Source organism: Lactuca saligna, chromosome 4 (genome assembly GCF_052625555.1).
Source record: "Lactuca saligna cultivar CGN05327 chromosome 4, ASM5262555v1, whole genome shotgun sequence".
NCBI classification, from domain to species: domain Eukaryota; kingdom Viridiplantae; phylum Streptophyta; class Magnoliopsida; order Asterales; family Asteraceae; genus Lactuca; species Lactuca saligna.
Genome location: NC_136420.1, coordinates 32,166,174 through 32,238,262, shown reverse-complemented (window position 1 = coordinate 32,238,262; position 72,089 = coordinate 32,166,174). Strand labels below are relative to the sequence as shown.

General features: G+C 35.5%; 5 protein-coding genes and 1 long non-coding RNA gene across 6 annotated transcripts; 4 read left to right on the top strand and 2 right to left on the bottom strand.

The window, feature by feature from the left end:
- Window positions 1–16,701: 16,701 nt before the first annotated feature.
- LOC145038405 (uncharacterized) lies at window positions 16,702–18,013 on the top strand. Its single transcript, XR_013679357.1, has 4 exons — window positions 16,702–16,758; window positions 16,835–16,936; window positions 17,243–17,280; window positions 17,437–18,013. It is a non-coding gene; the product is annotated as an uncharacterized LOC145038405 (long non-coding RNA).
- A 10,789-nt stretch (window positions 18,014–28,802) lies between these two features.
- Window positions 28,803–29,854, top strand: LOC145041519 (PLASMODESMATA CALLOSE-BINDING PROTEIN 5-like). Its single transcript, XM_078989630.1, has 3 exons — window positions 28,803–29,323; window positions 29,405–29,432; window positions 29,575–29,854. Exons 1-3 carry the CDS (start codon window positions 28,954–28,956, stop codon window positions 29,735–29,737), a joined length of 561 nt encoding a protein of 186 aa, XP_078845756.1. The 5' UTR covers window positions 28,803–28,953; the 3' UTR covers window positions 29,738–29,854.
- Window positions 29,855–35,671: 5,817 nt separating this feature from the next.
- On the top strand, window positions 35,672–37,100 carry LOC145041517 (Cysteine proteinases superfamily protein). The gene is given in 3 exon segments (XM_078989628.1): window positions 35,672–36,183; window positions 36,371–36,655; window positions 36,658–37,100. Coding segments are annotated over 3 exon segments (1,047 nt in total). The 5' UTR covers window positions 35,672–35,723; the 3' UTR covers window positions 36,960–37,100.
- On the bottom strand, window positions 36,983–38,718 carry LOC145041518 (Pentatricopeptide repeat (PPR) superfamily protein). The gene is made up of 2 exons (XM_078989629.1): window positions 38,427–38,718; window positions 36,983–38,150 (listed from the first exon to the last, which is right to left on the bottom strand). Exon 2 carries the CDS (start codon window positions 38,075–38,077, stop codon window positions 37,040–37,042), a length of 1,038 nt encoding a protein of 345 aa, XP_078845755.1. The 5' UTR covers window positions 38,078–38,150; window positions 38,427–38,718; the 3' UTR covers window positions 36,983–37,039.
- Window positions 38,719–49,241: 10,523 nt separating this feature from the next.
- Window positions 49,242–49,724, top strand: LOC145039447 (putative RING-H2 finger protein ATL53). Its single transcript, XM_078987509.1, has one exon. The coding sequence runs from the start codon at window positions 49,242–49,244 to the stop codon at window positions 49,722–49,724; it is 483 nt and encodes a 160-aa protein (XP_078843635.1).
- Window positions 49,722–51,227, bottom strand: LOC145041516 (kinase C substrate, heavy chain-like protein). The gene is made up of 5 exons (XM_078989627.1): window positions 51,011–51,227; window positions 50,818–50,931; window positions 50,367–50,462; window positions 50,091–50,279; window positions 49,722–49,948 (listed from the first exon to the last, which is right to left on the bottom strand). Exons 1-5 carry the CDS (start codon window positions 51,114–51,116, stop codon window positions 49,845–49,847), a joined length of 609 nt encoding a protein of 202 aa, XP_078845753.1. The 5' UTR covers window positions 51,117–51,227; the 3' UTR covers window positions 49,722–49,844.
- Window positions 51,228–72,089: the final 20,862 nt, after the last annotated feature.

The following is a 72,089-nucleotide window of genomic DNA, read 5'->3' as shown; positions in this document are numbered from 1 at the left end:
AAGATACAATCTTGACAAACAAATATTCAAGAGTTAGTTCGGATTCTTATCAAGAATAACACTTCACACAATCGGCCTTAGTTGGTCTTTGTCCTTACCAAGACATCACAACTTACCAATTTCAAATGTACAAGAGTAAGAAACATTTTACACTACATTTGATGAGTGTTATAAACCTTTTTAAGATATGTCATTCAGGTTACCATCTTGGAGTATGACTCTAAGACTTATTTTGGAAAGAAGTATGGTTCACCTTAATTGAGTTGGCCATTTCAAGAATTTCCCGATACCTCTTCTTAGTCATTCAAGTTCACTAAGATCTCCATAGACGATCAATTGTGATATGGTTTTCCTAATCATTAAGATGATCATAAAACATGATACTCAAGTACTCTCCCATCCTTTCAGATTAGAGAAAACTTTTATCTTTCTGCCTAATTTGATTCTTCTTATTCATCCTGTTATACATTGAAACTTTTCATTGATTCAGAAATTATACTTAAACTTGTAAGCATAACTATATTTACTAAACTTTAGTGAATCAAGATGAATAGTCTTATCGTTCTTTTGGTGGACCTGGACCAGTGCACAACCAATTATTTTTGATTCCCTTGTCCTTCACTTGACTCATATATATATATATATATATATATATATATATATATATATATATATATATATATATATATATATATATGAACAAGGAATTTATCTTAATTTCCCAAAGATGAAAATTTTCATTCATCATACAATACAAGTTGCTTTATTCCAAGTTTCTGTCCAATTGGAACTTGGGTGATGAGAATCTTTCCTTATTTGGTAAATTTTGACAATACCACAAACGAAAGAATCAAATCCATATTGCTAACGATAGAAATATACAAACATCAATTTTCATAAATGTCATTGCAAGGAGATATAGAATAAGATAAAAAACCAAAATTTTATTTATTTATAAAGTGCAGAAAACTTTTCCTTACAATGCAATTACAAATGAAAACTATGCTATTACAAATTTCTAAGCAATTTATCATAACTCCTAGCAGCAGCTCAAAAATCTGATCATTGAACAATGCGATTGAAATCCGTCCTCACAATTAGATTCAACATACTATTCTTTCAAGGTTCCTTTCTTTTCTTCGATCCTACAAAACATCAAAATGCGACCTTGTCACATCATGTATTAAGAATCTCCAAATAGGAACTTAATAGAGTTAGAAAGTCGACTTACCTGAAGCAGAGTCAAACCTTTTTGACTTTACCATCCTTATGGTCCTCCAAGTAGATATGACAGCTTCGCAACCAATGTCCCTTCTCTTGGTAATAAAAGCAAACAAATTCTTTTGGAATGGTACACGGAACAATCTCAGACTTAGCCTTCCTCTTTACCATTTGGTCAACCGGGTTGACAATGGCCGATCCCTTTCCATTGGGAAGAGAAGACTTTTCTAGACTTCCAATGTTTCCATTGTCAATGTCCATGGAAGTTTGGGGAGTTGATCTTCCAATCAAGTTTTCTTTAGCATTACGCTAAATCATTGCTGATTCAGCAGCAATTACCAAATAGGTAAGATCGATAAGGGCCATGTCGCGATTTGTCATATAGTAATCTTTAATGAACTCACTATATGACTCAGGAAGTGATTGAAGAACCCATTCAACAACCAACTTCCTCGAGTCAAAGACACCCAATACTCTCAGCCTGTCAATGTGTGACTTCATCTCCAAGACGTGAGTACACACAAACCTTCCATCTTTATGTTTCATTGCAAGTAGGACTTGAGTGACCTTTAACTTTTCAAGTCTTTGAACTTGTAGGTTAGGTAGAATTATTGGAGGAGGTGGAGGAAGTGAAGTATGATATTGTGGAATATCATCTTCATGTGGAAAGCTTTTTCCATCAGATTCGGAAAGACCATAGTTGTCTGAACTAGACATCTACCATGGAGAAATTTAAGTTAGTTGATTGGAGTCCTTAATATAACACCCAAAACGAAATAATAAGGCTAGGACCCAACACAATATTTTACAATTACGAAGAGGGATGTCGTAATCCCATTGTAAAATATTTGAAGGTAGGTAAATTGACGATTTACCAATTTCCACCATGAAAAACAAAATAGTTAATTAAGTTTTAATTGGTATGAAATTCCTAGATCTTTGAGATTCATTGAACTTTTCAATGACATGTTTAAATCTAGAGTGTGCCCTTCAAGTTTGTGACTGGGATATCGAGTATCATATACAAAGTGTAAATAAACATGCAAATTAGCTTGGTACACCCAATATTACATATCACCTAATCAATGTGTCGGTTAACTACACACGCTCTATTGATCTATGATTAAGATCAAGTTACCCTTTGCCACACATTGTCAATCCCATATTAGTGTTCCGGTTAACCACACACGCTCCACTAACGAATTAACAAGGTGCAAAGTGCAATTTCATGGCTTAGCACCATTTTCACATACTCCTAAAGTAATTTAGATTGGGAATTTAATAAAAGTTTAGTTAATTTATATTTTTATCATTATACTTTTAATGAGGGTGAATTAATGTCATATCCTACCTATTCGGCTAACGACCCTCCACCAGTCAAGGAAGCGGTGGGTGAGAGTGGACACCCATTAAATTGCCATTTTATAGGCAGTAACCTTATACCCCCCTTATAGACCGGCTTCGTGAATAATCAACTTTTAAAACTCTAGGGTTTTATTTGGAATTAAAGTATTCAAAGGTGAGACTTTACAAATTTCAAAACCTGAGGGAAAGTTTTGAACTATTCAAAAAACTTTTGGAATCCATAACATATGATTTTGATATAGGTTTTAATGAAAAGACTCTTGAAAATCCATAACTTAGGACAAGTTATGGAGTCCATAAAACTATTTATAGGGAAAAAAACTCTTCAAATACATAACCTATAACTTTAGTGATGTTTTTAAAAGAAAACTTTTCATTTTCCATAACTTGAGGACAAGTTATGGAGTACATTAAAGGCCATCAAGATCATCAAATAAACTCACAAGCATGTCAAATAATGTCCATGATCTAGATTAAACTCATATGAATAAGATAATTCATATCAAACAAATTTCATGTACTTAGCATAATCATATAAACTAATACAAAATATGAAAGCTTGACAATTATCTTCTAATTTGGATAAGCATGATCATTACCACATCAAAAACAGTTTTATAAGTTCTAAAATGGCTTAGGGTAATGATCCTAGTCCAATTCCAGCCTTAAAAGTCGAAAAACTACACTCTGGAGCAACAACTCTTCGAGTGCAAGAACAAAATAGGCAAGTTGGTTAGAATGTGCTTGGACTCGACGAGTCCATCAGTGGACTCGGCGAGTCCACTGTCCAGACAGCTAAAAAATCAATTTTAAGGCACTTAACAACAAGTAGCGTTAAGTATAATTGAAAAAATCCATAGGCTTTGGTACCACTGTTGGGTTTTGAGCACCATTACACTTTCTAAGTGCACATGCAACCCTAAATGATTTGGATCTATGTTTTCTCAAATTATACATGCATTATCATTTTTCCAAAGCATTTTCCTAGCTAGCATACAAATTGCCAAATGAACAATACAACTAGTTAGATGACTTACCTCTTAGAAGGACTTGTAGTTCTTAACCTTTGAAAGCTTGAGCACCTCAAGTGTGATGCCTCTAATGGTTCACAAACACCATATGCAAGAGGATGGATTAAGAGAATAATCTATTTATCTCAAAGAGAAGAGGCAACCGATTTTAGTCTATGGAGGGTTCTATTTATAGTGTTGGACATGCTTGGGTTACACTTGGTAAACCCTAATGACCCATGACTTTCCTCATTCTCATGTTCCATGGGTTCAACCTCCATGGACTATCCATGGATTAGTTTAGCTCATAATTATGGATAGCCCACACTATAAGAATGATTGATTTACATAATCAATCCCTCCATATTTAATTAGTCTCTTTTGACCACAAAATTAATTCCAAATTAATTCTTGGACAATACTAATTAAATAATCATATTAATATATTATACTTATAATTTATTCATCATAAATAGCCTTATTCTCAAAAACCATCCTATTAAATTGCACTGATGAAGGAAATCCAAAAGGACCATGCTACAATCGGGTCAAGTACATACCGGTTATAGTTATGGGCTTAGACACCAAATCCAACACTCTTTACATATAAGATTCTCTATCAAGCAACATTCTTGACAAAAAAATATTCAAGAGTTAGTGTGGATTCTTATCAAGATAACACTTCATGTAATTGGTTTCAATTGATCTTTGTTTTAACCAAAACATCATAACTACCAATTCTAAATGTGAAAGAGTAAGATAACTTTTCTACTCCACATTTCATGAGGTGTTATAAACCTGCTTAGCACATGTTACTCAAGGTATAACTTGGAGTAACTAGAGTATAACTCTAAAACTTTGATATTGGAACAAATCATGACTCATCCTTTTGATTTTAATCATTTCAACAATATCCGATTCCTCTTCTTAGTTATATAAATGCACTAAGATGTCCTTAAAGGATCAATTGTGACATGGTTCCATAATCATTAGGATGATTATAAAACATGATACTAAAGTACTCTCATTTCCTTTCAGATTGGAGAAACTTTTATCTTTCTTCCTAATTGGTTCTTCTTATTCGTTCTGCTTATACTTTGAAACTTTTCAAGGTATTAGAATTATACTTAAACTTGTAAGCATAACCATATTTACTGAACCATTAGTAAATCATGACGAATAGCCTTTATCATTCTTTGTAGTGGATCTGAGTTGTACAAATCAATGTGCACTAGATCCTTCAATGTTTCACTTAACTCACATACATATGTGAACAAGGAATTAATGTTAATTTCCCAAAGATAAACGTTCTCATTCATCACACAATACAAGTCGCATGATTCCAAGTTTCTGTCCAATTGAAACTCGAGTGATGAGAATCCTTCCTTATTTGCTAAATTACGACACTACCACAAATGATATAACCAAGAATCAAATTTATTTCCAACATTGCTAATAATATATAAACATCAATTTTCACTAATGTCATTGCAAGGATATCATAAAATAAGACAAAATCAAAAATTTTCTTTGTTTATAAAAATGCGTAAAAGTTGTACTTACAATGCAAATACATATGAAAACTATGATTCTAAATATTTCAATATTTAGACACCTAATCCAACACCTAGAACACCACAACTTAATGGTGTGGATGAGAGGTGCAATCGAACCCTATTGGACGCCAAAGAACGTTGAGATGGCTCTTAATGAACAAAGTTGGGTGGATACCATGCATGAAGAGTTGAATCAATTTGAGAAGATGAAGATTTGGCAACTGGTAGAACTTACTGAAGGAAAGAAGTCTCTTGACACAAGATGGGTTTTTCGCAATAATCAAGATGATAATAGGGTGATTATGCGAATTAAGGTGCGTTTGGTCGCTCGTGGTTTCAGGAAAAAAGAAGGTCTTGATTACATAGAGGTATATGCTCCCGTGGCACGAATAGAAGCAATTCGTATCTTCTTGGCATATGCCTCCCACATAGGCTTCATTGTATATCAAATGGATGTCAAAATTGCCTTCTTGTATGGAGAAGTAAAAAAGGAAATCTACGTTGATCAACCTCTAGGTTTTGTCAACTAAAGATTTCCAAATCATGTGTACAAGCTGGACAAGGCACTTTACCGTTTTCATCAAGCCCCTCAATCTTGGTACGCCACTTTGACTGAACATTTATTAAATCATGGGTACACAAGAGGTACGATTGATCATACATTGTTCATCAAAAGAGTGAAGAAGTACCTCATTGTTGTTCAAATCTACGTGGATGATATCGTTTTTGGGTCAACAAATGATGAATTTGCAAATAATTTGAAAAGGTCTTGAAGATGAGGTTTGAGATAAGTTCATTAGGCGAAATGACGATGTTTTTAGGATTGCAAGTGCGTCAGGATTCTTCGGGTATTCTACTGCATCAAGGCAAATATGTTGATGACATATCGGAGAAATTCAGGTTCAAGGATGCTAAAATTGCTTTTACTCCCATGGCTAAACGACCACTGTTGACATCAGATCTAGATGGAGAATCGGTTGATCAAGCTCTATATCGATCCATGATTGGTTCAATGATGTATCGGACTGCTAGCAGGCTAGATATATTATTTGTAGTATGTCAATGCACGCGTCATCATGTTAATCCTAAACTTTCTCATTTAATTGTTGTAAAACGAATTTTTAGGTACCTTAAAGGGAGACCTAAATTGGGTCTTTGGTATCCTAAAAATAATGAATTTGATCTTTATGCTTTTACTGACAGCAACTATGGAGGTTGTGACATTGACAGGAAATCTACAAGTGCTGGTTGTCAATTCTTAGGAGACACACTAATCTTGTGGCAGTGCAAGAAATAACAAATTGTGTCAACTTCGATAACTGAGGCTGAATATGTTGCTGCATTTGCTTGCTATTCTCAGATCATCTGGATGTAATATCAACTGTAGGATTATGGTTTGAATTTTCTTGACACTCCTATCTTCTGTGATAATGATGCTGTTATTCAAATTGTTAAAAATCCAGTTCAGCATTCTAAAACCAAGCACATAGATATTAAAGTTTATTTTATACGAGACTGTTTTGAGCGTAAACTTATTCATTTTGAACAAATCCACACTGATAATAATGTGTCTGATATGCGTACAAAACCTTTTGGAAAAGCTTGTTTTGATGTGCTTGTGAGTTTTCTTAAAATGATTTGTTTTGAACACTAAAAGTTTTTTTTGTTTTGTAAATTTTGTATTTTACTTTTGTTTTCGTTAAATTTGTTCATATTTTTCCTCTATGCACAAATTTAGGGGGAAACTTAAAACCAAACAAAACCATAAAATTCAAAAAAAATCCAAAAATATGTTTATTTCTGCTTTTATTTCTATTTCAGAAAAACCAAAAAAATCCAAAAATATTTTTATTGCTTTTGAGCATATTTTTTTTTTATCTTAGTTATTTTTATTATATGCTAAGTTTATTTTATTTATATTTTTATCTAAAAATATTTTTCATGTGTCTTAAACGCGAATTCAAAAGAAGAACAGACTCAAGGATATTATGTCAGAATTTTCTGTGCAATGGGAGATCTTGAAAGGAATTGACGGAATTACACTTCACATTACTTTCACAAAGAATGGAAGGCATGAAACCGTACAAACTGTCAGTTAGGGAGTATCTATCTAAGAACTGTCATATTCAAGGAATTGAAGGTATGAAACTGTACAAACTGTCAGTTAGGCAGTATCCTTCTAAGAATGGTCGTATTTAAGGAATTGAAAGTCAGAAACTATACAGATTGTCAAAATTGATCTTGTTAGTTTTCTTTACCTAAGAACTGTCATGGCACCAAGGTGATTCACCCAACCAGGAAATAGATATCGTTGAACATCCCGCCTAGGGTCTTGATATTCTTTGTGTCATGAAAAACTGCCTAGACTCAAATGTATTCTCATATACGTTCTCTACAGGTAAGGAATTAACGGTTATTGGTACTAGGGCGATGCACCTCACAAGGCATGATTATCGTTGAATGTCCGTTAATGTCACAAATTGGTTTATACTTTACTTTTGATATCCTTTGGAGTTCTCGGACTAGGACCGAAAACACCATGTTTTTAGTGGTGTTTGGACTGAAATCACCATGTGATTTCAGTGGGATTAATGATATTTTCGGTTGGGTATTGGGCTAAGCCTTTGTAATTTGGTCTAGGTATATACAGTGGTGTAAAACTCCCCGAGTTGGCCGATTACTCCTCCGAGTACTCGCTACTCAGCCCTTTACCGAGGCAAGTTACAAAATCCCGAGTACTCCATGATTGGCCCCTTACTGAACTGATCAGTGTTGTAAAACTCGGTCAAATCGATGATTAATATGTATAATATATGTAATGATTTATTATTTAACACACACGTATGATTATTATTACATATATATATATATATATATATATATATATATATATATATATATATATATATTAAATTTTCAGTAATTATTCACGAAGCGAAACCATTATATGTTTTTTAGTTTTTGTGTATTCATATTTATCTAATTTTGTTATATATTTCAATCAACTTATGATTTTAACTTATGATTTTGACATATATAATTTTCCTAAAAATATTTCAACATGAATTACCAAATCCGAGTACTCCCCGAGTACTCCCGAGTACTCGCTACTCGGTAGTCGGCCGAACAGGTACCGAGTAATGAGTTCTACAACATTGGGTATATATAGTGTTTTTTCAGCCGTATTTAATGTTGGTCATTCTTAGAAGCTAATTTTGAGTTTAGAGAAAAAGAGAGAAGCGAGCGTTATTGAGAATCTTATATACTAGACCATTGTTTAATATAGTGTGCATTGAAGATTTGGTATTTTGTTCTTATTCCATATATGATTTGTGGTATTCACTAGATTAGGATTCCGCATCAACTCTAGTGGTTTCGATTAATACATTAGATCATTTATGTGTTGAGAGTAATAAAACACTGTAACTGGACTTCCAGAGTCTCCCCCAAGAACATGATTGAACATGTGAATCTTTGATGAAGCATATCCTATCTGCTTTGCTTCATATCCTCATTCCCTTCATATGCATCAATCAAGGCTTCCCACAAAGCCTTAGCATATTTATACTCCCTAAAACCTTGAGCAATGTTAAGGGACAAGCCATGGTAAGAATAACCAATTCTTTCTTATCATTTTCAATCTTGTCAAAGTTCTCATTCGTGTAATCTTCGATTGGCTTGTCAACCACAGTTTTAGATTCATCATCTAGAGTGTTTGTGATCTTGACTGGACCTCTCAGGAAGCTTCTCCACACTTTGCTATCCTTCATCTTAACATACTTCTCAAATATGAATTTCCATTTAGGAAATCCATCAACAGTCAGCAGTCGGGGAATTCGAGTTACTGTCCTAATAACTGAATCAAGATCGCTTTGCATTATAGAAAAAGGAGTCTTTTATGAGTCCATGTTAAACCGAAAACTACTAGGATCGACCGAAAATTAAAAAAGTCAAGATTGTTGACCGAAAAACCCTTTAACCGAAAACGTTGACTGAGATCGTTGACTAACAACCCTTTTTGACCAAGATCGTTGATTGAACACCCTGTTTGACCGAGATTGTTGACAAAACACAAAATCAGACCGGAAACTAGATGGTTGACCTAGTTGCTGACCGAGAACATTGGTAGCCACTACGATCACTAAAATCTAACCGAGAGCTTGAGGTTAACCGCTGAAAACGTCCAGATCTAATTGAAAACTCCCAAAAATACTGGAAACACGAAACTGATAACTTATCAAAACCAATTTCAATCAAAGTCTCCAATGAAGTGAAGAACACGAAGAACAGCAGCAAAAATTTTTGTCAAAAAGAACTTAAAAACACCAAGAAAATTTCCAAGAATCATTTAATATCCTACCAATTCAATTGATACCAAATCTTGCTCTGATACCAATTGTAAAACCCGATCTACTGTATTAATCGAAACCACTAGAATTGGTGCGGAATCCCAGTCTAGTGAATACCACAAATCGTAATATGGAATAAGAACACAATACTGAATCTTCAATGCACACTCTATTGAACAATAGTCTAGTACACAAGATTCTCAATAACTATCGGTTCTCTCTTTTTGTTTAAACTCGAAGATCAGCTTCTAAAAATGACCAACCTTAAACACTGTTGAAATAACACTATATATATATATATATATATATATATATATATATATATATATATATATATATATATATATATATGCCTAGACCTAATTACAAAGGCCCAACCCAATACCCAACCGAAAACATAATTGGGTTGTTTTTGAAATACGGTAACGTGTTCTTTGTATTGAAGTACAAATTATATAAAAGTCTTATGTTGCATTTTATGTTAAAAAGGTGTTAAATAACATGAAATTTTTTAGGGTAAAAATGATGACTTTACATTCTCTCGCAACTTTCTCCTCCTGTAACACAACTTAATGGTGTAGCCTAGACAAGAAATTGAATGATATTGGATATGGTTTGATCGATGATTACTCGAGTTATGCTGTCAATTAGTTTTTGGGGTTACACTCTAGAAACAACCGATATTATATTGAACCTCCTACAAACTAAGAAGGTTGTTAAGATACCATATGAAATATGGGAATGGGAAGCCTCCCAGTCTTCAACATTGAAAATCTAGGATTGTGAAGTTTTCGTTCGTCATAAGGCGAGCGATAAACTAGAACCCATAACGAAAAAGTGCTACTTTGTGGGCTATCCTCATAAGTCTTTTGGATACCTATTCTACAATGCTTCTGAAAACAAAGCGTTTATGTCTCGAATGGGCTTGTTCCTCGAGAGGGAGCTCATGTCCAAAGAAGGTAGTTGGAGCCCAATAGATCTTGAAGAGCTTCAAGAGTCATACGAAGAATAATCTACAGTCGAAATTGGCACTCAACCTGAGGTTGATCAACCTATTGAGAAAATTGACATAATTCAAACTCCTTCACTTTGTAGAGCTAATAGAATTTGTCTCCCCCCCCCCCAGCCACGAGCTTTATAATTTTCATATTGAAACAAAAGGAGGCATGTTATCAGTGATCATACATTGATTGGTATAGATAAACCATTCAACTATAGGGAAGCGATGGCAGGCTCTAAAACTGCTAAATGAAAGGAGAGTAAGGAAGGTAAAATTCAATCTATGTATTATAACCAAGATTGGAATTTGGTTGATCCTACAAAAGACCTTAAAACCGTTGGGTGCAAATGGATCTTCAAGAAGAAGACCGACATGGATAGGAATGTGCACACATTCAAAGCTAGTATGGTAGCCAAAGGATAATATACGTCTATTAGAATATTACTTGCCGTAGTTTCTTTATATGATTATGAAATATGGCAAATAGATGTGAAGACCGCTTTCCTTAACGAGAAATTTGATAGAGGGTGTGTATATGACACAACTTGAAGGCTTCATTGATCCAAAATATTCTAGTAGAGTGGACAAGCTTGAGAGGTCCATTTATGGACTCAAACATGCATCACATAGCTGAAATCTTGGTTTCATGAAAATGTCAAGGAATTTGGAATTTCTAGATGCAATGATGAGTTTTGCATATATGTTAAAACCAGTAGGAATAATGTAGCCTTTCTAGTATTGTATGTCAATGATATACTCTGTAGCCTTTCTAGTATTGTATGTCAATGATATACTCCTTATAGGAAATGATATTTCAACGTTGCATATTTCATAATCCAATATTTGGTAACTTGAATAATATATTGGACCTTGCTAAAGTGATGTAGAAACGAATATGCATCAGTTTCATTTGATCAATCGATAATGATGTTGGCGTTGGTCTTACCAGTTGCAACAACAATTGTGAAGAGATGTTTTTCTCCATGAAACTTGTGAAGTCGAACGTGCACACTTGGATTTTGGATGACTTCATAAATGCTTATCTAATTCGCTTCCAAATTATGAAACATAGGAACAATTTTCAAATAATAATTTGTTTAAAGTTGTAATATTATGTACTTTTATTTAAAAAAATATTATTGTTAGTTACTTTATTATATTAATTATATAGTGAACCTATTTGATATTTGGTCCGTCGTATTCTTTTGAGAACTAAAAGATGTGTGAGAAATTGCGAACTCATAATGAGTTCATCATTTTTCAACATCAAAAACACTAATTTTCTCCAAATTGTGTGTCTAAGTTGTATTTAGGCTTTTTTTTTTTTAAAAAAAAAGTGATATATATATATATATATATATATATATATATATATATATATATATATATATATTTATGACTGCTGATTGTTCTTATCAGCAATTCATATGATTACTGATTATGCATACATGCAAATTTCAAAAATAAAAAATTATCAAATCTTTTTTTTAACTTAAATATAATTTAGATCTACCATTTGGAGAAGATTGATGTTTTTATTTTATAAAAAATGATGAGGTTATTATGAATCACAAATTCACATGGTTTTATTTTAGTTATGACAAAATCTGGGCCCGGATCTGAGAGACAAAGGATCAAAAATACATGCATAAATAATTAAATAGAGTACACCGTACAAGATAGCAACTAGATTTTACATTGGTTTATTCTCTTTTATCATGAATACGCTAGGTAGACTTCTTGTCCACAGAAAAATATAACGAACGGTGGATCAGAACTTTACTCTTAATCCACCCTATCTTCAACAACTCTCGGAACATAATGCAACATTGTGCACTTATAAACAAGCTAGTCACATTTTTCTTCCAAAAAACACCGAAGACAAAATGACCACAAAGAAAGAAAAAGAACGAACACACTCAATGGTGTTTAGGATCAGGTCCTCCAGGGCTGACACGTGATGGTGTATACCCGCTTACCTGATCCTTAGCGTCTCTTACTTGGTGCCCTAGTCCCACCACCTTCTGCTCGAACATGGCTTTAAAGGGTGCAGTGAGGCTCTTCCGGTTCTCAAATGGCTCAACCAACGGTCGTGCATTTGTTTGTGATAACAACAGTAAGCTAACACACATCCAAAGCTTCCATCTACCCATTTTTGGAGGTGCTTGGTAAATGATATCAGCTTCGACCTATTTATATGAAATTTGGTCATATGTGATTTCTTCTTACGTAAGATGTGCTTGAAAAGCTGGAAAAGGAAAAGAAAACGTTAGTGACATAACATGTTTGAATAACAACGTTGGACCAGTAGATGTTCAAGTTCGTCAAACAAATGTCAATGGAATCCTAGGGAATATCGATGTGCATAATTTTAAAAGTTAGTCATCCAATACGAGATTAAAGCATGGGTGGCAGTGTGGCACCAAGTGAAGGTCTACTCAGCGGCTTCTCCACTTGCAAGTATTGTAGGCGCTCGAAACAATGGCCTTCAACTCTACTCGTTGAAGAATTCGAAGGGTCAAGTGATCCCACCCACTTAATCAGGGTCGTTCTTTTGAAGTAATTTAATCATTTGATTCCCCCGATATTCAAAAGGTCCGTAATCACTTAAGATATGTTGCTGAGGTTTTGATTTGAATTTGGATCGAAAAGACCCAGTTCAAAGTCCACGATTGGATGTAATGAAAAGAGCTGTTGATTTAGCTGACTCCCGACGGCAAGTAGCTGTTTTTAATCTTGATTAAATGTAATCTCTTGGGTGGGTTTTGAATTAATGATGATAGTGTTTAGACGATGTGGTATGGGCCAACAACGAGAAACAACCGGATGATGTGGCACATGAAGACGCCGTCGTGACGTCGGGAACACCCCCCTCCCCCCTCCCCAACTCGTTGCATCTTGTCGAGCAATTCTCGTGGTCGTTAAAGTGAAACGGCTATTTTTACCGTTGATTTTTATGACTGTTTGCAAATGGTCGATATTCAATTTAAAAAAAAAATTACCTTTTTTACCTATATATATATATATATATATATATATATATATATATATATATATATATATATATATATATATATATATATATATATACTAGCAGTGTACCCGCGTAAAGCGGCGGGGCGTGTTCCTCTACAAAAATGTTATGTTACAAAAGAAAGTACATATCGAAGACAAAATAATCAAACTATGGTGTTATTTGGGAGATAAAGTCATTTTTTGTTCCTGGACGGTGGGTTTTATAGCAGATGACGGAACAAAGAGGTATATACGATTGGAGGGATATTTGAATCAACATGCTAAATTTAAGGATATCTAAAAGGGTTCAAATTTTGAATAAATCCGGGATTTGAGGGAACCATATCAAATTGCTGAGAAATATAAGGAGATTTGATGATAAATATTTGAATTCAAAACGTGGTTAAAATTTAATATTATTTTATTAATGGTCACTTGTACTATCAGTTTCATCTTTTGGACATCTTAAAAAAATATTATTATTATAATCAATCTATTTTTAGAAATAGTTAGATTTCTTTTATAAGATAGTAAAGATATATATATATATATATATATATATATATATATATATATATATATATACTCTTTTTAATTTAAAGTTTATATATCTTTTTAAAATTCTCTCTATATTTTCTACACTTTGTTAATCAAAAAATAGAGCAAAACTCAAACACCCCCCTCCATCATCAAACCCAAACACAACCTCGCCTCTCAGATTCACGGGTTATGAAAATTATTTCAACCGTTTATCGTCTCAATGCTCACCACAAATCTCATACCAGGGCACCACTTCCAGTCCCGCTTCACCGCCACTGCAATTTCCCAACTCACCTCACCTTCAACAAAATCAATTTGGTCAAAACCCAAATTATAGCAAAATCTTTGCCCTACTTTTGCTTCGATGCAACAAACAAGCAACCAACCATCGTCTACGACACAACAATCGGTTGAAGTGGAAGCTGGAGGTAGTAGGAGAGGGAAAGGGAAAAGAAAATCGAAAAGGAAATCGATAGAGGTAGAAACAGAAAATACAGACGTTCCACAATGGTGGACACCGGAGGAGGAATACGCTTTGACGGCGGCTTGGTGTGCCACTTCAAAAAACGAACTTCACGGAAATGGAATGAAAAAGGAGCTTATTGGGGGCGGTGCTCGACAAGTTTCACGCTATTTTTAAGAAAAATCCGTATCGCAACAATGACATGTTGAGCAGAAAATGGGGTCAAATAACTAAGCGGTGCAGCAAATTCAACGATATTTACAACAACAAAGCAGAACCAACAACTTCGATTTGTTCAAATCTGCTAAGGAACAATATCGGGTTGAAATGGGTCATGTTTTCGACTTTGAAAAATCATGGGAATTGTTGCGAACGGATCCAGAGTGGAATAAAACGCCTACATCATCGGAGGTTCAACCCAAAAGGTCTCGCAATTCTAGTTCGGTCGATGTGTCGGACGCACGGATTAACATCGACCTTAACGCCGACAACGATGGGATCCCAGATGATATCTAAGAGATATCCCCACCACGACGACCGCCTGGACGCGACAAAGCGAGGCGCGCTGCAAGACATGCGGAGGAGGTGGAGACAAGAGCAAAAAAGGCGACGGAAATGAGAGCGAAATTCGATGAGCATAATTTATTAATTAAAGAAAAAAATGAGTTGAAACGTCGTCATTTGGAGTTCCTGGAAAGGCAGGCACGGGAGAAGCAAGAGTAAAAAGAATGGGAACTAATGACACATCAGTTGTCAATTCTTCGGACGAGCAATGAGGGTTTTGCACCTGCTGATCTAGTGGTGATCTAGTGGTGCTACAAGCAATGAAGGAACAAATTATGAAGAAATATTTGGGTTAATTATGATTGTTATGTGGTTTTAGTAGTAATTTGAATGATATTTTAGTTAGATTTAAAATCATGTTTTTTTTAATTGTAATCGTGATTTTTGATTTTCAATATTATGTATTTTTTTTTTTAAATTTTATGTTTTATAAAAAAATATATTTATGTTAGTGATTAAAAAATGCAAAAAGGGAAAAAAACCGAAAAAGAAAAAAAAGTAATAAAAAAACCCAATTTCGGAAAAAAAATAAAAAAGAAAACATATTTATTTTCAAAAAGTTGGTATTGAATCTTGTTACCCATTTCCTCACTTGGTGTTATAACACCACTTGCGTATGTAGCATGTGAGGTGACACAACTTGGTGTTGCACCTTGTTGCCCACACCCAATGCTCTTATACAAAGAGCAAGCCTAAAATTATGAAAATTGAATCCAATGTAATTTACAAGATAAGGATCAATTTAATACGACATTTATTTATATAAACTAATAGTTCATGTAGTTGAAGAGGTTAAAGCCTCTAATCAAGTAGAATTTCCTGGAGATCTTTTGTAAATGAATCGACTAACTGATATCGGGAAGACACATGTGAAATTGAACTTATCTAGCCATTTTTAATTGAACTGCCCATGTAAGGTAATTGACATTAACTTGCAAACAATGATGGCTTTCGTGAGAGAGCAATGAATTTCATCAAGTAATAAATTTTTTAACCAAAAAGCTTCGGCTACAACATTTGCAACGCTTGGTGAAGCGTGCCCATCCTCTCCTGCTTCATTGCCTATTACCTCTACTAGTTTTACTCCACTTATGTGAAGCGTGCCCATCCTCTTTGACAATTGACTATGCGACCCAAGATTAGGGCGATTTTGTGTTCAACAAACATTTTATTCATCTTTTCCATTTATGCCTCTTACTACAATTCATCATCTGCTTCACCGTCAATGATTTTCACGAACAACTTTGTTGATGCAATAGCCTCATGAAGAGGAAATCGATTCCAACCCCCTCCCCCCCCCCCCCCTGTATCCCAGGTTTGATTTATATTCCTCTTTATTTATTTGTTTGTCTTATAAACTCAAACCCTTATTCTTTGTTAGTAAAAAAGAGAAGTGACACCGAGATGGAACTAGGTTCAAATTAGGAAAGGGAATTAAATGCGTAGGAATTAAATAAACCAGTTATTATAATATAAGTTGATGTTTTTCCCTCCCACGCACACATTCTTGCTCCTTATCTCTCATTCAATCTAATTGAATGTTTGCCTTGTGTTGTTTTAATTTTCTTGATGAACTTGTGATTTGACGATTGACATTTTCTTTTTTGTATATATACTAAGATTTTATTGGTTGATGCGGTTTTGTACTACAGTTGGAATCAAGACAATGAAATTGGTAAGCAATTTCTTATTGTTTGAAGTTACTATGATAAAGGAGAAAACATGAATTACTTTTTTTTGTCTGTCTCTAGGTTACCTCACATAGGAGCAAAAAATTGAGAGATTAACATTCTTGGTGATGAGATAGACACACCAATACTAAAATCCCAAAAGGGTAGCTGGAAATTTCAAGTGTAAGCAAATAAGATGTAATTTTTATACCATGTTCTTCAATTTCCTTCTTTTTGGATGCCATATCTAACAAAGTGGTCAAATCAAAATTCACTATCTTTAGGTGTTGGATTGAATATGTAGAGCTTTAATCCATTAGATTTTCAAGGGAACAATGTGGCTATTTTTTTGGTTTCTGATTTTGTAGTGGAGACATTATGTTACATTGTGTTTGGGGGTTTTATAGATATGTAGAGTATTGGAAGCTTGATTCTAAAGCTATAGATATGTCGAATGTTAATCATTTTAACCTCATTTTTTTTTATCAGGAATCACGCTAAAAATCATCATTAATCATCATGGAGAGGTAAGTTATATATGTCATTTTATGCATCTTTTAAGGTAGGTTTTATTAGTATTTAGCATCATATTTTGTACATTTGTATGTTATTAGTTTAAATAATGTTCAGCTCATGTCTTTTATCAGAATTCATATACTCCTACCATTTTATGTCGTTTTCAGATAAATCGAGTGGAGCGGTACTTTGGGAGTAGTTGGATGCATATTTAGAGCTTAAATGGAGCTGAAACTGAAGAAGGGTGTTAAGGAATAACATGGAATGCTTAAACTAAAGAATCGCATACGAAACGAGTCAAAAATCAGTTTCAACGATCACATTTTTATTTTATGCAATTGCATAAATGCAACAATGTTTTGTAGGGACGAAATAAGTCATTTGGATGCCATCTGAGAAGAAAACCCAATATCTGCAATCACATATTGCCTTTCGGCGATCGCATTTTTATCTCGTAACCCCAAAAACTTCAGAAATGGCTTCGTACTTTATTCAAATGTAATCCTGGGAAAGTCAGGGTTTAATAGGTAAACAAAAAGGTGGAGGGGCTGAAGTTGAATAATCCGATCACAAGTTTAAAATGGATACGGGATGAACCCGTCACTTTGATCCTCCCGTTATTTAGGAGGCATGATGTAACGCCCGGGTTTTCAGGGCTAAGCATTTTGTCAATGTAATAGTCTACGTCAACTATTGTAACTCTTTTTGAAGTAATAAATATGAAATATTTGAGTATTATGTGAACTATGTGTTTATGTGTTTATTATTAAATTATAAATGTATAATTAATAAAGAATAAAAATGAGCGTCAAAATTAAAGTGTGAGATAATCCCGATATCTCTACATAAAGTTGTAGAATATGTCTCGAGGTTTCCGTACATATAAAGAATACCGAAATCCGAGCTATAACGAAGAAGTTATGGCCCGTCGAAGTTTTACGGCAAAACCGGCACGGCACCGGAAGACATAAAATGGTAAATTTACGATAGAAGATTTTTTAGCCTTAGAAATCTAAACAAAAGTTGTAGGATATGTTAAACTAAGAACATCGATAAAAAGAACGCCCAAATCCGACTTCGTATGAAAAAGTTACGCTTTCTCGAAGTTTCGGACTAGCAATGTACTGCCCGAGATTCGAATGTTTGATCGAGCGGTTTTTAGCCGACACGACCTGAACGAGAATCGAAGATCTCGTTGAGAGTAGTGTAACGAGAAAAAGATGGGCAAAAACGGATGTCGGATGAAGAAGTTATGAGGATTTAACGGATCAATCGTATCCCGGCCCATTAATAATATAAAATTTAAAATCGAGCCAAAATTAGCCGACGAAGTCTAAACGAAAGTTGTAGAGTACGTTCCCACCTTCGCGTGGATATAAAGAACGTCAAAAACGGAGCTCGTATGCGAAAGTTACGAATTTTTGAAGTTTGAACTCGAAAATGCGAAACTGATGCGAAATCGGGTGACGTGGCGCGATCAGAGCCGTCGCTTGCGGCCCACGGTCTCGCTCGGATATGCGACATGTCGCTCCTCGCTACGCCCAGCGTCCGGCTTCGTGCGCCCCGCGTCCGCTCGCTCTCGGTCCAGAAGGCGCCACGCCGCTTCGCCCTACGCCCCGCGTACGAGGTCCGGGTACGCCCCGCATACCTTCGCTTCCCCTCCGTCCGGTGCGAGACAGCTGGCTGCGAGCTGGCGCCCTTATCCGAAGGAACGCCCCGCGTAGCTGCTGAACGCCCCGCGTAGAGGCGACCTTCGGCCTCTATAAATAGGTGCGAAATTCTCCGGATTTCTCACACCTTTTCTCATTCTCTCTCTAAAATCTTTCTCTCTCTAAGGTTTTGAAGCCTCCCTAAGGTCTAGGTGAACCCCTAACACCCTAAGGAAGCCCCGAGGCTCCCGGAGTCCCGAGAAAAAGGAGTTTTTCGGTTTCGAAACGCTGCTCCAATTGAGTCCCGGTTTTCAATAAAATTCGCTGTAAGTATGCTACGCTTACGCAATTTTTAATATAGCTTCCAAATAATTATAGGAATGTTATTAGGCCCTTAAAATAATTATTTGGGATATTATTATGAGTTATATTGAGCGTTATTAATGCTTAATAATAGTCAGACTAATTAATTTATCGCGGCTATCATTAAACTAAACCCTAGTGATATCGATACTAGGTTTTATCGAAGGAATATCATTTTGAGAGTAGCGAAGCGCTGTCCGAGTGCTGAGTCACCACCTAATCAGGTGAGTGCATAGTTACCTTCAACTTACACATAGATATGAAGTATTTTACGTGCTATGTGTGCATATTATCTGAATACTTGCTATCTATGCTAGATGAACGTTGTTATACATGTTTTCAATGATTTAAACTGTATATGTATTTTATATCTACGAAAATGTTGGGGTAAAACATGGGTAGATGTAATAGGTGATGTGTGATAAAATGATGAGAGGCCTCGATGTTGTTGTTGTTGATCTAGTCATCTAGCGGAGTATAGATGACGACCACGGACTCTTCTAGACAGTCCAGTGGAACACTAGCAGGCTCGCAACCTGTAGGTGTTGTGAACGATGTGTTCACCGGTGTACTCCATCCCCCACATGGTTGCCTATTAGGACATTTATTGCTGAGGAATCCCCTTAGCAGTAGTGTCCATCCCGATGATGATCCTTAGGCTAGGTCCCTTATGATAGGTGTTTAGGGACGTAAAGTGAGGATAACGGGAACGGGTAATCGGGTTATTGTTGATTGATGAAATTAATAAACTTATTTATTGTGGGTTGAAAACCCTATGTGCTCACCAGGCTCCCAAGCCTGACCCACTCAGTTTTATGTATTACAGGAAGTGGCGCATGAGCATAGGTGTGATGTTTTGGATGAGGGATTACGGATATAGGCCTGTAGATATGAAATAATGTAGTAAGGCTTATATTGTACTGTTTATACTTTTGATCTGTACGAACATGACATCCCGAGTCTTTTAATGAAATACATTTCTATGGAAATGCTTTTGATAAATCTTTATCATATTATTGTTTTGGGACAAATTCCGCAATTCTTTTATTAAAAGATAACTCTGAATTTGAAATAAAGTATAAACAAAACCGGTCTTTTCTGGCCGTGATTTTGGGGATGTCACACATGAAACCCTAAGCCTACAAAAGAATGTTCCAGCCGTCGGCCACCTCTCCCGTTTCCCTCTCGTTCACCGATCGAAGAAGTGTTAATCCACCGCCGCTTACATCTCAGGTCCGATCGCCGACTGCTACACTGCCGATGAAGGTCGCCTTGCGACGTCCGCTACCAGAAGTGTCGGGGGCCGCTAGAGAACCATTGAGAACTAGAGACAAATCTATTGCTCGTCGTGGGTGGGTTGTGAGCCACCAGAAACTCTCAGTTAGTCCTCTGCAAACCACCCTCTTCTCTCTCTTTCATTGTATTCTGTGTGTACGATGCCGGAAGCGTCATTATCGACGTCGGTGGCCATGGGGTCGTTGTGTGTGACTTTCCGATAATAACAAACTCCTAATCAGCTATTAGGGGCTTGATCTCGAGTCATTTCGTGTATGTGTTGCTGCCATAGGTTGTTTGTGTAAGCTCGGACCTAGAAACCCATCGCCACCACCTCATGATGGTGGCTGCCACCGTGTTCTGCTGCCCATTTCCACCACCAGCCAACGTAAGAGGTGGCTTTATGTGTGTTTATTGTTAATTGTGAATAAGTATGTATGTTTTTGAGCAGGAACCACCACCACCACCATTGGAAATCGTAGCTGCCGCCGCAGTGCCGCTGCTGTTGCTATTGGACCTCCGCACGTCGCCGTGAAGTGGGTGATCGTTTGCATTCCCGAGTAGGAGGCATATTTTGTGGCTGTGTTTCTTTTGTTAGAGTGTGTTTTGTTTAGCAGAAATTTCCAAGATCAGCCACTGCCACCACCGTGAGGTGGTGGCTGCCGCCAAGCACTGCTACCGGCCACCATGGTGTGTTTATGTGTGATTAGTTTAGTGTGTGTGTATGGTTAATTGAGATTAGCTTTATAAAATGTAACTTGAATTTTGGATTAATGAAAAGAATCAAAACCACCTCCGTAAGGTGGTGGCCGCCGCCGTAAGCCGCCATAGACCACCACTACCCGAGGTGGTAGTGGATGGTGCCCTACTAGCAAACCCTAATGGGCTTAGAGATCGATGTTGGGCCTATTGGATCATGTTTGGGTGGAAAACCCTAATTATGAGTATTTGGGCCTTGGACTTATTTGGACCCACTTTTGGGCCATTTGGATTGGATTGTGAATTAAGCCCAAATTATTCAATGCTATTTATATAGTAGAGTAAATGAATTAATGGATCAAGTCCTTAATGGATTAATTGAGAAAAATTCTAATATTTTAGAATTTTTCAGGATGCAAACGAGACTTAATTAATAAGTGAAATATTAAATAACAATCATTGGTAGAAATTAATCTAAAGAATAATGGACTTAATGGATTAAGTCCTTAACGGATTAAGTACTTAGTGGGATAAGCCCTTAATGGGTTAAGCGAGAAACATTTAACCCTAATTATCATTTTATGTGAAATCCTAATTTTACTTGGGCTTTGTGTTGGGCCATCCAAGAATAATTAAATGGACTAGAGTAATTAGTTGGGCTTTAGGGTAAGGCTCATATGAAGGATTGGGCCTAATTTGGAAAATTAGGCCATAGTTGGGGCCTAGATGGTTGTATGATGTTGGCCCCCTAGAATGAGAGATGTTGGACTGGATTGGACAATTGGGCCTTAAGGGAAGTCCATGTAGAGGTTTGGGCCTAATTTGGAAAATTGGGCCATATGTTGGGCTTTGATCCCTAGTTGACCTTGGGCCTATGGATTGGGCCTTGGGCTTGGGTAAGCCAAGCTAGGGGTAATGTAGTAATTATCCAAAGCATGTATATATAGTTATGTGTTAGAACCTAATTATTAATTGGGTGTTATTTTGGTGTTGACAGTTCGGGAATCTGTCATTCAGCAGCTGGGGTTGAGTCTGCGGGACTTCATCAGTGTGGGAATTGTGTCTACAGGACTTCAGCAGTGTGAGGTGAGTTTCCTTCCAGTAGAAACGGGTCTAAGGCTACAATGTCGGCCCGTTTAATTAGCAGTAGTTCCGGACTCCAGTCTGATGCAGTAGTTAGGGTGCTTGATGTCTTTGTGATTCAGGCATGTTTTGTGTTATGTGTTTCGGACTCTGTTCTGATGCAGTATGCACTATATGTATTCAGTCAGTTTCGGACTTCGGTCCGATGCAGGGGACGGGGTCCCAGTCAGTTCCGGATTTCGGTCCGATACAGTTAGTTTCGGACTTCGGGTCCGATGCAGTTAGTTCCGGACTTCGGTTCGATGCAGGGGACGGGGTCCCAGTCAGTTCCGGACTTCTGTCTGATGCAGTTTCTGGACTTCGGTCCGATGCAGTGGGCAAGGCCCAATATGTGTTTATATGTTATTGTATGGTATGTGGTAGTTTGGGGGAGCTCACTAAGCTTCGTGCTTACAGTTTCAGTTTTGGTTTCAGGTACTCAGTTTTCAAAAGAGGAGTTCGGGAAGATTACAGTGCACACACCATTTGTTCAGCCTGAGATGTTTATACTCTGATATGTTCGACAGTTGTTATGATATTTTGATATACATTGTTTATGATTCTTATATGACGTTGATGAATATGGTTTTATTACTGATTTAAAACGAAATTTTCAGACTGTATTTTTGGGATGTTACATGCGATCACATTTTAGTCCCGAAGTTCTGAAAACACTGAAAATAGCCTCGTACAAATCTAGAAAAAATCGTATTTTCTATGATCGCAATTCTGCCTTATGTAATTGCATTTTCACTGACTTGATCCGGAAGCTTTTATATCGCATATAAATAAGACCCTCATTATCAAGTTGAGAGGTGAGATGACGAAAATCACTTCTGAAGGCGATTCCTGATACCTTTCAACGAAATATGAAGATCTAAAGGTTGTGAATTAGCTCACACATTTAGTTTAGAAGATTATTGGTTTAATGTTTCTTTTTACTAGTTTAGATTCATTTTTAGTCATGTCTGACTAAAACCCTAGTTTTCAGTTCTGCATACACTAGTACTTTTCATGTGACTATTTATCAAATCTGATTCTCTTTTTGTATTTCTACCTAGATTTTTTTTTCATTTTTGAGCTTAATGAATGTTTGTTTTTAATTCTTGTTAGTCTGGTCAACTAGCTAGGGTTTTTATCATTTCAGTTAATTTGTTAATAGAATCCATAATTGTTCTTGTCAACTAGTAATAAGTAGCAACTATCAGATTGAGTCTGTGTTAGGGATTTAACTCTGATATGAACTGAAATTTCATATCTTTACTCTTCCGAGCTTGTGAGAAATATTGGAAATTGTTGGGGATTTTACACAGAACTTAATGCGACTTTTCTGATCTTAATTAAAAGCTTGTTTAATTGGACAATAAAAGTAAGGGTTAACTAAAGAGCTTGTTTTAGTTAACTTAACTAGGTAAAAGAGATTCTACTAGAGTTTGTTAATTTTTTCTTAGTACTAGCTTAGATAGAACACATTCTGAATAATTAGACTTCGGCTGATTTGGAAAGTCGCAACAGAACTAAAATCGTTTTTATTGTTGATTTACATTTAGTTTATTTTCACTGCAAGTTTTAGTTTTTAGTTTAAATCAAATCTCCTTTTTATAATTATGTTGATAGCATAAACACATTGATTGTTAAGTTATGTCCCTGAGGATTCGACCTTGCTTCCATGTGCTATATTATTGGTGCAAATAGTAGTGAAAGGGATGTTACAATATACTTGTCTGTAAATTTATTTGTATATTTTCAGAGCAACTCGACGATTTGGATGCCCACTCTAAGTAAATATCACTCAGTGCTCATTTAAATTCACCTTTCATGTTCAACAAAGAGTCTGAAAACCCTAAGATTCCCGGTTTAAGTCCATGTTGGACTAGGATTTCCTTATTGGGCCTAATGGACCAATAAGCATTCAATTCAATTATATTGGGTTTAGAAACCCTATTTGGATTCTAAATGGACCCAATTCATAAATCTATAACATTTTGGACCATTTGTGCTTAGAATAATTCATTTTAACCCTAATGGGCCTTATTAGGCCATAATAACCCCCAATTAACCCTAATAGACCATAAAACCCATTCTTTTATGCCAATTTGTCCCGTGAACTACCCTAAAGGCCCAATGGGCCGAAATCCTCTTTCTATGGGCCTCATAAACTCGAACCAAATCAAAAAGAGGCCAAAGCCCCTCCATTCTTTCCTTTTCTCGGTCCACTAGAATGTGTACATGCGTATACATGTAAAAAAAATAAAAATAAAAAAGGGAAAATAAGAGAATTACCATGCATTGACACATCATGATTACAAGGTGGTTCTCCAAGCTAATTACCCATTAAGCAAATACAAAGCTCATACTCTTAAGTATCTATCACCTCTTCTCTTTTTCCCTCCCCTTTTTCTTGGCCGAAGATAAGCACACACACACATCATCAAAACACTCTCTATAAACTCTCTTAAGTATATCCCACTTCTTCCACAAAAATTTCATGATTGGTGTGTGTCTTCAAGAGGATTCTCATCTAGATCATCATTCTTTGGTAACTTGTTGTTATACTTAAGCCAAAAAATTTCATCCTTAAGCTAAGAAAACTCTCTTATGAAGCTTCATTTCATGATCTAACACCTTAGAAACTTCATAAGCTCAAAAACTACTTCAAGGTGTTGCAAGGATCAAAAACCTCTCCATCTCTTCTTCAAAAACCAAAACTTTAGATTTATGTGTCATATGCAGGTCTTGTGTGATTTCTTAGTTTATTTTGTAAAAATGTGTTAGATCTTAACATATCCTAACTCCTTAAGCAACATTAAGTAAAAATCCATGAACTAATACATTTTATACATCATATTATCAAGTTAAAAGTGTTCATATGTTTAAGATATAAAAATTTAAAGCAAAAACCTTGTTAAGGGTCAAAATTGTCAAGAAAACAAAAGATAAGGGCAAAAAGTGACAATTATGGTTTTTAAAGGATCAAACAGGTCTTACTTGTATAAAAAAATGGATTTTTAGGATAAACATGTTTTCAAATGGCCAAAAATGTAAATTTTACCTTAATGGGGCTAATTTTTGGGCCTCACAGTTTTGGGCCCAAATTTTGTGAAAAATGAAAGTTTGGGGATTTAAAAATGTTATTTAACCAAAGTTTGAGCCATAAATGTAAATAAACCAAATTTAGGGGTGAAAATAACATTTATTTCTAAATTGGACTAAAAATGTAAGTTTTATCAAAATTAGGCCGAAAGTGTCAAATTTTACAATCAAAGGGCTGCAAATGTAATTTTATGCAAAACTTGGCTATAAATGTCAAAATATAACTTTTTGGACTAAATCTATGAAGTTCCAAACATTTGGGACAAAATTACAATTTTTTATAAATTATGGACTAAAGTGTTATTTTTACAAAACTTTGGGCCTTAATTGAAAATTTGAGGATTATTGGCCAAGAACGTTGTTTTTACAAAAAGATGACTTTTATAATGAATTTGGTAAACCTCGAGCTAAAACAAATAACGAAACAATAACGAATGGATGAAATACGTCGATTACTATTTTATTAGGCTTAATATTCACATTACATGGCCAATGGGCCTTAAGGGCTCATTCAAGTGTATATTCAGCCCAATGTTTTCCATGACATGTTTATTGGGCCTTACAACCCATTTACATGTTAATTTGGGCTTGAGTTATGGATCACATGTTTGTTGGGTCTTTGTGGTCTATTTACATGCCTATTGGGCCTAAATTACTCTCTTACATGTTATTGGACCCTTGTGGTCCATTTACATGCTAATTGGGTTTGGACTGAAATTTACATGCTTAGTAGATCGTAACTATACCTTTACATAATTCTTGAACTTCGTATACTTATATACCTACCTTTGGATTTGAAAATCTACAACATACACGTAAACATTAAACATGGTGAGAAACATAACAAACATGAAAGGTTGAGAATCTAGTGACACATGTCGGTTGACAACTTTGAGTGTACAATCGTAGCCTGTAGTTATAACCAGAGTTTCTTGGAGGGAAAGCAGGAGTTTGTGTATAGATCTATACGGGGTAACCCTCCACGCCTTAGTTGTTCGCTACAGCTAGACTAGACCAGTCTAGGGCAACAAAACCCTGAGCCAATACCGGCGTTTGGAAAATGCCAAGACAAACGACCTAGTCATTATCATGTATGGTTATAACGGCTCATATAGAGATCCAATACCAATTTAACATATCAAAGATTAACTCTTCAATTGTGTCAAATACAAAACAACTTAATTAATGATACAAGAACCTCGACATCGTTATAAATCAGAAAATATCGGGTTTTCTGGGGAAATACTATTATTCGATTATCACTTACTTACAATACAAAGTAATTAAACTGCAATCATATATGTTACTGCTATGAAATTCACACATGCATTTATACTTGATTTTCACAGTATTTTCAGACACTTCACAGAAAATATCGGATTTTCTGGGTTTTACAAAAGATATAAAGACTTTTATTCAGACATACTTATAAATTCACCAACATTATATATGTTGATCGTTTTCAAAATAACTTGTATTCTCAGGTAATCGTTAAGCTGGAAGATTTTCAAGTGTTTATGGATTTATTTTGTGTAACATCACTCATCGTATTATTAATACTTTGAATTTATGTAATGTATAACAATGTACTTGATGTGAACAATGTTAGTTGTTATATGTAATGTTGGTGATGAATGTGTTATGTTTCATATATATTCATTGTGATGATAATTCAACTGTTAGTCACATAAGCCCCCGGACGTTTCCGCTGTCTGGTTCGGGGTGTGACATAATTCTATCTAATTAAAAATTATCAAATAAGGATATCTCCTAATATTAATGGTTTTATGTATTATCACACAAGACATTCAAAATTCAAAATCTTACAGAATTAATACCAGATAATTACCAAAATTAACACATAAATATGATTAGGAGGATGAAAACCCGAAATTCTGGAAAACGATGAGCTCACGTCATGAGATTAGTAGTTCGAAAAAAAAATTAGTTCGATTCAACTCATATGCAATCAATGTTTGGCAAATCTAGGCTCTAATACCACTGATGGTCTTTATAGATAACAAATATGTACAATGAATTAACAATTATTAGGGTACATATATCCTATAAATGATATATCATATACTTTGATAGCAACATACAATGAACAACTAAACTAACCTAACCCTGGTGAAAAAAAAAATTACAAAGTTAGGTTACAAGCACACAAGCACTATTTGAATGCCAACATAGGCAATACATATCTCAAAGTACTAAGGGTAGAAATCTTTATAGGTACAAACAATTTTTTTGGTTGAATGGATAAGGAAAACTATTTGATTTGCAAAAAAAAAAAAAAAAAAAAAAAAAAAAAAAAAAACAAAACGATTATTCCTATTAAGATATGTCTTTTCCAGAAAACCACAAAACCATATATTTCTGGCTGAACGAGTCGGAAAAACAATTGTGCCACAAACTTTATCTTTTTCTTTCTTGGATTATTAAGTTTTTTTAAATAACTTTTTTAATTTCTTTTTTATTGGATTATTACTTTTTTACTAGATTATTATCTATTCATAAATATTATTTATATTATATAATATTTATATATTAATAAATATTATTTTATTATACTATTAGTTTCTTTTAATTAAAAATTTTGATTTTTGTATTTTACTATTAATAAATTTCCGTTTTGGACAAAAATCAATATCATCCTAGTTTATTTAAGAAAAGAGGATTTTAATTTGAGAAATAATACATGATTTGATTTATAGTAAATTATTGAAATCGTCTATGTGGTTTGATCAAAATTACACGTTTCGTCCTTTATTTTTATTTTTTTGGGTATTCGGATCGTCATATGGTTTGATTTTATTTCGTTTTTCGTTTCTATGATTTGGTTAAAATTGCACGTTTGATCACTAATTTTATGTATTATATAAGGGATAAAAAACATAACATAATGAAATCACAGAGACGATCCAAGTGCAGAGAAAAAAAAATTAGAGATCAAGCATACAATTTTGACCAAATCATAGGTACGATTTCATTTCAGTGAATTACCCTTTGATTTATTTACTATTGTTTAAGTTGATCTCTTTTACTTTTTTTTTTGGTATACATTGTACGTTAGAGTGTTGTTTCCATATATGAAGTAAATTAGACTTCCTCACGTGCATGTAACTTATTTTCCTTTTATATAAAAAGAATGTGGATACACATTATTTTTAGTTTTCTTAACATTTTTCGATATATATTTTTCAAACTTAGTTACATCAAAAAAATAATATAATAATAAATAAATAAATAAATAAAAACTACCCTTTTAAATTTACACATCTTGTTACTCCCAATCTCCACCGTCCAATAAAAACCAACAAAACGACACAAATCACAGCAGTTTCATACTTTCATTACAATTTACACCCATTCTCTCTCCCCCACGATCTATCTTCTCCCAGTAAACCAACGGTCATATTCCTTGTAAAAGAAACCCTCCATCGTCAAACCTTCAATCATTATTACTTCAACTGTTCAACAATGGCTCTGGAACTTTCTTGTTCTGTCCACCTTTTCCTCATCGTCTCCACCACAATCCCCCTATGCGCCACCGCCTTCTCCTGGCCTACCCTCCGCCAACAACAATCACAACCCTACGGCGTCTCAATGAAGCTATGGTGTGTCGCCAAGAACAACGCCGAAGACACCGCCCTTCAATCCGCCCTCGATTGGGCATGTGGAACCGGTGGAGCCGATTGTGCTCCCATCCAGCAGGGCGGCGGTTGTTACGATCCCGCGGACATCAGAAGAACAGCGTCGTATGCTTTCAACAATTACTGTATTAAGAACGGAATGACGGAAGATACCTGCAATTTCGCCAATACCGCCGCCCTCACTTCCCTTGATCCAAGTAAATTTTAATTTCCCCCTCTTTCTACTTCATGAATCCTGTTGTTTAAAGATTTTAATCGAATCGATCTGATTTTTTCAGGTCACAGCAACTGCAAATTCCCATCGAGGTACGTATTGTGATTAACTATCGAATCTTGAAACAAAATTTGAAAAAAGAAGCATTGTAATCCACAAGAATGCCCAGAAAACAGTTTATGGATCTTGATTTGAATTGAAAATTGAAGATTGTGATTGAATTTGACATTTCAGTTCGGAGGGGAAGAGTGGAGAAGGAACAACGGCGGTAGGCGGAGGAGGAGGAGGAGGCGCATCGACTGCAGATCTTACAAGTAAAGGAGTGAATAATGGTGGTATGTGGTTATGGTGTTTTTGGTTTTTAGTTATAGTTCATTTACTTTGGTTAAATGTTTAGATTTGATTTTGTTTCAATATTTCGTTTCCCCCCTTTTGAATGTGTAATTTTGTAAAGCCAAAATGGCTTTATTTTAGGAATTTTTGTTAATGAAACTCAACTAGTTTTAAGTTTTAAGTGATTGATTATTACTACTTGTAATTAGAGTTGCTAAGAAAGTATTTTAATGATTGACGACATATTTGCTTTTTAATTGTGTTGTATTTAACTATTTTTAAACAACTGAAGTTGCAAAAAATTGACGTTCGATTTTTGAGATTCGATAGAAGTAAATAAATATTACGCTGTCATGTTCAATTTTCATCGATGATTTTATATAAAACAAGTTTTTTATTTTCTTTATAAAACTCATAAAAGACTTTGGGGATTTTATAATAGACTGAAACTTGTAAAATTATATTTTTTTAGGTCTCAAAGTACTGTCCATTTTTGCAATTTTTGTCCTTTTTTTGTTATTATTTGAGGTTTTTATAAGCATTTTTTTGTCTATGTTCCAAGACTCACTATTCTTGAAAGTCAAAAGAACTCACTATTCTTGTAACAAAAATTGCAAAAATCAAATATTCTCGAAAACCAAAAGTATTCATTATAAATTATAAACGGAACAGAGAAAAAAAGATTTGTGAAAATCTCAAATAAAGACCTAAACTTGTGGAACAAAGCTGCCGCAAAACCTTGTATAATACATTTCTAGCTCTTAAAAACCATACGTTTATGTTTTGTATTACCAACTTAAAAAAAGAAAATTTATCGGGGCCAAAATTATAAAACTAAACTATAACCAAACCAAAAATTTGGTTTACTCATAATTTCGTTAAGAAAAATAATTTGTGAATCTATGTACAAAACTTGGAAAAACCAAAAACCATTTTAAGCATATTTGAAATTCATTGTTCGCCAAAGTAAAAAATGATTCTGGTTTGGTTATGAACTATTTTTATAATTTTGGACTAAAAATCATTCTGTAATTTTTCAACTTTTAATTCTTAATTTTGATTTATGTTTTATATACCAACTTTAAAAATTAAAAAAAAAAAATTATCAGGGCCAAAATCTTAAAACTAAACTATAACCAAACCAAAAAATATGGTTTACTCATAATTTCGTTAAGAAAAATGATTTGTGAATCTATATACAAAACTTGGAAAAACCAAAAACAATTTTAAGCATATTTGAAATTCATTGTTCGCCTTTAGATAAAATCTTGGATGAATATATAATTTATGTGTGTTTGGCAAAACTAATACTAAGCTTGTAACTGAAAGTTTTACTGCCGTTAGTTGTTAGATAATAGCTGGAACATGTAGTTTTTATTTGTATATAACTATTTAGCAAAATTCTAAGAATAACTAAGTTTTTTTGAAATGTATAAAACTACATATAATGACAATTGTTTATAAAAAAATAGATATACAAACATATTTTTAAGAGTAATCTTGTTATTATAACATGAAAAACTTTTTGTTAAGAAAGGTCCACTTTTTTTTTTTTTTTTTTTTTCGGAAAAGAAATTTCCCTAACGAGGATTTTCGGACCAGCTTTTGCACACCGACTAATCCTCTGCTGCAAATATGAAGCTTTGCCTAATGCCATAAAATCACTGCAGACGACCATTTTAACAACAAAAAAAAAACACAAAACAAAATAATAGCACATTAAATCACAAAAATCACTGGTTAACTACATTTATAGAATTAGTACACCAGGCAACATAAAAAAAACACAAAACAAAATAATATTGTTTTGTGTTTAAATATTTATTGACTTGATTATAAATTAATGTAGAATTTGGCAAACCAATCTGCATTGTTACTGTGTGGGGTGTCAATGCTTTACCAAAATTGAAGTTAATTACAATATACTTTTATTGCATGTAAAAATAATATATTTTCTAAATGCAGGAAACACTATTTACAAGAGTTTCTAATTGCAGGAAACACAAATAGCAATGTACTTTTATTGCATGTAAAAATAATATAATACATTGCTGGAGTTGGTATTTTTCTGGTTCAAATGACCATATACCCTTAAGTCGCACACATGCACAAATAGCAATGTACTTTTATTGCATAAAAAATAATATAGTAACACACATGCGCATTAATACACAAAAATCATTGGTTAACTACATTTATAGAATTAGTACACCATTTTGGCAACAAAAAAAAACACAAAACAAAAAATAAATATTTTTTAAAGTAAACATTTTGGCAGATAATTTTAAGAGAACACAAATTTGGTAAACCTTTTTTTTCAAGACATACCTATTTGCACATTTCTCACCATTCTAAGCTCCTCTTAAAGTTATGTATATGGATACTTAATTAACAAGAGATTAAGTATTAAATAAGTCTGTTAACTAGTAATGGCGAAAGTGAAACAAAAATATCATTTGTGGCAAATGAGAACCTTGGTTGTAAAGTTAAGGAGTTTTGAGGTAATAACCGTAAATTTAAGGAGTTTTGAGGTAATTACCCTTTTTGAAAAGCAAATACAACTTTACAGTTGAGAGTAGCCTTGTCGTGATCATTAACTCTGTGTATACGTAGGTGCTGTTTGTTTTTTGGAAAAAACCTCTTCAAACCTCTTACTGCTGCGCGGCGCAGCACACGCGCAGCACTTTTCATCTCGCAGTTGTTTGTTTTTTAGAAGTCTTCCGAGTCAAAAACCTCTGCGCGTGCTCTGTTTGGCGGCGCAGCACACGCGCAGCACTTTTCATCTCGCAGCTGTTTGTTTTTTAGAAGTCTTCCGAGTCAAAAACCTCTGCGCGTGCTCTGTTTGGCGCAACACTTGTACTGCCTCTTCCACCCTCTTTCAACCTCTTCTTCTTCTTTTTTTATTGCTGAAATTTTGATTATATGTTATTAAAATTTTATTTCACATTTTTTTCCCTTTTTTTTCGTTTATTCTTATTGAATTTATTTTTCATTTTTTTTTATATTCAATAATGATAATTTCTTGATGAAATATCATTATTTTTTTACTGAAAATATCTTTATTTTTTTTTGAAATATCATTCTTTTTTACTGAAATATCATTAATTGTTATCGAAATGTTATACATTATTAAATTTTACGTATTAAAAAGCTATTTTCGGTTTATAAAATTAGTTTATTTTAATTTTTTAATATTTGCAACAGTATGCAGATGTTAAAAAAACAAACACGCTTCTTATTATAGTCTGCAGCCGTTTGGTCCACCTCTTCTACTGCAGAGGGTTGCAGAGGTGGTCCGTAGACTTCTATTTGTGGCAAATGAGAACCTTGGTTGTAAAGTTAAGGAGTTTTGAGGTAATAACCGTAAATTTAAGGAGTTTTGAGGTAATTACCCTTTTTGAAAAGCAAATACAACTTTACAGTAGAGAGTAGCCTTGTCGTGATCATTAACTCTGTGTATATGTAGTCAATCTTGCTTCCTTCACAAACTTCACCACTCTCCCCTATGTTTTGAGGTAATAACCCCTTTTAAAAAGCAAATACAGGTTTACAGTAGAGAATAATCTTGTTATGGTCATTAACTCTCAGTATACGTAGTCAATCTTGCCTCCTTCACAAACTTCACCACTCTACTCTCCGATTCTACACTCTAGCCATCCGCCACTGGATCACCAAGCTCCAATCTTGCCTCCTTAACAGTAAAAAATTAAAGGTTTTCGCTCATGCAAGTATGCTTCCAATCTCCACATTCTCTCTTTTCCTCGACTTCACTGTAAAAAATTAAAGGTTTTTGCAAGTTATTCTCTGACTCATAAAACTTTTTTTCCCTAATTTGAACCGCAACCTTCATGTTTTCTTAAAATTTAAACCTTAATTTGAACTAAAATTTAAACCCTAATAAATATATAGGTGGGCTTGATTGGCATTAATTTAACAAGCATTTGCATTCCCAAAGAAAGATCCACTTAAAATAATTTGATTTGATTTTTATATTTTTTATTAAATACTATCCGAAGTAACTTTTGTATTAAAGATTTTTTTGTTTAAAATGAAACCTAAAGTTCTGAACGAATGTTTTTAATTTTTTTTTCTTAAAAGCTAAAAACAAGAACTTAAAAACTAAAAGACAAAGGCTCTTAAAAACCATAAGGTGGAACAAATCCTTATACATCTACAAAATTTAGTTTACACTTACACTTTTACCAACACTCTATCCTCAAGAAACTTTAGAAAAGACAAAATTGCAAAAATGATCCCTATGATTAGCAAAATTATGTGATTTTGGTCCAAAAAAGTTTGGTGATACACCGGTGGTCCAATTTCGGATACCTTGTGTGGTTTTGGTCCATATGGTTGGCATTTTTGTGTGCTTTTGGTCAACACCCTACCTAAAATGACGATTATGCCCTTCATTACTTATATTTTAATTTTTTAAATTATTTTCTTACTCTTTTAATTAAAAGAAAAACAAAAAAAATATATCACACCCACCCCACTCCACCCTACTTCCTACTAACCCACCTATACTCTTTCTCTCTTCCCCATCTCCGATCAACATCTCTCTCTCTCTCTCTCTCTCTCTTCATTGTTGTTGGAGACCACTACTTTCCCGGCCACCGCCGCCTGCTGAACACCACCACCTACCGGACTACCGCCGTTAGAGGATCACCACCACCACCACCTGTCGGATCTACCATGGAAGCCTCAAAAAATCCCACCCTCTTTCTCTCTGCTTTATCTTCGATCACCATCTATGAGACGGGAGAAAGTGGTTGCTCAACACCTAGAGAACCGATCTACGAGACCACTGCAACCGATCTAATTGTTGCCATGGTGTTAATTTCTATGACCTCCACTTTTAGAGGATCTGAGATAGAAATGACAGTGAGAGGATGATGATGATCAATTGTACAATCGATGATAGGAGCAACTATTTTTTAGAAGTCCACACCTTCAACACCGTGGGTAAGGGTGAGGTTGTGAGCTATTCAGGTTCAGTAGCATCCATGGATTTGCTTTAGAACTGATTCAACCCAAAACAATTAGTCGGGTATGTGATCTTCAACCCAATGTAATTTGACCCAGCGATACCCGATCGACTCCCTTGTAGCTCGAATTGTTAAAGTAGAGAACGATGAAGTTATAATATTGCACAATTAAAGCTCATAAAACCCAAAATTTATTACAAACAAAATTGATTACAAGATCACCATGGCTCAATCCACATCCATTTCCTCTAACAAATCCTTGATGAGGTTGATTCTTCAGCTCTCCCGATCTGACCCTAAGAGACACCCAAAGGAGATGAAGGTGAAGAGCACGCAGCTGGTCAACGAAATCACCGATACCCAAAACTTGCCTTTAGAACTGAACCGGACACCCACAATCCATCGTCTTCAGCAGGAAATCACCGAAGGTCAACGACATGTACTAACAAACATCGCTCCGATATCTGGTGATTTCCAGCTGTGAGCACTCTTAAGAAGTTGAATCTGAAGGGTTATTAATCGGATCTGTTCTTTGGTAGCGATAATGCAACAAAAATGAGTATAACAAAAACCGAGAGATTGTCGGCGGTGGAAGGCTTCTACAGACGACGCCGATGATGTTCAAGGGTCTTTTGTATGAAGGCTGTAGGCGGAGGAAGGGAAAAGGAATATGGTGGGTGGACCTTTTCTCATGTTTCAGTAATTAAAAATATTTTGTGAAATATAAAAATAAAAAAAATAAATATAAGGGCATGACAGTCTTTTCAAGCTGATAAGGACCAAAAACACTAAAAATATCTAAAATTGGACCATTGGTACACCACCAAAAGTTTTTGGACCAAAAGCACATATTTTTGACAAACACAGTGACCATTTTTGCAATTTTGTCTTTAGAAAACAAAAAATGATTTCAGATGTGTACAAGGCGTAAACGTAACTTCTAGTAAAACATTTCAAAGCACAAAACACATGAACATAACTGATAACACAACCAAAAAATAACGCAACTAACCAATAACCTATTAAAACATTAAACCACATCAAACATACCATAACCAAACAATGGCTCCCATTCCCATTCTTTTAAAAAAACCTTTCTTATGTATTTGTACCCTATCCCTATGCTTCATACTCCAATTAGCCACATCTCACAAACACGACCCACTATTACAAAGGTACGAAAAATGGCTCCAAAAGTATGAAAGAGAATACCAAAGTAGAAACGAGTGGCAACAAAGATTTGGAATTTACAAATCTAATGTCCAATTTATCGACTATATTAATTCCCAAAACCTTTCCTACAAACTCACAGACAACAAATTCGCAGACATGACAAATGACGAATTCAGCACTTTTTATTTCGGTTATAACAGTCATCAACATTCAGATTCAGATTCAGGTTCAGGTTCGGATTCAGACAAACCTGAACCTGGACCTGAACCCAAACCTGGTGATTTGCCAAAAAGTGTGGATTGGAGAAAAAGAGGCGCAGTGACTCATGTCAGAGATCAAGGCCATTGCGGTATTATAATTTTTTTAATTTTTATTTATCTGTTAAGGGTTTTAAAATAGAACTATAATAAATAAAAATTAACTTGATTGAGTTTTGAATTTTTTTAAAAAATTAGCGTAATTTGATTTATACAAATAAAAGTGATTCATAATTATAACATCTCATTTTATTCCATCAAATAAAATAAAAACTGTAGGAGCTTGTTGGGCATTCTCTGCTGTAGCAGCAATCGAAGGCATCAACAAAATCAAAGGCGGCAATTTGACAATTCTATCCGAACAAATGCTTGTGGATTGTGATGTCAACAATGGTGACAAAGGATGTCGCGGGGGTATAATGGAGAAAGCATATAACTTTATAAAAAAGAACGGTGGAATCACTACAGCACAAGATTACCCATATGTAGGAAAAGACGAAGGTTGCAAAAAACTGAAAGCTCAAGAACTTTCAGTCATGATAAAAGGATACGAACTATAAAAAATAAAGATGAGAAAAGTCTACAATCTGCGGTTGCAAACCAACCCGTATCAGTTGCCATTGCTGCTGGTTTTTTATTCCAGCTTTACGGAAGTGGGCTTTATTCGGGCCCATGTGGGACCCACCTTAACCATGGGGTAACCGTGGTTGGGTTTGGGGAAGAAGATGGAAGAAAGTATTGGATTGTTAAAAACTCATGGGGGACTGATTGGGGTGAAAATGGTTACATGAGAATTGAAAGAGAGAGTAAAGATAAAGGAGGTAAGTGTGGGATTGCAAAAGACTCTACTTACCCTGTACTTATATGATTATATATAAAAATCACAAAATAAAATGTAACTATGAATCTATGATTAATTGATTATTATATAAAGATTAAAGACAATGTCTAAGAATTAAGTTCTGTGAATCTGTTTTTAAGAAAATAAGCAATCTCCACTTGTCCAGCATCAACCAACTTTTGAAATACTTTTTGTCTAACTTTTATATGTGGTATAAACCCTTTGTTCGTCATTCTTATAGCAAATTTTCCTGCTAAAACGAATAAACTACCTTCCAAACACATCTCAACAACCAACTCATAGCACTCAAACCCAATTTCAAGATTCATTTCTTCAAGAAAATTAACCATTTCAACTGTTTTATCCACTTCTTTGTTTGCTCGCATTGACTTTATCACTTTAACCACCATCTCTTTTCTTGGAGACAATCTATATCTAGATACCATCTCCTTCATCAGCTCTTCAACTTGTTTTGTTTTTCTAAGGTCACAAAGTGGACCAATTACAGAGCTAAAGCTGTCCACATCAGCAACACAACCAGCCTTACCCATACACTTCAATACTTGAATTGCTTCATCAAACTGATCGACTTTACATAGTGAGGAAATGAGGTAGTTGCAAGTGCCATTATCGGGTTGATATCCAATCGATTTCATTTGAAGTAGAATAGTGTGGACAGTTTGATTGGGTTGTTTTCTTTGATGAAGCCATACACTTGAGAGAAGTAGGTGAGTTTGAGGGATTGGGGAGCAACCTGATCGAAGGGTGCGTTGGAGGATTGCTAGGGAGAGTGGTAGGGGATTAGGGCTTTGTAGGGTGAAAGAGAGGAGGTGGGAATAGGCAAATCGAGGGTGAGTACGAGGTCTTAAAGGGAGAAAACTTTGTAGAACTTCGTTAATGACTTTGGTTCTATGGTTTGGGGGAAAGTTTAAGAGGAATGAGAATGGATTGGAGGTTTGATTGGTTTTGTTTGAGTCGTTGAGAAGGTTAGCGATTTGTTGGTAGTTTTTGGATTCAATGGCGGATTTGATTGATTGCTCAAGTAATCGTTGTGATGAGATTGAATGGATGGGAGATGAGAAGTAAATGGAAGGGAGAGAAAAAGAATAGAGTGGTTTACATAGTTTTGTCAATGAAATTGCCATGGATTGATAATCGGAGATTCAGAGCCTCAGTTTTCTGATGAAATGTGATGTTTTTTGGCAAAGTTAGTTAACCCTGTAGATAACAATTTACTATATAAGGTAGTAAATCAAGCTTCACAGAATGAAAAATAAAAAAGAAATAAAATGTGTATGTACATGAGTTGCAAGTATATGGTGTATATTTAACATAAAAATAGTATACAGCAGGTGAAATCATATGGTGCATTTGACCAATTAACGAGGAAACCAGACCAAAAATTCTAATGAACATATAATCAAACAGTTGGTGTGCGAGTATAGTGGCAGAGTATGGTTTCAACAGCAGAAGAAAACTGTAATAGACTCATACCTGTGAAAATGACAATAACGCCAACAATAAAACCGAGAAATTGGAAGACTGATAATTGCAAGGGTTAGAGCTTGAAGATCGATGGCGAGCCTGAAGGTCGATCTTGGCAGATCGAAAAACTGGAAGATTGATGTTGGAGTTTTGGGCGAGATTGCTGATAGATGATGGATAGCCTGACGATCGATTGAGGGTATAATTGTAGCCGGCGGTAAAATGTCAGCGAGGAAGAGGCTTTGCAGAGATGGGAGTCGAAGGAGATGGAGGCATACGGTGCAAAGCTGGACTCGAAATCGGTTTTAAACGAGCCGGAACCGAGCTCGAGCTTAAAATTAAGTTCGTTTATTAAACGAGCTCGAGCTCGAGCCTATGTCATTAAGTTTGATTAGGCTCGCGAGCCTAAACGAGCCTTTACATAATATAATTTATTATTATTATATATATATATATATATATATATATATATATATATATATATATATATATATATATATATATATATATATATATATATATATGAAAATAAGAATATATTAGAGGAATTATGGATTTAGGGTATTAGTAAACGAGCTCGAGCCGAGCTTAAGCTTATTTAGGCACGTCAGATAAAAAACGAGTCGAGCCTGAGCCCGAGCCGAGCTTGGATAATTCGTTACGAGCTCGAGCCGAGCTCAGTACAAGAAAGCTCGAATCGAGCCGAGCTTGAGCTGGAGCCTCATATAACTTAAACGAGTCCGAGCCGAGCCTGGCTAGGCTCGGGCTCGACTCGGCTCGTTTGCACCCCTACATACAGAGGAGAGGAGAGGTAAAATGAGGGTATTTTTGTAATTATATCTTGAGACTTACTTTTTTTTTTTTTTAATTACACCAATAGTCCGTTTGTAGGTTATAAAAACCACACGTTTAATCTTTATTTTATAAAAATAAATTTAAATCGTCTCTCATGTATTTAAAATTTGTACGTTTCGTCATGTCATACGTAAAGCCTTTGGCATATTTTTTTCAAATTAATCTAATGTTATTAATGATTACTTTTAATTTAAAAAATAGACAAAACTGCATAAATGGTCCCTGTGGTTAGCTGAAAATTGTCACTTTGGTCCAAAAAGGTTTGGACTAGCACCAGAGGTCCAAACTTTTTATTTTGTTGCGAGTTTGATCCACTTTCCTATTAACTTTTTCATAATGACTATTTTGCCCTTATTTTTTTTCTTTTTCAGTTTTTTTATTATTTAAATACTTTTTATGATTAAAAGAAAAAAAGAAAAAAGAAAATTTTCATTTTCTATTTTATTTTTATAATTTTTTTATAACAAAATCAAAAAATAACAATAAAATCTCTCTCTCTCTCTCTCTCTCACACACACACACACAGAGAGAGAGAACGTCACTACCCTTACTCCCTCACCCAGGCTTTACTCTCGCCGGAAATCGTGAACACCACAGGCAGAAAAGATGAACACCACCGACAGAAAATATGAACGCCACCAGATCGAAGCTCTGGCAGCGAAACCCTAACCCTAAAAGTTCTAGGCTGTGACACAAAGATCGAAGCTAGGGATTGAATTGACCGCAACCTCTGAAAACCCTAGGCTTTTAGGAAATGAGAATGGTCGCAACCTCTGAAGCTGAAGCTCACCTGAGGGTCGTTTGATGGAGCCAGGAGGGTCGAGAGATGGCGTGGTCGGTGCTAAGGCTTGTGTTCTGTTCATCTTGAAACCGTCATCGTCTTCTTTCTTCGTCTGATTCAATCGGTCAGCAACACACGAAGGAGGAATAAGGACTCTGGTCCTCTGCCTTTGTCCGATTGAGAAGAGGGACCAGACTGGAAGTAGCAACAGATTGAGGGGGATGTCTTTTTACCAACAACAATGCAATATCGGAGGCAATTGTCAAGTCTCTGAATCAAGAATCATCACCTACGACATCCATGTTCAAGAATCAATAATCATCACCAGAAAAAGTCCAAGTTCAAGAAATCAAAAACCAAAAAAAGTTTTAGGATTACTTCTCTATAACTCAAGAATCATCAGTTATGTCATCGATTCAATATTAGATCTAAATAGAGTCAAAGCTCTGTCATTTGTTTAGTGTTAAGGAAATTGGTCCATGGTGATATCAGATGTGGTAGCTGCCGCCGATTTGGAGGTTGGAGGTGAAGTTCTAAAAATTTCCTAGGTTAGGTTAAAGAAGATTATTTTGTTACATGTTCTGGGTTTGAAGATTCCCATAAATTTTATGATTTTGTTACAGGTTCTAGGTTCGAAGTACCCATAAATTTTACTAATTCTGTTCACGATTAATCTAGAGATTGAATATGAAGTTTTGAAAAATCCTAAAGAGTTTGTTGATTTCATTTGGCGATTGGATATGAACATCTAGATGATCGACTACATATTTTGATTTGTTATAGAGAGAGAGAGATAGAGAGAGAAATTTAATTTAATTATTTATTTTTTTATTTTTTTTTAAATCTAAAAATCAGGAAAACAATTAACAAAAAAAGAGAAAATCATATTAAAAACGGTAAATTCGTCATTTTGAAAAAAATCAGAATAGATTGGACCAAACAAGCAACAAAATGAAAACTTTGGACCAGTGGTGCTAGTCCAAACTTTTTTGGACCAAAGTGGCAATTTTAAGCAAACCACACGGACCATTTGTGTAATTTAGTCTATATGGCCCCGCCCACCTCACCCTCGCCCCCGTCTCTTTCCTTACCATGAAACAAAACCACTTAATCACATTTCATCGACAATTTCAGAAACCTGCAACTCCAACCAAATGCAATAAATATTTTTTGAATATCATTTGCACAAATCCAAACCCATTTCTCCAAAGCCAACACCAAAAATACTTAGAATATGAAGATAGAACATAATCGATTTTGAAATTCATTTCAGAAATCATTTTCAAGATCTTGAGTTTCCAGAAATCATATGTAGATGTTAAAACTTTAACATCTTTCCTTATTGGTCCAAAAATTGTTTGCAGATCTCGAAATCCTAACTTCGGCCATATGCAAAAATCATAGTGGGTGTTGCTCATTGTTTTTTCTTTTCCAGAAATCATGATGGTAGTCGTTAACGGTGTTCTGAAAGAAGATAGAGGTAAAAATAGGTAGTTTGGTGGTGATCTAGATGACCGAGAAGAAAGAAACAAGGCTAAAGGGAGTAGTAACACTCCTAACACCTTGGTCACCTTAAAATTTTGAGTGAAACCTTATTTTTGACAATTTAACATGTAATCTTAACATTTGGTAAGGAGTAATAACACTCCTAACATTTTTTTTTCTTTTTCTAATATAATTAAATTACTTTATTTTAATATACAAACATTTTTTTGTCACAAATTTTATTTTTTTAATATCACATACAATTAATATAATATAAATTATATTATTTTAAACCACATACAAACAATTTTTATTTTTTGAAATTAATCAACAATGGAACCAGGTGGCAAGAGAGTGTAAGTAATGATAATGTTTAATAACTTTTTCTTTTTTTGTGAGAAGTTGACAGAAATTAAATTGACAATTTAACTTTGGGTAGATGGGGAATTAAATCCGGTCAACCAATTTAAGCAAGTCAAAAGCACTCGACCAATCAAAGAGCCTCATTCCTTTCTCTCTCCTTGCGCCAAACCTTTAACGAATTGCTTTGAGCGAGCCCCCTAGCGAGCACTAGAGGGTGGTATTCTCTTCTTCTTAGTGACTCTAGCGACTACCTAGCGAGCGTCCACTACTCTTAGTCTAAGCAGTAGTCCGTTGGTGGTTCAGATCGCCATAATTGCAAAGAGATTGAGGTGGTTTTTGGTACAGATGGAGACGATTTTTAGTGGAGTTGTCATGATTTCTGTTGCAACAGAACCAAGGTCATCCATATCAATGCAATGTCACTAATCTTTCAATTGTAACACATCAGTTTTGCAATGACTATTCACATCAGTGCAATAACACTCATCTTTCAAAAGTGGTCCCCATTACCACACCAACAATTACTTATATATATATATATATATATATATATATATATATATATATATATATATATATATATATATATATATATATATTAAATCTTAATATTTACTTAATAATAAATAAACATAAATTCATTTGCAAGGCCTTTGCGATAAATAAACATACATATTAAATAGTTTCATAAATAAATAATATATATATATATATATATATATATATATATATATATATATATATATATATATATATATATATATATATATATATATATATATATGTATAGTCGTGTAAGTTTATGGCCTCTCAATTTTGATTATAAATATTTAGTTTAATTAAAAGCTATGTTTTATTACTAGATATACTTGATTGAAAAGAATTATTTATATGGATGGTGGACTCAAATAACGAAGTGGCATTGCAAGCGACCTTGCAACAGTTGAAAGAAGAAAGCTTATGTGGCTGCCATGGAGGTTTTGAAAGGAGAATTGAAAGGGGATTTGCAAGCCGATGCATATGCTCTAAGGTCATTGACAGGTGGTCATAATCAAGTGGAGAGAGAGGGATGTTGCAATCTTGAGAGAGAGAGAGAGAGAGAGGGAGAAAGAGAGAGGAGTGGGTGAGGGTTTGATGGCGTCGCCGAAAGTGTCTTGGAGTGACGGTGATAAGTGGTAGGTGAGTAAATTTTGTCGGCGTCAACTTCATGGTTGTCGGCTGTCAGCGGCTTCATGGTTGCAGAGGATCATTGTCAATGGTTAGAGACAGGGGCAGAGCATTTATAGGGCCAACAGAGGCTCTGCCCCCCCCCCCCCCCCCCCCCTTTCTGAAATTTGGGTTAGAAACGGCCTTATAACATCAAATCTTATAAATATAAGCCTACTATTGTTAACTTTGGGTTGTGGCCCTTCCTAATCAACTCTCCAATAGACGGAAGCCCAAACCAACTGACTAGGTAGAAGTCAAAATCGATCTTCCAATCATCCCTAAACCTTTCGCAGTCGGCATTTCCGCTACTGTCCTATCTTCGTTTTGTATCGCTTGGATGCCCGCACCTGGACACCACCTCAGCACCACTGTCGTTGTCCACAGTTCACCGAAAATCAGGTATGCTCTCCAGTTTTCTTCTTCAGTTCTCTCTGTTTCTGTTAATAGAAATTTGAAAGTAAGAAAGAATACAAATCTATGTGTTGACTAATTTGATTGAATTTAGAGTAAAAACTAAAAACTATATTTTAACAAAATCCAATACAAGCAGCATTTTATCTAATGTTTCAGAAAGAATACAAATTTGATGAAGCCATATTTGAGATTTGACCAATTTATGGAAAAGTGTAACGCCCGTAGATCTGGGCTAGTAAATTTAGAGACGATAAGCATCAAAAATAACTTTTTAATGGAAGATTATTTAGAAGGATTAATCTTAACCAAGTTGTAGTATATGTCACAAGGTTTCCGTGCATATAAAGAACGCCAAAATCCGAGTTATAACGAAGAAGTTATGACCTGTCGAAGTTTCGCGACAGAACCGGCACGACCTAGCGCGACCCAGCGCGACGTAAATAGTGAACTTAAGGTAGATAGATATCTATCCTTAGTGATCTAAACAAGAGTTTAAGATTTATTCGATAGTAGTCCAACGATAAAAAGACAGACGAAAACGGAGTTCAGATGAAGGAGTTATGAATTTCGAACGAAGTTTTCCTGTCCCGGCCTACTATAGATAATATATAACTAATATACTTATAATATATTAAAAATAAAGTCCAAATTAGCCAATGGAGTCTAAATGAGAGTTGTAGAGCATAATCTCACCTTCGCGCTGATATAAAGAACGTCGAAAACGGAGTTTGTATGCGAAAGTTATGCATTTCTGAAGTTCGGGGCGCGAAACCACAAAACTGTCAGAGACCATGACGTGGCAAGCAGTGCCACGACGTGGCAAGTCTCCTGACAGCTCCGAGAGTCCCCCATATGAAACTTGGGATGACGCATGCAGTGATGATCAAGCCCACAACGTGGCAAGGGCCAAATTTTCCCTATAAATAGATTTAAAGGGCCAGCCGACTATGGTTGCTCCATCCCTTCTCTCCCACTCCCGATACACCCTCTAAGCCCTATTTTAACCCCCCGAAGTCCCGGTATCAACCCCGAGACCCGAAGCAAGTCCCGAAGCCCGAAGATCCCGAGAAGAAAAGAGTTTCCGAGCCGAAGCTCTGCCCGCGAGAAACTAGGTGTGTGAAGTGATCCCGGTTTCACCGAAGAATACTACTTCTACAAGTTGTAGTGTTGTCCGATCATCTTCTGATCAAGTGAGTGTATAGTCCCTTTCATAAACTCGATAATAATACAAGTATTGTTTAAATGTATTAAGTATATTGTTGTTTATATGTGTGAGTGTGTGGTTACTTTCTTCTAACACATAAGTACTAAGTATTTGCTACGATATACGTGTTATGTGTTTATATATTGTCGTTTATTTAAGATAAGCATGGAATTGATGTTTTATATAGGTTTTAAATGAGTTAAACTGTATATGTATGTTATATCTACAAATATGTTGGGTAGAACATGGGTAGACAAATTAGTTGGGGTGTAATGATGGATGAGTTTGAGTATGAGACGAAGGATGAACCTTGGTAGCTATGGCTTTAGTACTGTATAGATGAACCTTGGTAGCTATGGATTTAGTACCGTATAGACAAACGTTGGTGGCTATGGATTTAGTACTGTTAGATAGACGATGGTAGCTATGGATTTAGTATTGTTAGATAAACGCTGGTAGCTATGGATTTAGTACTGTTAGATAAACGTTGGTAGCTATGGACTTAGTACCTACACTGGTAGCTATGGATTTAGTACCTAGTGAATGAACCCTAGCAACTATGGAATTAGTGCTCTATGAAGGAGCCTTAACAGCTATTGTCTTAGTGCCTAATACGGAGTGAACGAATAGATGATTCTTAGGGTAGACCCTTAAGAGTAAGGAAGATAATGGGGAAGGGTAATTGGGTTGATTGTTTAATGATTGAATATAATAATTATATTATTGTGGATTGAAAACCCTATATGCTCACCAGGATCCCAAGCCTGACCCACTCAGTTTAATTGTATCACATGTATCGATACGAAGCTGCTTTGCACTGAGAGATTAAAGGAGATGGAAATCACTAGAGTAAATGAATGTATGTTCTGTTTATGCTTATGTGTCTGTATCGGAACATGACATCCCGAGGTTTTATTATTTAATGAAAATGCATTCTCTTTGAGAAATGTTTTGATAAGTTTTCATATCTTGTTTTGGGAACAAATTCCGCAACCGTTTTCTTTAAACGGTTACTCTGATTTTAAAAACAAAGCATAAACAAATCGGTCTTTTCTGGCCATGAAATTGGGGATGTCACAAAAAGGCTAGAACTGTTTCTACATACAATATGAAACAAGAGGCATGAGGTTTTGATGGAAACTCTTTGATTGGTATAACGATTCGCCATCAAGTATTTTCTTGTTTCCGAGATAAGTTGTCGTCCTTATTCTTCTATCAATGGTGCTAACCCCAACTGTAAGGACCCATGGAATCTCGTTTGACATTGTTCCCTTAGAAGGCCCGAAATTACCTGTCGAACAGCTCACAAAGATCTCTTTCTGTATGGCTTTAAAGGCGCTAATTGCAAGAGAATCTCGATAGAAGGGTACAAAGCTCCACCAAATGAAATTGAAAGCACATCAACCCCATCTCCTATAGTTGCATCTATCCCTGCTATATTATCGCTTTCAGAACAATATTAGTGATTGCATACTTTATACATGGCCAAGTGTGCTAGTATCTTGAAATTTAATATCACAATATGCATTTCTAATTGTAGAACACTTGACTTCAAGAATCAAGAAGATAAAAAAAAAGTCTTCAATTTGAGCATATAAACAAACATTAAGTTCCAAACTTCCAATAGAACCTCATTCTAGAAATGAGAATTCTTTTAAAAATTATAAAAATCCTTTATTATTGAATCAATCAAGTTCTTGAGAGATTTAGCAGGAAAAAAATATCATTTATTGACTTATCTATCTACACCAAACCTGCTAAAGATATTAATGAATTGTTGTAGTTTTTGTTAATTTTTGTATAAAATAAACCGATGAGTGATGAGTATTGCTAATGTCTAATTTTTTATTTTTATTGAGTGATGTATTCCTTCTTTTTGATTTTTATAGATACAATCATGGGAAAGATGAAAACCATTGATTATTTAGTGTACTTTTGGTTAATAAATTGTTAGCAGTTTTTTGTAAGTTGTTTTTCTATGTATTTTTGGTGTTTATTTGCTATTTTTTTGTGTGTGTGTGTGTAAGAACATTAAGTTTAGTTTATAACACATTCAACTCTCCAAATTAATTGTTCTGACTCCATCACTGGTTAGAGAGGAAAAAATGAAAAAGGGTTATAAGAGGGAAGAGATAAAAAGATGGGACCCATAAAATTTAATTAAAATATTTTTTATTATTAAATTAATCAGAAATATTAAAAACTTTTGAATATGACAATATAGGTATTTTATATTGTTAAAAACTAAGCATTCAACTTTTAATGACATAGAGAAGGTACACTAATTAATTTTAAAAAATGTGGAATAAAAATCTTTTTGACACATAAATTCGTGTAATTTACTCTCTTCAAAACTATGATGGGGAAGTGTTTTGCTATTAATTTTTTAACTCGTTGAATTCTTAGGTGTTGTTTGTTTTGTCTAAAAAACCTCTTCTGACCTTTTATTGCTGCGTCACGCAACACTTGGCACTTCACAACTGTTTGTTTTTCAGAAGACTTCTGACTTCAAAACTGTTGCACGTGTGCTGCGTAGTGCAACACTAAACCAGTTGCTTCAAACATATCCATGTCTTACTTTAAGTTACTGCAACAGTATGCATATGTTAAAATACAAACAAATTTTTTTTTAAATATCTCAGCCGTTCGTTCCACCTCTTCTGCTACAGAGGGTTGTAGAGGTGATCCGTAGACTTCAGACATGTTTGCTTCGAAAAAACAAACAACACCTTAAAATACCAATAAATCATTTTTAAAACACAAAACCAAATATCCTTTTAATTAAACAATATAAACCTTAAAAAATAAAGTCACCAATAAAGATTATTAAACTTCTATTTGATATTTTATTTAACATAGCTTATTAGAGTTATATTTGATATTTTTCTTAACATAGCTTATCAGGTAGTTTAATTTAAAATTATTTTATATTGTTAGGTTTGGAAAATTAAAATATAGTTTATAAGATAGTTTTTAAAAAATCCACTTAAGACAAATATTTTAATGAATTTATATAGTTTTTTTTTAAATTCTTCTAGATATATCATTTATTAGTACATAATGATTATTTCTTAATAATATATTTTTAATTCTACTTTTTTGGAATCTAATGAACCGAAACAAAAATATATGTTAAACTTAAGACAAGAAATCAATTTAATAAAACAACAATATTAATAAATAAGTGTTTCCATATTTTGAAACATAAATGTTTTTATATTTGAAGAGTTATTTATATTTATCATATGTATAATAAAACAATAAAAAAAAATTAAAACTATGTTTATCGACAAAATATATAGATAAAAAAATGTTATTAATATTTTAGTGTTGTTTTTATACACAATACTCTTCACTCAACCATATATCTTATAGTTCTTTAAGATAGTGTTTGTGTAGCGCTTAGAACACAACAGACTAGAGCAAAACATGCTGTTTGAATGCGTTTAAAGTTACCAAATACCAAATTGCCCTTATATAAAATAATAAAAACTAAACAACATAATCAACATCACTTCAAAATTAACAAAGTTTTTTGAACAAATCTTTTTCATCTATTAATTTAAACAAATTATTGTTCCGAATCAACATAACTTCAAAATTAGCAATGCTGTTAATCTATACTCTTTGAAATCCCAAATCCCAAAAATAACCAACATCAATTTGCATCTTAACCTGAATCACAATTTTCAGAGAAAGGATAGAATGAAAAAGAAGACCAATGATTGTTATGGTGACAAGTACAACCATGGTTGATTACTTAACCAGGCATATAAAAAAATTATAGGTATAACAGGGGCAGAACTACGTAGTACCTCTTAAATTTTCAGGCGCGGTGGAATTTTTTTGAGGAAAATTTCAGTGTAGTACAATTTTCTGGTGTGCTATCCTAAAATTTATAGCACAACCTGAAACAAATATTGGATTTGCTCAACACTCCATCTTTTCCGTGTGCTAGTAATGCCAAACACCAACTCAAAAAGCCTTGTTCTATTTTGTCACATTTTGTTTTACTTACCAAACGTAGCCAAAACACAAATAATAAATCACAGACGACCACAAAATATAACATTCGAGAGACATATACACCATACAGGCATACAAGATACTAGAATTTCATGATAATATTATGAAGCTAAAAATTTACTTAAACATAAATAATCAGAAAATAAAATATTTAATATTTTATTTAAAATATATTACGTATTTAGGATGGCTGAACCAAATCACCAGAAAAGTTATAAATATCACCTAATTAGGAAATAACGCCGTGCCGCCGCGAAGAGAGCAACTCGTTTCAATGCTATTATTTTGTCTTTGTCTTCACAAATAATATCTAATTATATTATAAATTATAAATTATAAATATAAGATAAATTAACTCTTTGGTTAATTTGCTTCCAAATTTACGATCCTAATCTTGCATATACACCGTGGCATCAACGTCAAACGAAACTCCTCCACCATAAATATTACATGTAAACAATTTAACTTCAAAATTAACCAAATCCCAATGGGTGATTCACCCCTCTTTATGGGAATCCTCGGTGTCATATCAGGTGCAATTTTAGTAGCTTTTCTCCACTGCTTATTTGTCACTTGCCGCCATAATAACACCGATGAACCCGCCACCACCTCACCACCTAGACCACCAGAAATGAACCGCCGTCCAAGGCTTAGAGTTGACCTTGACTCAAGTGCCAGCTCATCATCGTTCCCAACAACCAGCACCTCAACCTCAAGTGGCTCATCGATCTTGTTAACCGTTCATAAATACTCGAAAGATTTTAAGGAAGGAACGTGTGCGGTTTGTTTGGGTGAGTTTGAAGAAAACGATGAAGTTAGAATTATGCCGGAATGTGCACATGTTTTTCACGTGACGTGTATTGACATGTGGCTTTTCTCACATGGGAATTGTCCACTGTGTAGAGCCAATGCTACTCCACGTGCTCATGATGTTCTTTTATCAATTTTGAATTCTAGAAATATTGAGTGAATGTTTAACTGTGTAATGTGTATACACTTTACTTTTTAAGGTTTATAAATATAAAAATCAAATCAGATGTTACAACTTACAACTTACAAAAAAGATCAAATAAGTGAAGTGATAAGTTGATTAACGAGAATTTCTCCTTCTAGATTTGGCACGTTGACGACATAGACAAAGGAAGACTAGAAAACCGATGAGAATCACTTGGACTATTATCATCGCCTTCATACCTGCAATCACTTGAAGGATGCCATTACTGAATTAATAATAAAAAAACTAATGGATCATGTCCAGAACTCAAAATCAAAGTTACTAATTTTAGTAATGATTAATGAGCAAAAATGGAAAGTGTTTGTGTTTATGTTGTGTTACCTTGGAGTTTTTGGATTGTGTCTTCACCGATTTGGCTAACTTTTTTCTGTTTAGTGTGAGGAGAATGAGAACTAAATTTATTGATTCTGGAATTGTAATTTATTGTCTTGTATTCCGAATGTCCACCCATGATACATGTATTAGGACAGATGATGATGCTATCATATTCATCGCTTCCATCACAACAGTCTGGTAATAAAAGATATAAAAAGTTCTTGTAAAATGAAGATGTTTGAAAGAAAAGTGAAAGTAGGTAAAATAAACCAATTAACATACCACAAATTTGGTCGTTTACACGAGAAGAGAATAAAAATTTAGGAGTGCTTCCTGAGTTCCTGCAATAGAATTTGGCAGCAGGGCAAGCTGATGTTCCTGCAGATCATGAGCTTTGGAATTAGAATTGAAGCTTATTCGATTCTAGCTTCAAGATTCTTTACGTCACAGTTTTCGTCATCATCTTAATCAGAAGTTCAGAACCAGAAGATTAGGTGCACATAAAAGCGAAACCCCAATTCACCAATCACCACTACCTTTACCAAACAAAATTAAAATATGATTTCAGCAGTATTGTATGTGGGTCAATTGTTGTGAAGTTAACGTAATCACCAATGTATTCTCGGAATCATTGAATTTGAGTGGAAAAGAACTTGATCGACGATTAATGTCCAAGTGTATGTTTTTTGTGGTGGACGGAGGGGTCGATTAGGGTTTGAAGTTTAAACAATACCTGGTTCATCGGTACCATCAACGCAGTCGCAAAATTCGTCGTTGATACGATCTCTAGTGAAAGAATTGGATCCATCTTTGCATTTGATGACCTCCGAAGCAAAGTACTTCTCATCTGTCAAACAAAGAGTCAAAATTAACCTAAAAATCAGCAACACATTTATATAGAAAGAACACGCGCACACGCAGATAACCTAGAGGGTGGATTCCGATAGGTACATTTGAAGGATCGGAGAATGCCAAATTCAGATTGAGAAGGAAGCAGACGATGAAGAAAAACACAGGATTAGTTGATTCCATTGGAGCCGGGATTTTGAGTAGTTTTACTCGTTCTTTGAGTTACCTCCAGTTCTCCACTAGACCTTCGAGTCTCCGATGGAGTCAACGAATGTTATTGTTATTCTACTTAAAAAATACGTTATGCATTGAAGTTTTTCTTTTGACAAAATTGCAAAAATGTCATGTGATCGACAAAACATAAAGTGGTTTTTGTCAAAAAAAAAAAAAATTGTGGCATCAAATTCTAGATCTGTGTAGGTGTGCGCGGTACGGTTTGGTGCGGTTTACAGTCAAAACCGCAAACCATACCGCATATTCGGTTTGAGTTTTTTTGAAACCGCAAACCGCACCGCAAAAGTTCAAAACCGCATTATGCGGTGCGATTTTATGCGGGCAGTTTGTGCGAGTTTAGTGCGGTTTTGCGGTTTGATGAGTTGCTACATTTTATAACTTTTGAAAAATCTAAAAACCTTTTGATCTTTTGAGATGTAAAATTAAAAATTAAAAATGTTTTTGCAACAAAACAAGTTGCTTTCTGTAATATGTTTGTTAATTAATTCCTATTATATGATTATATTCATTAATTTTAGGCTAATTAATCCTAGTGATGAAGTTGTAACCAACATTCTAACTATTAGGAAGTTGTAATCAGACAATTATTACTATTTTAATAATCCTAGTGATGAAACAATATCATTTCTTATATATATATATATATATATATATATATATATATATATATATATATATATATATATATATATATATATATATGCGGTGCAGTTTAAACCGCAACTTTGAAATTGAAAACCACAAACCGCACTGCATAGTGCGGTTTAACGTTATAACAAACCGCACCACAAAAGTTGTAAACCACATTATGCAGTGCGGTGTGGTGTGATACAGGCAGTTTATGCGTTTTGTGCACACCTTTATTGTGTACATTTAAAAAGACATTTTTGTCGTTATAATTAACTTTTTCATTTTTTATTAACTTGAAACAATAAACAAACAAATAAATAACTAATAAACCCCTCCCCCCCCCCCCCCCCCCCTCTTCCCGTTTCTATTTTTATCAGGATACAAAAAACTCATTCATCAATCTCCACCCTCCGGCGAACCCTCTATCTGGAACAACCGTCGGTAGTCGCATATCTCATCGAAACCATTACTATATGATCTTTCATCCTATTATATCTCTCATGCACTTCGCCCCCATCACATCTGCCATATATTTTGTTGTCGACGTAGCTAGGGTTTACAAACCCTAAACCACAAAACTATTGGTCAAGTTAGAGTACCTTGTGACTATCATCGGCGCCTCCAAATTCGAATTTCAGTTCACCATTTTCGAGTACTCTTCTGCCAAGCCTTAGTTTCCGGTTTCTAAGGAAATCAATACACCCTTCATTACCGACTTATGATGAAGTGTGAAAATGGTGGATAATCATGTTGGTGTTGGATCTCGACTGATAAGATGGTGAAGCAAGGTTAATGATGGTGGTGCATGTAACATCCCAAAATTTAAGACCAAAAATTTCATTTTTAGATCATTAAATAAAATCATAGTTATCAAAATCTTCTTGTCAAAATGTAAATCATAGTATCTCAAACATTATATCAAGAACACATGTCAATATATCATAGCAAAACATCCCAGACTAAACAAAATGGTGTGTCCATGGCATTCATCCCGAGCTCTTCTCCTTACTACCGGAAGTACCTGAAACCAAAACTGAAAGTTGTAAGCATGAAGCTTAGTGAATCTCCCTAAACCACCACATATCATACACATTATCACATAATTACATAATAATATATCATGGGCCTTGCCCGCTTCATTGGGCCCCGCCAGCATCGGATAATGTCCGGCACCGGGCCCCGCCCGACATCGGACAGAGTCCGGCATCGAGCCCCGCCTGGCATCGAGCAAAGCTCGGTATACATAAAAAACATATCAACAAATACACATAAATAGTTACAATACATAAACATATAAACATTCCCCGAGCCTCGCCCGACATCGGACCGAAGTCCGGAAGCATACTAACATTCCTCGAACATTGTGTGACATCCCCAAAATCTCGGTTAGAAAAGACCGATTTCATTTGATTTTAAAATAATTTCAGAGTAAATCATTTCGATTTAAAAGAGTTGCGGAATTTGTTCCCAAAACAAAATATGATTAAATAAAGTTTATCAAAGCATTTCATCAAGAGATGCATTTTCATTATATAACAATATTCGGGATGTCATGTTTCGATAAACAGATCAAAAGCATAAACAACAAAAGATAGACCATACAACAGTTACATAGAACAACTGGTCTAATATCAAAATATATTGATAAGTCATCCAACTTATGCTCTTGCGCCACTACCTGTAATACAACAAAATTGAGTGGGTCAAGTTTGGGAGCCTGGTGAGCATATAAGGTTTTCAACCCACAATAAATAATTATATTTAATTTTCACCAACCAACAATAACCCGATTACCCATTCCCATTATCGTCACTTTACATCCCTAAAACAACATCTATTACAAGGGACCTAATGTAGGTTTTTCATCGGGACAGACTTTACTGCAAGGGGTTTCCTCAGCAATAGATGTCCTAAAGGCAACCATTAGGGGGATAGAGTACACCAGTGAACACATCGTTCACAACACCTACAGGTTATGAACATGTCAGCGTTCCACAAGACTGTCTAGAAAGAGTCTGTGGTCGTCATCCATACTCCGCTAGATGACTAGGTCAACAACAACAACATCGAGGCCTCTTATCTGTTTATCACACATCAACTATCTACCCAAGTTCTACCAAACATTTTGTAGATAACAATATACAAATGCATACATATGCAACTTAAAAACTGATAAGATATTCATTTAATACTCATTCCAAATATACAGATTCATTCCAAGTAACAGATAATATATATCTATATACACATAGCACGTATTCACTCGGGGATACTTTATATCTATGTGTTAGAAGAAAAGGAATATACATTCACTTGATCAGAAGATGATCAGACAGCACTACGGCTTGCAGAAGTAGTATTCTTCGGTAGATCTGGAAGATCTTCACACACCGGACTTCTCGTAGGCAGAACTTCGGCTCGAAAACTCTTTTCTTCTCGGGATCTTCGGGCTTTGGGACTCGCTTTGGGTCTCGGGATGATACCAGGGCTTCGGGGAGTTAAAATAGGGCTTAGATAGGGTATCGGGAGTGGGAGAGTAAGAGAATAGCAACCAAAATCGGTTGCCCTTCGATTTCTATTTATAGGGCTGAAATACTAAATTCACGTCGTGAAATCTCAAATTTCACGTCGTGAGTTCAGGCATTTGTCATTGCGTTTGTCATCAGTCCACTTGCTCTAGAAGGCTCCAGAAGGCGTCAGTACTGAGTTCACGTCGTGAACATTGTTTTCACGTAGTGAACTCTGACACATTGTTGGGGTTTGCGCCCCGAACTTTAGAAATTCATAACTTTCGCATACGAGCTCCGTTTTTAACGTTTTTCTTCCACGCGTAGGTAAAAACAAGATATACAACTTTTGTTTAGATTCCCTCAGCTAATTTTGACTTTATTTTTATTATATATTTATTATATTATTTTTAGTAGGCCAGAACAGGAAAACTCCGTTAGAAAATCATAACTCCTTCGTCTAACGTCCGTTTTCGTCTGTCTTTCTGTCATTGCACTACTATTGATGAGATATTCAATTCTCATTTAGAAAGTTTTGGCTAAATATCGCTCGATCTCATATTTGAACTTCGGGTTGTCTACTGCTAAGCTGAAACTTCGAAAAATCATAACTTACTCATACGAAGTCAGATTTGGGCGTTCTTTTTATGTACGCTCTCAATTTAACATATTCTACGACTTTCATTTAGACCACTAAGGCTAGATATCGCTCTATCTTAAATTTGTATTTTACGTCATTTAGTGTCGTGTCGGTTCTGTCGCGAAACTTCGACAGGTCATAACTTCTTCGTTATAACTCGGATTTTGGCATTCTTTATATATTCGGAAAGCTCGTTACGACCACTACGTCTTCATGTATCGATATTGGGCTTATCTAATATTTCATTTTAACTCATATTTTTATCCTTAATTTATTTAAGTCACACAATTAAGCACAAAGCACATAATATTCAAATAATACATCTTTATTATTTCAAGATAGGTTACAAAGGTTAACCTAGACTATTACATTGCTATTAATGACAAGCCCAGAAACACAGACGTTACACATTGCCCAAAATCGAACCGGAGTACGGTAACATACAAAACAGACACATGCAAGAATCACGGAAACATCAAGCATACAAACATTTTTCGGACACTGCCCAACATCGAATTGATTCCGGAAAACATATAAACCTACATTGGGCACTGCCCGGAATCGGACCTTGGTCCGGAACATACTAGCATACATATACGGGCTGGAATTGGAATCAATTGGTGCCTTCGACCCGTTTATACAAGAGGAAACTCACCTTGAATGTCGAGTAATTGCTGAAACATCTCTGCCCTGGAAATCGGCTCTACTCACTCCCTGAACCAAAAAAACCACTTAGATTCCCTTTCCGTACTCATAACCCTTAAGGGTCAACTTGGTCAAGTCAAAGTCAAAGTCAAATTCAACGCTAAGAGTTGACTTAACTCATCGGGTTTATCCTTCAACTCGCTGAGTTTCCTTAAATTACAAAATCGTGAAATCGCGAACCAACTCATCGAGTTTTCCTCCAACTCGTCGAGTTCTTCCCTCTTAACAGAATCGGGACTTTCTCAGTTCAACTCGTCGAGTTCCCCTATGGGCTCTTCGAGTTCCTTCAGTCTTCAGAAAACCGAGAAAACCCTAACTAACTCGCCGAGTCATCTCACATACTCGCCAAGTCTACTCAAGATCAGAAGGATCGGGGACCATAATCTAACTCACCGAGTTGAATAATCAACTCGTCGAGTTTTCCTAGTCTTGACTCATGCAGTCACTTCCAAGTGATTCTAAGGCCTAAAAATCATAGATCATGTCCCCTATGGCTAAGATACCACGTAAAGTTGCTAACTTTACGTGGCATGCATGATGTCAAGTAGCTAAAAACACTAAAACCAAGCTTCATAAGAGACCTCGAGCATGGAGGAGGCCAAGACTTGATAAAGCTGGCAACTTTAAGTCTCACAAGGCCATGGAATGTCTAGATCTAAGATCATCGCTTCAAAACATGCTCATTTCCAACAATGAATTCAAAATAATCTACTTAAGGCCACAAACCCCACAAAGAGATCTATCTAATACATAGTCAAGGTATCGATTTTATACCTTAAGATGGTTGCCACAAAAGAGAAATTCCCAGATCTAAAGCTTCTCCCTTCACTAAGCAACACAAATCTTCAAGCCCCCTTCAAGAAAGCACAAAAAAAAACACTGTTTACACTCCTAGTCACTCAAGATGATAGAAATCATGAATTAGGGTTTTTACCGGACTAAGGGAACGATGAGGGAGGCCACAATGAACCATTAAGGCCTTTAAATCGGGCACAAAACCCTGAAAACTAGGGTTTCATTTCTACCAGCCTACTCGACGAGTTGAGGCCTCTCAACTCGTCGAGTAGGTTCCTTAACCCGCGTCCCAAATTATTCCTACTCGACGAGTCGGGTGCTCTCAACTCGGCGAGTTCTTAAATGAAAGTGAATAAATTAGGCATTACATTGCAATTGTTGATTTTAAGGTTAATGTGGGGAAGACTGTGACTCAATAACAGAGTGGGGTTAGATTTCTATGCATAAAAAAAGCTAGGGAGACGAACTCCGATTGCCTAGAGGGGCGACGAATCTCATCAACAACCACCGCCACCATTGCTATGAAAAACCACCACTGCTCATCTGGTTCTTCATTCGAAATAAACCTACCACCAGAACCAATCATGTTCATCCAAACACCGATTAACCCACCTTTAGTCCCTCCCTACTTCTCCCTTCCTCCAATTTCGATGGATAATTTGATTTATAGATCCATTTTTTATTTTTGGATATTGATGTGATGTCGGTGGCTGTTAGTGGCGGTATAAGGGTGGCTTATGGAAGTTCCGATGAAGGTGATATAGTAGGTTTTGAAGGAGATTGATGGTGTTCCAGTGAAGAGGTCGGCAATACGACGGTGGTGGTGACCGGATGGTGGTTCCAAATATTAAAAAGAAATTAGGAGGGGTGAGGTGGGTAAGTAGTTTTTTTAATTAAATAATAACAAACCAATTAAAAGAAATTTAAAAATATATATATTTAAGATAAAACTACAAAATTGGTCCATGTGGTACTAAAAAACTTTAGATAAGATCCAAAAAAATTTCAACTTGCATGGACGATCCAAAATCAAGATTTTTCTTTGGTTTTGGTACCTGGAGAACTTGAATTGCTCTTTTTATTTCTTTTTTGTATTTTGTATATTTCCTTTCATAATTTATTAATTAAAAATTAAAAATGAAAGAATTTCACCCACCCCACCGGTACCCCTCTCTCTCTCTCTCAACACCTAAAAAGGACTAAAAACATAATAGTCTTTTTATCGTCCGGAATACCCATTCCGGACGAAGTGATTATTTTTGCTAAAAATTTGGTTATTTTCTTCTAATACACATTAAAATGTTGTTAGATTACTTAATTTCTCATTTATTAATGAACAATAATCAAATAAATATTAAAAAAATAATTAGAAATATATGTAGTCCGATAAAATAAAGTTTCATTAATATATTAATATTATATATTTAAAATAGTATTTATTCATATCTTGTTGGATTAGTGTCTAAGTCCATAACTATTTTGGTATGTACTTGACCCGATGGTGCATGGTCCTTTTGGGTTGCCTTCACCAAAGCAACTTGATTGGAGAAATAAATAAAGAGAGAGAGGTTATTATGATTTATTAATATGTTATAAGAATAATATATTAAAGGAGAAATCATATTTTTTTAATTAATATTGATCAATAATTAATTAGGAATTAATTTTGTGATCAAGTGTAATTAATTAAACTAGAGGGGCTGAATTGTAATTATGTGATAGTTACAAAATAAAGTAAGGATTATCCTAAGAGTAGGATGTACGAATTTAAGGTGATAATGCCTTAGAATTCGACTATGATAAGGATTCAAGGATTATCTTATGGGTTGCTTGGTAAGCAAGCAACTAGATAAGGATAATGACTGAAACCTTATCTGTACACCTATATAAACCCCCCTTAGCACATGATTTCGTGTATCCCTTCCAAAGAGGTCCTAGAGATGAATTCTAACCTCTCTCCTCTCTCTTTATACCTTCTCCATTTGCTCTTGGTGTTTGTAAGCCATTAGAGGAGTGACACTTGTGACTCTAAGCATTCCAAAATCATTACAAGGAGATTTGGGATTGTTATTGCTACATAACAATCAAGGTATGATCTTAAACCTAATTTCATATTAATATGATTACTTGAATGCTAGAATTAGGGTTTATAGTCTTGGATTCAAAGCATGTACAATAGAGAAACCTAGATCCAAGCATTAGGGTTTGTATGAGCACATAGGATGTCTTATGACCAAAACCCATCAGTGGTATTAGAGCCTAGCTTGGTTTCAATTGTATTGATGCATTGCATATCTAAAAAATTCGATTTTTGGTGATCAAGAGGCTGGACTCGCCGAGTCCATAGCTGAACTCGCCGAGTCCATAGCTGAACTCGCCGAGTCCAGAGCTGAACTCGCCGAGTCCATAGCTGAACTCGCCGAGTCCAGGGTGACTCGACGAGTCCAGGCTTGACTCGACGACTCAACTCGTCAGATAGTGCTTATCTCGGGATTTCTTGCTGTTTTTGCATATGGATAGTTACCTTATCATGTTAGATCAATATAAATCCGATTTTATGATATATATGACTATATTCTTGATCTAATTAAAGATAATTATCAATTAATAAGATAATTGTTTCCTTATAAGATAATTGATTAATTATTTTGAGTAAATTGATAAATTGTTTTGCAAGAAATCATTAAACAAATCAAATATGGATAATTATGTAATTAAATGTTAGTTTAGATTATTTGTTATTTGATCCTTGTTGTTATGAAAAGTTTCATATTTTGCCCTTTAGGTTTTATAGTTTAAATTTGAACCCAAAAGTTTTGTTGTTTTAAAATTTAAATAGTTAAAACCCTAATGTTTTGAAAAAGGTTTCAAAACTTGCCCTCAAGTTTTGGAATTTAAAAGTTGATTAAAAGTTAATTAGGAATGTTAAATTCTAAAACCCTAGTAATGTTTTGAAAAGTTCAAATACACCCTTATGGTTTTATTAATTAATTAAGGAGTATAATTAAAAGAGATTTAATAAATCCATAAAAGTTTAGGTTAACCATTTAATTGAATTAAAAGTGTAATTGTTAAAGTTAACCACATAGTATTTTAAAAGTATAAAATGCACCCTATACTATATATAACATTAAAAGTCTAACATTATATATATGTATGAGTAAAAGTCAGTCTTACCGTTAGTAGGCCTCATTCACGAAGCTGGTCTATAAGGGGTGTTTAAGGAAATTGCCTATAAAATGGCGATTGAATGGGTATCCACTCTTACCCACCGCACTTTTGACTAGTGGAGGGTCGTTAGCCGAACGGGTAGGATAGGACGAAACCTTCCATTATAAGTATAATGAAATACAAAGTAACTAAATGTTTTTCTAATTCCCAATCTTAGTTACTTAGGCAAAAGTGAATTGATGCAATTCCATGAAATTACACTTTGTGCCCTTGCAAAGACGTTAGTGGAGCGTGTGTGGTTTACCGGCACACTAAATGGTTCTAAGAAAAGGTAGCAAAGGATGACTCAATGTTTGTCATAGTTCGGTGGAGCGTGTGTGGTTTACCGGCACATCGAATAGGTGACTGTAACATGTGAGGGCACCATGTAGTTTGCATGGTTATTCACACCCGCTTTGTGATCCTCGGCATCCCAGTCACAAACTAAAGGGGCATATCGAGATTTAAACATGACACTGAAAGTTCAATGAATCTCAAAGGATCTAGGAGTTTTCATAGATTTAAAACTTAAATTTCTATTTTGTTTTTCATGGTGGAAATTAGTGAATCGTCATTCACTTACCTTCAAATATTCTGCAACTAGATTACGACATCCCTTTTCTAGGTTGTAGCGTATTATGTTGGGTCCTAGCCTTGGTATCTCATTTGGGTGATTTACTAAGGACTCAATCGATCAACTAACTTGAATTTGTTTTCTCCCGTTTTGTAGATGTCAAAGTTCGACAACTATGGTCTTCCCAAATCCCGTGGAACAAGCATTCCACGTGAAGATGATATTCCACGATTCGATTGAGGAACAAGAAATCATGCTTCACTTCCTCCTCCTCCTCCAATTATTCTCCCTAACCTACAAGATTGTAAAATTGAAAGGTTCAATATCACTCAAGCCCTTTTGGCAAGTAAACATAAAGAAGGAAAGTCGGTGTGTGCACACGTCTTAGAGATGAAGTCACACATTGATAGGTTAAGAATGATGGGATCCGTTGTCGGTGAAAAGATGGCTGTTGATTGGGTTCGTCAGTCACTTCCTAACTCATATAGTGAGTTTGTAAGAGAGTACTATATGATGAACCACAACGTAACCCTTATTGATCTCACCTATATGCTTATTGCTGCTGAATAAGCAATGGTTTGGCGCAATAGAAAAGCAAAGTTGATTGGTGAATCTGCCTTCAAGACCTCTATGGATATAGACAATGGCAATGAAAGACATGCAATGATCGAAAAGTTTGATCATAAGAGAAATGCAATGTTTGAAGTAGTTCCATGTGTTGTTCCTAAAGAGTCAATTTGCTTTTATTGCCAAGAGAAGGGGCATTGGAGACGAAGTTGCCAATTTACCTAAGAGATCTAAGAGATGGGAGAGTCAAAAGTATGACTACGCTTCAGGTAAAATCCACTATCTAACTCCGTTAAGTTCCTATTCATTGATTCTTAATACAAGATGTGATAAGATTGCATTTGAATGTTTTGAAGGATCGGTGAAAAGAAAGGAAGCTTGATAAGAGAGCAAGATAAATCTAATCACAAGAGATGGATCTTGATCGCATGGACTTGAAGATTGGATTTTGAGCTTAGATAGTTATGATAGAGTTGTTAGAAATTTTCCTTTTACATAGTTTTCAATAGATTTTGCATTGTAAGGACAAATGTTTTTCCGCTGCTTTTATAAATAAAATAAATTTTGTTTGACTTATTTATTTATTTGTTTACTTCCTTGCAATGAAATCGTTATGAAAATTGAAGTTTGCATATTTCTACAACGAATGGATATGATTCTTAGTTATGTTATTTATGGAAATGTCAAGAATTTACCAAATAAGGAGAGTTTTTCATCGCCCAAAGTTTCAATTGGACTGAAATTTGGAATCACGCAACTTGGTTGCATGATGAATGAGAAATTTCATATTTGGAAATTAGACAAATTCATTGATAAAGTATCAAGTGAAGGACTAGGAGATCGAGTACACAAAGTTGTGTGTTGATCAAGTTCACCATAAGAGTAACAAAGATATTCGTCATGATTTACTAAAGGTTTAGTAAATATGATTATACTTGCAAGATTAAGTGTAATTCTTAGTTGATTGAAAAAGTTTAAATCAATAGCAGAACGAATAAGAAGAATCAAGAAGGCAGAGAGATAAAAGTTTCTCCATTCTAAGAAGAAGGGAGAGTACCTTTTATGCTTTATGATAGGAACCATATCTCAATTGATCCTCTAAGTGAGTCTTGGTACAATTGTATGTTTAAGAAGAGGAATCAAGGATTGAAGAAATGGTTAAATCAAGAAGTCTATCATACTTCTTTCCAATAAAAAGTCTTAAAGTTAAGATTGTGACAATGAGTGAAAAGTGTTAAAGGTTTATAACATTCATCAAATGTGGAAAGTTGTGATGTCTTGAATAAGACAAAGATCGACTAGGACCAATTTATGAAGTGTTTTGATAAAACCTACACTAACTCTTGAATATTTGTTTGTCAAGAAATGTTTATTGACAAGAGAATCTTATATGTCAAGGAGTCAGTGGGAGTCTTAATGGTCTTGAAAGGTTTCAAGAACAAATCAAATAAACCTCATCGATCATCACTAGCACACGAGTTGAGGTTAAGAACCTATCGTGTTGACATTATTTTGTTTCTATGTTGTTCCAATTGAGTTAATTATGCATGTAAGTCCTATGAGTTCTCATCTTGAACGCATAAAAGGCAATGCACCTTAATCAATGAAACGTACATTGATAGGAAAAGGTGAGCTGCTTAACTACTTGGAAGTCGTGGTGGGCAGTTGTGCTACCATAAGGCAAGAAATCAAGATTAAGAAAGTTTGGTCCATATGAGTTTGAATTTGTCATAAACTTTGTTTTTAACAAATTCACATGGATAGGAACAAATACACCATTTAAATCTAAGTGTCATAAGATTTCCTCCTTCATAAAAATGATTGTGAGGAAATGCTTTCACTAATAAAGATTTTAAAAAGATAGTGATTGTAAAATTGCATTTTCGAATTCGATCATGGTTACGGTATCCCTTTCCATAATTTGAATTGTGAGGTTTGGCAATTAGTCTTAATTGTTAAGACACACATATGAACTATCTAAGGCAAAGGTGTATAAGTTCAAGAAGCCTTGATAAAAGATTATCAAAGCACTAAGTATTAGAAACATGGACTTAAGAAATTCAATAGGTATTGTCTTTCAGAAAGTTAAGATGTTTATGAATACATGTCGAAGCTAGTGGGAGCATAAGTGTTATGTTTTCTAGGAATCATCATGATAGTGGGAGCATAAAAGTTATGATTGTATGATTATTATGGAAAGTATTGCAAGTTGGCAATATTAATTATAGAAAAACAAGAGTTATACCTTGCAAAGTCGTAAGGGTTGTAAAGTTGTTTTGCTATAATTAAGGGAGATAATATTATGCTTCATTTCAAATCTAAAGGATTAGGTTGTGAAACGTTAATAGATTTAGTCAAAGGTACATAGTGTGTTCTTAAAATTTCGATTATGATTACGGCATTCCTCTTCACAAATCGAATTTTGAGAACATAGCAAATAAAACATTATGCGTCGTGTCCCATACGCTGCGGGTATAGGATCGATTGCAAATGCTTTAATATTTGACCATTCTAAAATTTTCGAAATGTCTAGCGCATTTAGAGACTAGAATTGGTTTTGACTAAAATCACTAAACAACTATCAAAGGACAATCCAAAGTTCGACGAGGATTGGTTGCTTGTGAGTAGTTGGAAGCATGGTATTGAATGGACCATATTGACATTATTATGAATAGATAAGAATCTGTTAAGAATGAGTTGTTATATGGAAAATATGGAAGCGTGTCCATATTGGGAATTGAATATTGAAAATCTGTGTCTAGATTAGAAACTTTTATGCAAAAGGATGTTCAAAGGAATGTACTTTGAGTGAGATACATCATATCTAAGGAATTGTCTTGTAACAATCTCCGTTAGAGAACTTTGCAATATCATTGGCAATAGTCTTTGTGACTTTGATGCAGTGACATTACGAAAGGATCGTTGCATAAAGTGTTAGAATCTGGCGTATTCTATAAGTAGCGAGAATTTGATATTCTTTCACTTGTGAAAAATGGATTTGGAGTTGTGAAATGAGAATGATTGGAAATGTGTCCAATGTGATCTATTTCACAAAAGTAAGATCCATTGGTAAACATTGTGTGCATGCTAGGAGCATGGGACAAGTGTTGGAATTCAAGTAAGAAGTTGATTACCCAAAACGACAAATAATGAGTAATCAATATGGTGATAAATAAAAGGTGTTTTATTTATGCTCAAAGGGTTGAGGCCATATGAGATTAGTATTATTCTTGTGTTTCACCTTGCATGTTTTGACTTCCAGAATAATTGAGTTTATTAAGAATAATCGAATTATTCGAACGTGCCATAGTCATTCATATGTTGGAAGTAGATATGAATGAAGACTGTCATGAATTGGTGTGTGGATTGTCTAGAAAAGTATTAGACATAAGCAAATGTTTGCTGCAACGTTCATGAGTGCTTACGAATATGATTTGAGCATTGGATTAAACCCACGCTCACTTGGATCACTCCATGAATTGTAAGTGATTGGTGAGACGATAACATCTTATATTCTTGAAACCGAGATGTGTGAGTTGTATCTTGTGAATCGACTGCACATTGATAATATGTAAACGCACTAGTAACTTGGTGTTATAAAACATATTGTTGTGTGTGATTTGGTTAGTAAGTGCAAGCAAGCATTGTATCAAAGTTTATCCGTTCCTTTTATTCAAATAATAAAAGCGATATCTTTTGGGTCCCTCGATGGTTTAGTGATGACAAACGTAAATGCTCGGCCGGGCTAGGGCTAATTTGATTTGTTCAATTAGTCAGTCGTTATAAATCGAAAATCGAGATATAGTACAAAGAGAATTATTTGAAATCATATCTCATACGATATCTAGAATGGAGGAATATATGATCCCTTATCTAAGGACACGCGTATCTGATAGGATCATAGTTGACAGCGGCTTTGGAAAGCTACGATTGCAGATCAGGATCTGAAGTCATATGCATAATAGTTATTAGACTTATCGAAGTGGGAGACTGTTGGATTAGTGTCTAAGTCCATAACTATTTTGATATGTACTTGACCCGATGGTGCATGGTCCTTTTGGGTTGCCTTCACCAAAGCAACTTGATTGGAGAAATAAATAAAGAGAGAGAGGTTATTATGATTTATTAATATGTTATAAGAATAATATATTAAAGGAGAAATCATATTTGTTTAATTAATATTGATCAATAATTAATTAGGAATTAATTTTGTGATCAAGTGTAATTAATTAAACTAGAGGGGCTATATTGTAATTATGTGATAGTTACAAAATAAGGTAAGGATTATCCTAAGTGTAGGATGGACGAATTTAAGGTGATAATGCCTTAGAATTCGACTATGATAAGGATTCAAGGATTATCTTATGGGTTGCTTGGTAAGCAAGCAACTAGATAAGGATAATGACTGAAACCTTATCTGTACACCTATATAAACCCCCCTTGGCACATGATTTCGTGTATCCCTTCCAAAGAGGTCCTAGAGATGAATTTTAACCTCTCTCCTCTCTCTTTATACCTTCTCCATTTGCTCTTGGTGTTTGTAAGCCATTAGAGGAGTGACACTTGTGACTCTAAGCATTCCAAAGTCATTACAAGGAGATTTTGGATTGTTATTGCTACATAACAATCAAGGTATGACCTTAAACCTAATTTCATATTAATATGATTACTTGAATGCTATAATTAGGGTTTATAGTCTTGGATTCAAAGATGTATAATAGAGAAACCTAGATCCAAGCATTAGGGTTTGTATGAGCACATAGGATGTCTTATGACCAAAACCCATCATATCTAACAATTCAAAAAAAGTATTATAATAAAAAAAGTTTTAAAAAGGAAATTAACTCAAAAAAATTTCAAGAACAAGACCCAAAAGCCCACATCTTCTACTTTATTTTAAACTAGGGAAGAATCCTGCATTGTGAAGTTGATTACGTATTCACGCTTGATTTCACCAGAGGTTCCTTTAAGAATAATCATCTGTTATCCAAATATTTTGTTAATATTCCATCGTTATAATCATCATCCATATCCATTGATATGGACAACAATTATCCTTAAAATAATTTACTTTCTTAAACAATTCTAATGTTTTGGTCATAAACAATAGACATAAATCAGCTATAAATTTGTTGCTCTAGAAAGCATTTCATCAAATACTAAGTTTCATCAAATACAGAAGTGACAGTGCATGCCACATTACAAAGCTTCTTCGGTTCACTTTCAGACCCGGAAATTCAAATACAAAAAAAAAACACATACATTAAACAAAATGTAACATGTATGTATGTATGTATGTATGAATATAAATTGTAACCTGTATATCAAAATCTTTTAACACGCGCATGATATCATAGAGAAAAACTTTGTGATCAACACAATTGATTTGAAGTAGGGAATGAGTTGGACTTAAGGAATTGTCAATTATGACATTGGCTCGTTTTAATTTCTTTACTTTACATTTGTAGTCAGAGCTTGTGAATGTTCCTCTATTTCTGATAATTCTGACCGGAATAATTCCCGGGCAACTTCGATATCCATATTTGTACATGATTCGCCCAACCCATCATGTAATCTATCGCATGCATCATATCTCCTCTTTTCCATGTGTAATAGCTCCCTCAAGTAATATCGCAACAAAAAAAGGTATACATTCAAGAAATTTAAACAAATCCTTAACTACTCTTCTTGCACAATAGAATGGTAAAAATGGTCATTTTACTCACATCCAAATAGATTCTAAAAAGAAACAATCATTATCATACATACTTATAAAGCTAACATTTTTTCTTGAATCTCTTGCATTTGAAATCCACATTCTTTTTTCCTTTCACCACATTCATTTGAAACTCCCATGACTTTTCAATTTCTTTATAATAATAGTTATAATTTGGTAATTAGGTTAAATAAATATCAAATCTAAAGTGTATTCATATATAAACTACATTTCAATATTAAAATAATATCTTTAATTCTACTTATAAAATTATGTTTTTTTAACTTTTAATATATTATACTTAATTTATTAGTTTTAATATATTGTTTGATGTAAACCATTATCATTTTAAAGGTATAATTTTTGAACAATTTGTATAAAATACTTAAATTATTAATTAAAATATAACATTATAGGCTCAACTTAAATATAAATTTTATTTAACTTAAACAACCCAAAGATTATTTTATAAATAGTTAAAAGTGATAAATTGTAGTGTTTTTTAAATAATGATTGTAAGTTGGTTAATAAGGTAAAATAAATATCAAACCTAAAGTGTAATCATAAATAGACTAAATTTCAATTTTAAAATAATATATTTACTTCTATTTATAAAGTTATATCTTTAAATTTTAACACATTATACTTAATTTATTAGATTTAAAATGTTATTGCATGTAAACCATTATCAGTTTAAAGCTATAATTTTTGAACAGTTTGGACAAAATACTTAAATTGTTAATTTAAATACAACATTATAGTGTCAATTTAAATATAAATTTCAGTTCCACTACAAAAAACCAAATAATGTTTTGTAAATAGTTAAAAGTGATAAATTATAGTGATAAATGCAAAAACTAAATTGTAATATCAGTTTAACTAAAATATTTCATAAATATATTTATATAATCGTTAAAAAATTTCAAATAGGTAGCTTAAAATAACTTATAATAACAATAGTTAAAAATAAATTTATATAAATGTGTAACATCCGGATTTTTTCCAGGTATAATGAAAGTTTAATTATGTTATTTTGTAAGAGGGACTCGGCGAGTCGGGGCTCAGACTCGCCGAGTAGAGACGCGGGATTGAGCGAAGGTGCGCGCTTGGACTCGGCGAGTCCAAGGTATGGACTCGGCGAGTCTGCGCTGTGTAGTGAAACCCTAAATCTCCGGGTTTGTGGCCTATTTAAAGGGCCTTATGGCCGTCATTTGCGCTCATCCAACCCCCAGAGTGTGTCCCTAGAGTTCTTGAGCGTTTGGTGAAGGATTGAGAGCAAATATTGACCTTGTGAGTGTTGTTTAGCAAGAAGAAGGAGGCTCTAGGCAAGAGGAAGCAAAGGAGGTTGCTATTTCGTGGATTTGGAGCTTGGATCATCACTGTAGAGGTACTATTTTCGGACCATTTCCTGTTTGGTGAAACTTGATGCAAGTTAGGGCTTAATATGATCATTTATGGGGTGATTTGGTGCCCTTTTGTCCCCTCTTTGAGTTGAGACCATGGATCTGGATCCATAGAGGTCCAGAGGGCCTCACTCATCAAGCTTTATGGGTGAAAATGGAGTCCTTGGCCTTGTGTTGAAGTAATAGAGTCAAAATCATCATTTGTGATCATGTAGAGGTTATTTATGCATCAAGATTGTGACTTTACGTGTTAAATAAGCATGGGGGGACTGGATCTATGGATTAGTGGACTGGATCTGGCCTTTAGAGCAAGATTGAGTCAGTGCATGGCACGGACTCGCCGAGTCCGAAGAACAGACTCGGCGAGTAGCATGAATGTTGCGCGACCACTCAGCGAGTGGTCTCGCCGAGTTGGGAAAGGTGAACTCAGTGGGTCAAGGGAGAGTCAGGATGGACAGGTGGACCGAGTCAAACTGGACTGCCGGGTTGTTCTTGAGACTCGGCGAGTTGAGTCGTGGTGGCCCCACAACTCGTGCCAGGTGGAGCTCGTCGAGTTGGGGGGAAATACTCGACGTGTCAAGGGAGGATTCCAGGGAAATTGGTGCATGCGCACGGACTCGCCGAGTCGCCATAGTGCACTCGCCGAGTCCGGTCAGAGTTGACCGTTGACCAGCGTTGACCAAGAGTGATTTGTTATAGTGTGATCAACCCTAGTTGGGAGAGTGTTAATTAGAGATGTATTGTGCTATAGGGGGACTACAGCTCGGCGGATCGAGTGTTTAGTGATTTCAGGGTTACGAGTTACCGAGACACACGAGGTGAGTCTCCTCACTATACTTTACCTTGAGTAGGTAACCAGAGTTATGTGTTAGAGTATTTGTATGCTATGTATGTTATGTGTTGTACTGCATGACTTATATGTGATTTATGTGGTGCATGTTTATCAGAGCTAGAACCTGAGGGTTCACAGAGTTTGGGTGCACGGACCCACAGAGTTATAGCCTCGAGTGGCTAATATGTGTTTTATGTGGTATTTTGGGGAACTCACTAAGCTTTGTGCTTACAGTGTTGATGTTATTTGTTTCAGGTGTTAGTGACGACCGCGGGAAGGCGCCGGCTTGATCCGTACACACACGTTTGAAGTTTTACATGTTGATCTTGGGATTTTGTACTGTTTATTTGAACAAGTAAAATGGGTGTTTTTATGAATATTAGTGGAATTATGTTTTATATAAAAATCGAAAATTTTGTTTGAAAAATCAGTGTTACAAATTGGTATCAGAGCCTTGGTTTGAGGGATTCGGGTACACCTTCGGGAGTATTTGAACTCAAACTGAGGAATTAAAGAGATATTTTCAAAAATAAAAACCAAAATTTTCTAAGAGTAAAGGGTTTTCCAGGAAGAAACGTGTGTACGATCAGTCAGCGCCCGAACGGTGAATTCCCAAAATACCTTTTGTTATGAAATAATTAATGCTGTGATGTGTTTGCATGCTAGAGCAGGCTAGGTATTGCTGATAGGACTAGAGTGGCCTGTTTTGTGATGCCTTAGCTTAGGGAATGGTGAGCTGCTATGAGATGCTAAGAGTAATTAGGTAGCAGCTAGGGCTTTGTGTGAGATTTGTTCCAGAGTGATTTAAGTATAATAGAGTACTTGGGGACTGGGATCCGAAGAGGACGATTTGGGGTGTGTACTGAGACGGTGCGGACAGTAGTATTGGGCCCGTACTACTCAAAGCACCGGTGCGATACACAGTCCAAATAAGAATCTGGGGATGCCAAGAATCAAGGAGGGATGGATTGTTGAATGTAAGAGTGTTCGAGTGAATTCTAATTATCGCATGTTGTATTTCAGAGATTGATCATGGTGAGGACACGACACATGCCGGAGGATGCCGGATCTAGTGATGAGGAGATTCGACAGATCATTCATGAGGAGGTGGCTGCGGTCATCAGAGCTGAGATACCAGAGATGTTCGGGTCTATCAAGACCGCTTTGATTGAGACGTTCGATGAGCGCTATGCCGCTCTTTCTGAGGCTGCGGTTGCAGCGGCTACCGCAGCGATTGCTGCGACGAGACCCCAGGGAGGTGATGCGATGTTGTTTAGGGAGTTCAGCAACACCAAGCCACCAGAGTTTGATGGTACGCAGGATCCGGTGGCGGCTATGAGGTGGATATCTGATATGGAGGGATGCTTCTTCACTTGCTCGTCCCCCGAGCATTTGAAGGTTCGGTTCGCGCTGAACCAGCTTCGCTTGGGAGCGAAGGACTGGTGGAAGTTTGTGACTGCGCATTTCACACCGACCGAGCTTGCGGCAGTGACCTGGGAGAGGTTCACTTCCATGTTCCGAGATGAGTATGTTCCTCAGGTGGAGAGGGAACGTCTAGCACAGGAGTTTCTGACCCTCAAGCAGGGAACCGAGTCAGTTACAGTGATTACGAGGATGTTTCAGGAGAGGGCGATGTTTTGCCCTGAGCACGTATCCACCGAGCAGGCACGTATGAGCCATTATCTGAGCATTTTGAGACGGGATATTCGGGAGTTCGTTGCGAACTCCTCGTACCGGACATTTGCCGAGCTTCAGGCAAATGCTCGGAAGAGGGAGATTGAGCTTGAGACTCAGGCCAGGGAGGAGGCGGAGTCTATGGGGAGGGATCGGCAGCCGGCACAGTACCAGCCGGCAGCCAAGCGGGCCAAGCCCGCTGATCCCAGACCCGGGAGCCAGAAGGGCCACACTTGTGGGAAGTGCGGCAAGGGTCACGATGGCGTCTGTCGGGCAGGGTCTTGCTACAAATGTGGCAAGGAGGGGCATATGGCTAAGGACTGCCCCAAGGGATTTGCAGTGTGCTTCCACTGCAACCAGACCGGACACCGGAAGGCGGAGTGTCCACTGCTACGCGGGGCATCTCAGGGGTCTGCCCCCGCCGCCATCAGAGCTGCTGCTGCAGAGAGTCGGCCCGTGAAGGCCGAGGCACCAAGGGCTCGGGGGAGAGCCTTCCAGCTGACTGCGGAAGAGGTCCGCGCCGCGCCCGACATTGTGGCTGGTATGTTTCCTTTTCATTATTGTTTATGGTGTCGAAATATTATGCTTATATCATGCTATGCTTAGGTACCTTCCTTGTGAATTCTGTACCTGCTTTAGTGTTATTTGACTCGGGTGTGAGTCGATCTTTTGTGTCCTTGGCATTTAGTCAGCGTATCAGTGTTAGTCGTGGAGTATTGAGTCGGCCTCTACGGGTTTCCATAGCCGCCGACAGGGTGATTTGCGCTACAGAGGTCTTCCGGGGGTGTGTATTGGAGATATTCGGGGTCGAGTTTCCGATCGACCTGATTCCGATTGCGATGGGTGATGTTTGTGTTATAGTGGGCATGGATTGGTTGAGCCGATTCGGTGCGGTTATCGATTGCGAGCGACAGCTGGTGTCTATACGAGATCCTAGTGGGGGAGTTCTTTCAGTGTACGGCGAGGGTACACGTTCTGGATCAGCCTTTTGTTCGGCTGCTAGGGCGAGACAGTGTTTGCAGCAGGGCTGTAAGGGTTATGTAGCGTATGTGATGGATACGCGAGTGATCTCCGAGAGACCGAGCTCTGTGGAGGAAGTTCCGGTGGTGCGGGAGTTTCCAGATGTATTTCCCGAAGAGTTACCAGGAGTGCCTCCCGCGAGGCAAGTGGAGTTTGGCATCGATTTGGTTCCGGGGGCCGCACCTATTGCTAAGGTGCCGTATCGCCTTGCGCCTCCAGAGATGCAGGAGTTATCCTCGCAACTTCAGGAGTTGCTGGGGAAGGGGTTTATTCGGCCGAGTAGCTCGCCGTGGGGAGCACCCATCTTGTTTGTGAAGAAGAAGGATGGCTCGCATCGCATGTGTATTGATTACCGGGAATTGAATAAGCTGACGGTCAAGAACCGTTACCCGCTGCCGAGGATCGACGATTTATTCGATCAGCTACAGGGAGCATCTTGGTTCTCCAAGATTGATTTGAGATCGGGCTATCATCAGGTGAGAGTGCGGGACGAGGATGTCCAGAAGACAGCATTCAGGACACGTTATGGGCATTATGAGTTTGTGGTGATGCCTTTCGGGCTCACTAATGCCCCGGCTGTGTTCATGGACCTCATGAACCGGGTGTGTCGGCCGATGTTGGATCGGTCGGTGATTGTTTTCATTGATGA

Coding starts and splice junctions, on each gene's coding strand:
- LOC145041519 (XM_078989630.1), top strand. CDS start 28,954: ATGGCTCTGGAACTTTCTTGTTCTGTCCACCTTTTCCTCATCGTCTCC. Junction 29,324..29,404: donor CCTCACTTCCCTTGATCCAA/GTAAATTTTAAT, acceptor TGATTTTTTCAG/GTCACAGCAACTGCAAATTC. Junction 29,433..29,574: donor AACTGCAAATTCCCATCGAG/GTACGTATTGTG, acceptor TTGACATTTCAG/TTCGGAGGGGAAGAGTGGAG.
- LOC145041518 (XM_078989629.1), bottom strand. CDS start 38,077: ATGGCAATTTCATTGACAAAACTATGTAAACCACTCTATTCTTTTTCT.
- LOC145039447 (XM_078987509.1), top strand. CDS start 49,242: ATGGGTGATTCACCCCTCTTTATGGGAATCCTCGGTGTCATATCAGGT.
- LOC145041516 (XM_078989627.1), bottom strand. CDS start 51,116: ATGGAATCAACTAATCCTGTGTTTTTCTTCATCGTCTGCTTCCTTCTC. Junction 50,463..50,817: donor TGATGGTACCGATGAACCAG/GTATTGTTTAAA, acceptor CATGATCTGCAG/GAACATCAGCTTGCCCTGCT. Junction 49,949..50,090: donor CACAATCCAAAAACTCCAAG/GTAACACAACAT, acceptor AAGTGATTGCAG/GTATGAAGGCGATGATAATA.